This window comes from Colossoma macropomum, unplaced genomic scaffold, assembly GCF_904425465.1.
Source record: "Colossoma macropomum unplaced genomic scaffold, Colossoma_macropomum, whole genome shotgun sequence".
Lineage (NCBI taxonomy): Eukaryota > Metazoa > Chordata > Actinopteri > Characiformes > Serrasalmidae > Colossoma > Colossoma macropomum.
In genome coordinates this window covers 125,517-197,605 of record NW_023495375.1, presented here as the reverse complement: position 1 = coordinate 197,605, position 72,089 = coordinate 125,517, and the positions used below count along the sequence as shown (strand labels likewise).

The 72,089-nt window shown below is 37.9% G+C and overlaps 3 protein-coding genes across 3 annotated transcripts in view; all 3 read left to right on the top strand.

Annotated features, from left to right (window-relative positions):
• Positions 1-3,363, top strand: part of LOC118801915 (SLAM family member 8-like) — an 8,244-nt gene extending 4,881 nt beyond the window's left edge. Inside the window, exons 3-6 of the mRNA XM_036562322.1 lie at positions 1-259; positions 1,417-1,680; positions 2,741-2,827; positions 2,957-3,363. The exon at positions 1-259 is cut by the window's left edge and continues 62 nt beyond it. Of these exons, the coding sequence (XP_036418215.1) occupies positions 1-259; positions 1,417-1,680; positions 2,741-2,827; positions 2,957-3,012 (666 nt within the window). The 3' untranslated portion in view covers positions 3,013-3,363. The remainder of the gene's footprint in view (positions 260-1,416; positions 1,681-2,740; positions 2,828-2,956) is intronic.
• Positions 3,364-21,118: 17,755 nt separating this feature from the next.
• Positions 21,119-30,252, top strand: LOC118801916 (Fc receptor-like protein 3). Its single transcript, XM_036562323.1, has 7 exons — positions 21,119-21,153; positions 24,985-25,020; positions 26,465-26,764; positions 27,076-27,372; positions 29,238-29,501; positions 29,740-29,856; positions 29,942-30,252. Exons 1-7 carry the CDS (start codon positions 21,123-21,125, stop codon positions 29,971-29,973), a joined length of 1,077 nt encoding a protein of 358 aa, XP_036418216.1. The 5' UTR covers positions 21,119-21,122; the 3' UTR covers positions 29,974-30,252.
• An 8,839-nt stretch (positions 30,253-39,091) lies between these two features.
• On the top strand, positions 39,092-62,526 carry LOC118801920 (high affinity immunoglobulin gamma Fc receptor I-like). The gene is made up of 14 exons (XM_036562326.1): positions 39,092-39,170; positions 42,113-42,148; positions 42,378-42,632; positions 45,657-45,929; positions 47,966-48,085; positions 48,139-48,231; positions 50,718-50,987; positions 51,870-52,145; positions 52,583-52,591; positions 55,077-55,175; positions 57,766-57,926; positions 58,636-58,878; positions 61,313-61,449; positions 62,523-62,526. Exons 1-14 carry the CDS (start codon positions 39,140-39,142, stop codon positions 62,524-62,526), a joined length of 2,007 nt encoding a protein of 668 aa, XP_036418219.1. The 5' UTR covers positions 39,092-39,139.
• Positions 62,527-72,089: the final 9,563 nt, after the last annotated feature.

The window sequence follows — 72,089 nt, the reverse complement described above, 5'->3', positions numbered from 1 at the left end:
ATTTTACCACTCGGACATCCAGAAGAATCTGTCTCATTCGCACAGTGGAGATATGAAGGGAAGACATTTGCAGTATATAGAAAAGGACAAGTTCACATAACTGATGAACTGCAGTTCAGTGGAAGGTTAAAGGTGAACAGTGATGATCTTAGTGTAGAAGTCACAGATCTTCAGCTCCAGGATTCTGGAAGTTACTCCATTACTGCACATAAATCTGGAGTGCAGCTACCAACAAAGATAATCAATCTGACAGTCTATGGTGAGTACTTTCATACAGCCTCAGCTTCATTTTCTGTCCTTTTTACATATACTATGTTACTGTATAATTCACTCTTTCGAAAATTATTGGTTTCGTTTTTCACTGTAGATTTTTGCATTTAGATCTCTGTCTTTGAACTGAATTGTTCATTTTGCAGTATATTAACAACAGTTAGACACTGTTGTTGCCTATTGGATTTGAAATGAAATAGTGTTTATGTGATTAAAGTGGAGAATGTCATTATGGATTTGAGAATATTTACTATTACTATTATCTGCATTGCTGTGCTGGCATTTTGAGTAACCAAGGCTGAGTGGAATGAACAAACTCATATCAACCTAATGATTGTCTGAAGTCTTCCCTGGCAGTTTGCTAGTTATTTTCAGTTTCGGTCTACTTCATGCAGTTCTACCTTTTGTAAGTAATCCTTGTAGTCATTAAGCAAACAGCTCAGTGAGGTTTACATTCAATGATTGACTCATCATGCTTTTCAGACTGAAGATGAATATGAAGTTTCAGCTTCTGATGAATCGCTTTTAAACAAACTTTGGGCTGGAGATTTTTTTCTATACCTGGCAACCATCTCACCATAAAATGTTAAAAAATACAGCAAGATCTGTAGAATATCTCATATTTAGAGGACTTTTATGATGTGACAATGTGACTTTTGGAAAAATGAGGTTCATCTTGTTTCTACAAATAAGTATTTAAAATAGAATTTTAACAAGTGCTGGTAAAATCTTATTCAGTTGAATTTTTTTCAGGGAATATGGCAAGATTACATACTTTGTCATGCATAGCTGAAACAATTAGCCTATTTTTAAACATTTTCAAGAGATGAGAAGAAGGGTTACATAAATAACATTTGTAAAATGCAAATGTTACATCTAGAATCATCTACCTTTTGTTATTGTTCCTGGCCATAATCTAGTGATGAGACACAGATGGCCAAGAAATAACCAAAGCGTCGAAGTACTTCCCAAATGAGAGTCCCAAAGGGATGTTATTCATATACAGTAGATATAAATACCATTAAAAAAAGATTACAGTACCAAAACAACAACAAAAATATATTCTCATCAAAATACTTATGGACAACACTGTGCACCATCCTGCATCAACAAAAGATTACACTACATAAACTTCTTCTTTTACAGCCGTGCTTAAGACTGAGATTGAGAGCAGTCAGACCTGGGTGGAGTCTAAAAACAGCTGTGAAGTTCATCTTCTTTGCAAAGTGCGAGAAGCTGAGAAGGTGTCCTACACATGGAGCGGCTATAAGACTGACAGTGGAGCTGGGCTGCACTTCACTCTCTCACCAGCAGAGGGAGATGTTACACTGAGCTGTACTGCAGCCAACAGTTACAGTAACGATACTAAAACAATGAAAGTGACCTGTAATCCAAGCAAGACCCCTACAGGTATTTACAGTACTCATACTGTATTATGCAATTACAATCCTTTACTGTATTTGTACAGTTGTTTCCTGTATTTCTGATCTACTGTGAACAGCTATCTCATTTTTGGCATAGCAATCTATCTAGCAAGCTTCAGGTAGCAAATGATTAAACATTAATGCTCACAGTTAAAATAACGATCATGTTATTTCACAACAACATAGAACTGTACATCAATCACACAATGAACTGAACATCACATTACAGTGACAGTTACTGCACTGATAGCATCATTAAGACTATAAAGACTGTAGCAACCAAATATCTATTGATTTTAAGATTACAGGATAAACTAGTTCCTGAAATACCGTCATGATTAGAATACCAAGTGTAAAATACATTCAAATGAATAATCATGTCAGAAAATGCATATTTTCATGTTGAAACCAAAAGCTCCACCACATCATTACAATATTCACTTTTCCAGCATGCTTTGTAATTAACAGCTAATTACTGTAAAATTCAACCTTTTAACTTCTTTGACAAGAAGCTTAACCTGTATCTCCCAGAATGCATCACTCTTTACAACAATCTGCTTCATTTAAATAGTACAGTAAATCACTGAAGAACTTTCAGAGTAAATTTACTTCAGTTCTTTACAGTGTAATTGGTAGTCAGAGGCCCTTTTTATTTACTAAGCCAGCTTTTGTTATTGTGTAAAAACAGGGATTCTCTGGCTCTGTGAAGGTCTTAAATGTAATTATCACTGGTGATATAGTGGTGGTTCACAGTAATTAGCAGTGGGTAATGTTACAGCCATGTAAACAGGAGATGAAGATTCAAATCTCTCTGCTTTTTTATTTTTGGTTGCACCTCATCTGGAGTTGGTTGAAGATACTTAGTGAGAAAATATAGAAATGTTCAGTTTATAATGTATGTACTGTTTTTAACAACCCTGTCCTATTAGTGAAAAGTTGGTTATGACAGTCTTATTTTAAATGATCAAACATCTAAACTATTACATTACAGTGACTTTATCCTGTGTGTGTTTCAAGTGTGTCTAATTCAGGAGCTTCATTTTCAGTGTTCAGTCTGCTCAGTAGTTTAATGGCAGTGTCTCCGTATCTGCTGGTGTCCATCGTGCTGGGGGTCAAATGCTGCAGAGCTCGAGGTAAGCACACTCAGTCTTCCTGTGGGTCACTTATAACAGACACACTTCACTGAGACAGACATATTTATTAGTCTGAAATAAAATCATAACATTTGATTGATTTAATATTCATCACTGTGTGTTTCACAGCTAAACCTGATGAGGAGAAAAGAGCACATGCAGTGATAGAAGATGGAGCATGTTGACAAGAGCTTTGCCAAGATTTTAAATTCAATTATAATCTTGGGTGCTTTAAAACCCCAGTTGTATGGATTGCTTGCATTACATCAGTGTTTAATAAAGCTATTAAATGAATAACTTCTTGCGCTAAAACTTTAATCAGGTTTGTTTATGCTGTCTGTGCAGGTGTAGTGATGGACAGCTGTGGCGCTCTCAAATCATATCAAAATGATTTCACTAAGCAGTAAACTTTAATGCAGTTTAATGTCTCTTTTTGATAGATTTTAAAAGAGATGTTTTTTTTTTGTTTTTTACATTCCACCCAATGACTGCTGGGATAGGTTCCAGCTCCCCCGTGACCCAGAAGGATAAGTGGCTAAGAAAATGTGTGTGTGTATGTTTACATGAAGCAAACAACAAGCAGTTGTTTTATTTTTCCACTCTTTTTGATATATTTTTTCATATTGTACATTTTATTTACTGTTATTATTTTTGTAGTTTTTTCCATTTATTTAATTGTCAGTAAAATCTTTCATTCAGGATCCTTTAGTTTAATAGTTTAACAACTTAAGTGTGATTCTCTTCTGTCTATTTTGTATTAAAGACAGAAAGACAGAATGATGCATTTTAACAATAAAATAACAACATAATAACAATAACATGACATTGTTCTGTTCATTTGTCTGCTCTGAATGGTTGAGTCCTGAGGGTAAATACCTTTAATGTACTGAATCTTTTATTTACTGCTCAGAACCTGAAGGAGCATTTCAGCACTATATGCTCTCTAACAGGGTTGCCAGTGTGAGCTTTATTAACAAAGTTGCCAGTGTGAACTTTACCACTGCATGATTTATTATCCCCTCTCCATCCCATCCATCAATGAAAAGGGGCCACCATAGGACCACTGCTTTGGGCAAATAACACTGGAGCCATCCTTTCCAAAGCTGGAAAAATACAGGACACTCCACACTACTCTACATACTTCTCTCTTTAACGTTTCACCTCTCTCTCTCTCTCTCTCTGTTCATTATTTCTTTCTATTTCTCTATTTTTCTGTCTCACTGGACTTTTTTCTTTTTTGCTTGTTTCTGTCTTTCTTTCTCTCTATCATGCCACAGTCCCTTTCATTCTTTCTTTCTCTTCCTGTATTGCACTGCTCTTTTTTCTCTCTAACATTAGACGTTTCAGTGCTGATTAACAGTATTAGGTGATTAACATATTTTATGTTTTGTTTTACTTTTCAGTGATATACTATAAGCCCATAGTTTTCATAAGATTAATTATCTGTGCTATTAGTTGAAAGCCTATATGACAACAGCAATAACTCTGCTTTGTCATGTAACAATCTGCTCTCAGTGACTGTCTGAAAAAGGCTCAGGAAACCACAGGCCTTGCTAATGTAGACACAAGCGAAAAGTTGAAGAAATATTTTTTGATGTATGTATTTACCAACACTTTTACCAATACACTTTCATGACTACTCTTTTTTCTAAACAAAAATTGTGGCTGTACTGTAGTTAATATGATAAATACTCTCTCTGCTGCAGGTCTGTGTGTTTGGGCTGATGAGAACACAGTGACAGAGCGCAGAGCTGCTGGGAGTTCCTTCATTTTACCACTCGGACATCCAAAAGAATCTGTCTCATTCGCGCAGTGGAGATATGAACGGAAGACATTTGCAGTTTATAGAAAAGGACAAGTTCACATAACTGATGAACTGCAGTTCAGTGGGAGGTTAAAGGTGAACAGTGATGATCTGAGTGTAGAAGTCACAGATCTTCAGCTCCAGGATTCTGGAAGTTACTCCATTACTGCAGATAAAACTGTAGGGCAGCTACTAACAAAGACAATCAGTCTGACAGTCTACGGTGTGTACTTTTATACAGCTTCATCTTCCTTCTCAGTCTAGTTTTAATGCCAGGTTCAGGAAAGTGTAGAGCCAACCTGTGCTTGTATATCTCAGATTCTAGAGGAAGAATCATGTATGCATGTACAGCTGCTGGGATTTTGTTCTGTATCTATTCAGAATTTATCATTCTTTACATTTTCTTGACTGTTTAAACATATTTTACAGTACAGGGTCTCTGAACTCCAATGTTCACACACTTTCTCAAAACACTACACACATTTAATAAATTTCTCCCATATTGAGAGCAAAATAAACCTCTTCAGAGCCCTGAACATTCTCTTAGAAATGAAATATTCACAAAATACCAAACACATCTATCATATGAATTTCTACAACAGGTCAGGTTCTTCATGCTGTAGAGACAAATTAAGAAAAAAGTTGCCACGGTGAATGTGCTGCTAATAGGACTGAAGGAAATGCAAACATGCAGACTAGAGACATGAGAAAAAACACAAATTGTAAGCAAGAATGGTGTTGCCGGCACCAGACCTAGGGGATATCTGGGCCAGGAGCAAGCGGTACGCAGGCTGGGCAGCACTGCAGACCTGTGGATCAGTGGAGAAACGAGACAAAAATTTGTGTCCAGTTGAAGCCAACGCGAGTTTATTTCTGCATTACTACTTTTCATTTGTCACCTTTAGAATTACTTTTTTCCTTGTTTTACACAAGATTTGTGAGTTGTATAAAAATTCTGTATATAAACAAAATATAAAAAAATAATACAAACATATTTATACATATACATACTTCCATTCCAAATGTACTACGATTAATATAAAGCTTATGAAGAGAATAAAGGCAAATAATTTCACAATCTTTGGCTTTCGATTTAGTTTCTCTGACAATACATATATAGTTATAGTTATCTTTTATAGTATCTACAATAATATAACAACTAAAGAAATTGGCTTTGATGTTGTACTAGTTCATACATTTGCTCAACATTATCTCTACATAATTACTTATCTGCATTCACATAACATTTTCACTACAACAGCATAAAAACACACATACACAATGCAGCCAATTGGAGAAACGAGACAAAAATTTGTGACTAGCTGAAGCCAGCGCGAGTTTATTTCTGAACTGCGCATGCTCAGAGCTTAAAACTAGAGTTTCTCCAGGCAATCCACAGGGGAGTAGAGCGCCATCTATTGGTTAAATGGCAGAACACCATGTAGGACAAAATAGAAACTGCTAGAAAGCTATTAGAGTTGTTCTGATCATCAAAAAATAGGGGGGGTTGTCTTACGTGAACTTTAGATAGAGGCGATTTCTTAACTCTCTACAATGGCAGTTTCTGACTCTGATGTTCCTAAGTGTATCCTCTGTAATGAGAAGCCTGGTGATCTGCTGGTGAGGATTGTGCTTATAGACCTTCCAAAATAAAGATAGAATAGCCTCTTTATTTGGAGTTAGAAATGGTGAATATGGTGGGAGGTGTAGATCAGAGCCTTAGTCGCTCCTTGAACGACTTCATCAGGGTCATTCAGGCCCAACACAGAGCAGAGACTGTTCCTCTATTGTTCCTCTCTTTCTGTGTCTCTACACTTCTCTTCTTCCCTCTCTTCTTCTTTCAGCTTCATCATACACCAGGCAGCAGTGCAGTACCTCTAGATTTTATCAATGTGTCTGTTGCTGTTTTGAAGCTTATTGGCTGAATGCTGGTAGGCCAGTTCATACAAAACACTACTGTGTGGCTTTACTTCATGAAATAAAACATGCCTACAAGCCTAGATCATGAAGTTATCGGCCCCTTGGGCATAAAAGCTTGGTTGGCCTATCCCTGGCTACTTTTTGTGAGTGGTCAGTGATTTTTATTTTTAATGATGTTACAGCAGGTTACATGAGGCCTATACAGCACCATGATGGCGGCATACTAACCACAGTGCTGGTTGTGTCACTGATATAAACATAGATTTTTTTTTTTCCAATCAAGACAAAACAATATCAAGTTTACTCACATATTGATGAGAATGCTGGTTAACACTTTCCTATAAAGGGTGCATCCACTCTAGACGAGCACATCATTTACAACAATGAAGATGACAAATTAAAATCAGACAGCTCAAACGCACTTAAAGACAGAAAAAATCAGCAAACTTAAAAACCCAAACCGTCAAGTATTCCAGCCAAAGTATACTGCCACTGTGGGTGTACTTTTTTTCATTTATATCTCACTTCTGATGACAGTTCACAGATCACTGCTGGCAAGAGCAATGGAACTTTTTTCTATAACTCAGTGACATTTTATACTTGGCTTTGGAAATGGGCATCTTCTAACCTGTCTGAGCGTCATGTCTTGCATTTACAGATCCCCCAGCAACATCTATAGAATATCTGGAGTTTCACATTCAAAATACATTCAAATGAACTCACTGCTAAAACAGGAGGACCACATAGATCACATTTGCAAAATGGCCAGAAATTTGTGGAATGATCCTGATAAGCAGTTCTTTCTTTCTCCAGATATGTGGCAAACATGTGTGTTAAACTGTGAAAGTATTTTGTCTCAGAGCTCCACCACTTTGTGTCATTGTAAGTAAACTGGACTTTCAGTCTTTGAGATATAGCCCACAGTGGTGACCCCTCCAGTATCATACTGATGTATTCTTCTCATTATGGTGATCTCTATCTACATCTTGGGTAGAGTTCATCTCTTCAGCACTTTCAAAGTGTTCTTCACATGGTCACACACTACTGTGGCCTCCTGCTGTGGGCTGTTTATAACTCACATCACCAAAGACTTTACCAACATTGATGTGTTCCTCTTTTTGACACACTTAATGCTCAGTTATGTCTTGGCTGTGAATCTTATATGGTAGAAAAATGAAAAACTAACATTCTACACAAAAGTTTTCTCATCCAAATACTGGACTGTGTGCCTTCCTGCAGCCACAAAGACTTAGACTACATAAACAAATTGTCTTTTACAGTCGTGCTTAATGTTGAGATTGAGAGCAGTCAGACCTAAAAAACAGCTGTGAGGTTCATCTTCTTTGTCGAACACAAAAAGATGAGAAGGTGTCCTACACATGGAGTGGCTATAAGACTGACCGTGGAGCTGAGCTGTCTGACCTGTACTACAGTCAGCATCCTCTCCACTGGGACTAACACAACAACAGTGAACTGTAATCCAAACAAAACCCCAACAGGTACGCAGCTATGAGCTGCAATTATACAGTGATACAACCAAAAACCCTAATAACAATGGTTAGTAATATTATGTATGAACTGTATTTAATATATTTAATGTGTGTTCTGTATTTAACAAATCTGTTTTATCAATGAACAGCTGGTTATAGCAGTCTTATTTTACATGATCAAGAATCCAATTTATTCTGTGTGTACATATATGAGGTGAGAACTCTGTCTTCCTGTGGGTCACTTACAGGAAACACACTCTCAACCTCACCGAGACATTTTTATTAGCCTGAAATTAAATCATAAAATTTTATTAATTTAATGTTCATCGTTGTGTATTTCTCAGCAAAACCTGATGAGGAGAAAAGAGCACAAGCAATGATAGAAGATGGAGCATGTGACGTGAGCTTTGCCAAGATTTTACATTTTAATTATCTACCTGTTTGCTTTAAATCCCCAGTTGTAGGGATTGCTTACATAAAAGTGTCCTGCACTAAAACATCCAGCAGGTTTGGTTATGCTGTTTGTCAGTAAGTGCAGGTCTAGTAATGGACAGCTGTGGTGCTGTTTCAGTTATTCTAGACTATCTAATTGAGTTCTGATTTTGTATGAAATTTTAAAACACATTTCCAGAATGTATTGCATTTCATATTCTTATTTTACTTTTATTGTTTATATAGATTTTTTTAACTTCTTTCATTGCTGGTATAATCCTTAAATCAGGCTCCTTTTGTTCAAAGGCTAAACATAACTGCAATGTGATTCATTTTTGCTACTTTAATGTGGTCAGCAAATCAACAAAATTAAAATTACTAATTTACTAATTTAATAACTGAGATAAAAAGAAGACTTCCTTGTTCTTAGCTTGAAAAGACAAAGAGAAGTTGAGGCAGGAAGTGTTCCAAAACTATTCTAGGATACTTTGTATTTAATTTCAATGTTCAAAATGCAAATGCAAACTATCATTACAATAAATCTCTTAATAAGCTGATCTTCATTGGGTTTGTTTTAATTTTGAGTAATATAATATGAGCTCACAGTACTCAACAGTTTTCATCAGATTAATTATCTGTGCTATTCATTGAAAGCAGGTACATCTATGATAATAATGCTGCTTTGGCGCAAAAGAACTGTTATGTAAAAGTCTGATCTCAATGACTGTCTGAAAAAGGCTCATGAAACCTCAGGCCTTACCTATGGTAGCACAAGATGCTAATAGAGATATGAGAGAAAAGATTAAGAAATAATTCCAACTTTTTGATGTATGTATTTACCAACACTTTTACCAATACGCTTTCATGACTGCTCTTGTTTCTAAACAAAAATTGTGGCTGTTTTGTAGTTAATATGATAAACACACTCTCTGCTGCAGGTCTGTGTGTTTGGGCTGATGAGAACACAGTGACAGAGCGCAGAGCTGCTGGGAGTTCCCTCATTTTACCACTCGGACATCCAGAAGAATCTGTCACATACGCAGAGTGGAGATATGAAGGGAAGACATTTGCAGTATATAGAAAAGGATGAGTTCACATAACTGATGAACTGCAGTTCAGTGGGAGGTTAAAGGTGAACAGTGATGATCTTAGTGTAGAAGTCACAGATCTTCAGCTCCAGGATTCTGGACTTTACTCCATTGTTGCAGATGAAAATGGAGGAATGCTACCAACAAAGATAATCACTCTGACAGTCTATGGTGAGCACTTTCATTCAGCTTCATCTTCCATCTTGGTCTGTTTTTAATGCCAGGTTCAGGAAAAGTGTAGAGCCTGTTTGTGCTTGTATGTCTCAGATTCTAGAGGAAGAATCATGTATGCATGTACAGCTGCTGGGATTTTGTTCTGTATCTGTATTGAACTTTGCATCTTTTACAGTTTTTCTTGATTTCTGATTTCAGGGTCTCTGACCTCCAACATTCGCACACATTGTCAAAACACTACACACATTTAGCAAATTCTCCCATACTGACAGCAAAATAAACCTCTTCAGAACCCTGACCATTCTGTTAGAAATGAAATATTCACAAAATACCAAACACGTCTATCATATGAATTTATACAACTGGTCAGGTTTTTCATGCTGTGGAGATAAATTAAAAACACAGTTGCCACAGTGAATTTGCTGTTGTTAGGACTAAAGGAAATGCAGACATGCAGGCTAGAGACATTTCACATGAGAAAAAACACAAACTGTACACAAACTATATATAAACTGTATACAAAATATGCACTGCACTTACAAGAATGTAAAAAATAAACTCAAACAGGACAACAGACCAAAGAATGTCCATTACAACATTTATAATGTGTTGTTTGTAAACATAAATAAACAAACAAATAAATAAAAGGTAACAATCTCGCTTATCTCTATTTGGTCACAAAAAGTGATCTATATCACATACTGTGTGCTGTCTATCCAGGCCACTTTCTAAAAATCTTCTATAATCTTCTAGAATGTGTTACGCAGTCATGGCCTTTTCTGACTCTGATGTTCCTAAATGCATTCTCTGTATTGAGAAGCATGGTGATCTGCTGGTGAGGATTTTGCTCATAGACCTTCCAAAAATGAAGAAAGAAAAACTTCTATAGTTAGATTTAGAAATGGTAAAGATGGTGGGAGGTGTAAATCAGAGCCTTAGTTGTTCCTTGAACAACTTCAACAGGTTCACACAGGCCCAACACAGAGCAGACTGTTCTTGTACTGTTCCTCTCCTTCTCTGCCTCTACACTCCTCTTCTTCCTCTCTTCACCTATTTCTATATATCATGTGGCTTTACTGCATGAATAGCCCTGCAATAGCCCTGACTCTTCACATTGCCCTCTCCCATCTAGACGAAAAGAACACGTGTGTGAGAATGCTGTTGCTACACATGTACTGTGGAGAGTATTCTAACAGGCTTCATCACCTCCTGGTATGGAAACTGCAATGGCATCGAGCGTAAATCTCTGCAGGCTGTGGTGCGGACAGCCCAGCACATTACTGGGGTCCAGCTCCCAAACCTTCTGAATTTATACACCAGCCACTGCCTGAGGAAGACCAGGAGGATTCTAAAGGACTCCACCCACCCAAGCCACTGTCTGTTCTCACAGCTGCCAAGCAGCGTGAGGTACAGAAGCATAAAGTCCAGAACCAGTCGGTTCTGAGACAGCTTCTTCCCCCCAGGCCATCAGGCTCCTGAACAGTCAGTAGTGCTGGTGTATCAGTCTATAGGCCTGCCATATCTTGCATAGTCTGGAAGATTTCTATTTCAGTATCCTAACCCTATGTACCTGCATCTCATTTATTTATCTACATCAGACTCACTAACTGCACATACGGAAATGTGTACAACAGTACATATCATGGTTTTATCTCATTCAATAGGTTTTATTTCATAACTTATTATTGGAAATGGAAGTGTATATAGTGTCTATGTATATATATCTACAAGGGGGCTATGCACCTATGATTTTCACTCACGTTGCACCTGTGTGAATGTGATGTTACAATAAACATGGTTTGATTTGATTTGATTTTGAAGTAACATATTCATACTGGATTATCAAGTCATCAGCCCCTGGAAACAAATGTTTGGTGGGCCTGTATTTGACTACTTTTTTGGGTGGTCAGTGATTTTTTTAATGATATCACAGCTGGGTGATGCATATGCAGTGCCATGATGGCAGCATACTAACCATAGTGTTGGGCACAGTGTCATTGCTATAAACCAAGTTGATTTACCCCTAATGAGAATGCTGGTTAACATCAACCCAATAAACACCAATGAAGATAACAATAATTGGACAGCTCAAATGTACATAAGGACAAAAAAAAAAGGAGCAAACTTAAAAACCTAAACTGTTGAGCATTCTAGCCAATGTATACTGCTGCAGTGGGTGAGTTTTCTTTTTTGTTTTTCTTTTTTGTCGTGAGTTTCTTTTTGATTTGTATCTTACCTCTGAGGAGAGTTCACCATTCACTGCTGAAAGGAGCAATGGAATTTTTTTCTTTGACTCAGTTGTAACAAAATACTATTTTTATTAAGAAAGAACATGACCTGAGGGGCTCCATAAATATCAGTATTTGTGGTGGTAGACAAGACTGAGTAGCTTTACCAGCTACAGCCAGGGCTTGATTTGAGGGGGATGCCATCCACCCAGTCAAAAAAATGACAAAGAACATTCCCCTTGAAAAGAGGATCTCCCCTTTCCATCCCCTTTGGACTAATGTGATGTGACTTAAGATATCTATTATCGATGTTTTCATTCCATCCATTTGTGAGATTTACACACTACAGGTGTTTACTACACTACCAGGCCAGAGTGCACACACACCTATAAGAGGTGGATATGTGGAACACATTCGTTTATTTTATGTGTATTTGCTGTGAAGTGTTCATAACTGCGTGCACCTGCCGTCAGTGTTTCCAGGTTCATGTTTTTGTGATGAAAGGCTTTTAATCAAACTTTGGACTGGAAGTTTTTGCTGGACATGGCATCCCAAGTCTTCCAAGAGTTTTAGCAGTAAGGCTACATTCTTTGTCATGCAAAGTTGATATAATTTGCCTATTTTAAACATTTTAAAGAGATGTGAAGAAGGGCCACATAGATCGCATTGGCAAAATGGCCAGAAATCTGTGGAATGCTCCTGATGAGTTCTTTCGTTTTCCAGACTTAAACATGCGACAAACGTGTTAAACTGTGAAAGTATTGTGTGTCAGAGCTTCACGAGTTTATGTCACGTTTGCTAAACTAGACTTTTAATCTTTGAGACATATGGTGGTCTTTGACAGATCTATGTCTACATCTTCGATAGAGTTCATCTCTTCAGCACTTTCAAAGTATACTTCACACAGTCACACGCTACTGTGGTCTCCTGCTGTGGGCTGCCAGGTTGTTTATTACTCAAGTAACCAAAGACTTTAGCAATACTGATGTGTTCCTCCTTTTGACGCACTTAATGCTCAGTTATGTCTTTTTATGTACACATGATTCTTCAGCCTCATGATGACCAGCTTTCCTGTCATTGGCACTTCTTCAGTCCTTTATTGCTATTTTCCATCCGAATGCAAATGTTACATCTGGAAAGAAGTGTAGATCTTTTGTTAGCTCTCTTGACCGTAAACTAAATTGCCCAGATACTTTTCAAAGCAGAATATAAAAAGGGTGTAATTCGTATATGTTCTAAAAAAGAAAAACTGACATTTTGCCCATTAAAAAAGTGTTCCCATCCAAATACTTATAGTCTGCTCTGTGTGCCTGTAATGAGAAGAATACATCAGTGCATTAATGGTGTAAGGTAAATGCATATTTTGGAGCACCGTATGCTGCCATCTATACAATGTGTTTTTTTTTTGGGACGCTCCTCCTTATTTCAGCAAGACAATGCCACACTTGTGTTACAGACTTCGTAGTAGAGAAGAGTGCAAAAGTGTAACAGTTTAAGACATTTCTTTGAATCTTATAAAATGTAATGGACCGTAGATCTCGTGAAATCTCTTAATTTTTGGCAATCTTGCATCGAGGAATTCCCTTAAACTGATGATTATTTGCTCATGCAGTTTCTGCAAAAGTGGTGAACCTTCACCTTGCTCATAAAAAGACTGAGCCTTTCATGAGTGCTCCTTTTCTCCAATCATAATGGCATCATCTGTTATGTATTCACCTATTCACTTGTGGAAAGTTCCAAAACACGTGTTTGTGGTCATTCCACAAATGTCCCAGCCATTGCCCCTGTAATAATTTTTTGGAATATGTTTATTTACACGTTGATGAAGCAAAATATTGAATCTCTCTATTTTGTGCAGTTTTCAATTAACATACTCTCCCAACTTTCCCAGTGTTCATACTGCTTCAACTTCCTTCTGTAGGAAGTAGGAAAATACGTAAAGTCATTTTTGTTTGCATGGACAGCCACTTGGAAATGAAAAATGAATTCTGCTATGTAACAATGACATAACCATATTCTTGTAGCCAAAAAATGTATTTGCTTTCATTCTCGTTTAATGACAAAGCAATTATTTATAAACAATGCATATTAAGCCAAATGCCGCAGTCATTTAAAATGTAGTTCAATGTAGTCTGAAATCCAAGAAGTATTGAAAGCATGAGGTCAGAGGCTCCTGTACGGGCTGGACATTCAGCTGATATAAAGATAAAGAAGAGTATCTTTTAGACATCAGCAGAGGAGCCAGAAGAAAGCCTCCCCTGTCAAGGACCAACAAACTCGAGCACCTACAGTTTGCCAAATGTTACTGGACCTCTCGGGTTGACCGTGTCCTGTGGTCAGATGATGCCAAAATAGAGCTTTTTGGCAACAAGAGGTGAGTTTGGTGTGGGCACAAAGACAGCGATGCAGAAAAATACTTCATCCTTACTGTGAAGTATGTTGGTAGAAACTGTGATTCTGTGGGACTGTTTTTCCTCCAAAGGCCCTGGGCAATTTATTCAGATACATCACAGACTCCATCAAGTTCCAGCAGATATTAAATCAATACCTGACTGCCTAAGTCAGGAAGCTTAAACTGGGCCATAGTTTGCATCTTCCAGCAGGACAATGATCCAAACACGCTTCAAAATCAACAGAAATATGGTTCGCTGACAACAGAATCAAGGTTTTGCCATGACCTCCCCCATCCCCAGACCTAAACCCCATAGAATATCTGTAGGATGACCTGAAGAGGAGAGTCCGCAAGGCTCTGGAGAGGTTCTACATTGAAAAATGGTCTCAAATCCTTTGCCATGTGTTCTCCAGTCTTATTAAGCATCATTGGAGAAGACCCAGAGCTGCTATCTTTGTAAAAGGAGGTTATACAAAGTAAATGAAATTGTTGAAATTGTTGCACACACAGATTTGAGAAAAAGTTTTTCCAATCATTGTACTTCGAATAAAGATTAGATTTTTGTTAATATTTTGAATGAACGATGAAGAGATATTTATATATATTGATACAAAGATGTTTACCAGGGGTGCCAATATTTGTGTAGGACACTGTATGTGTGCAGAGCAAAGAGAGCAGAACCACTCTCCAAGGTTTTCAGATGCCCCATTCATGCTTTAGTTCTGGCACCAGTACAGCATGCATGTACAGTAATTGTGTTTTATATGGCCATTGTCCAAGATCTGTTTCAGTGAGGTCTCCGCCTCCTCCCCTACTGACGATACTGACCACCTGTAGAGATTCCGCCTCAGTAACTCCCACCCGTCATGGATGCATTCATCACCACAGCACTGGAAATCCCACTGATAAAGCATTAATCATCTGCAATGTACTTATATGGACAACTAAAAATAATGTTGGTAGTAAGGGACATTAATAAATTGCATCTCACCTAGAGCTGGTTGAAGATACTGGGTGAGAAAATATAGAATTGTTAGTATATAATATTGATATATATGTTAGTATATAATGTGTGTACTGCATTTAATGTATGTAATGATCAAGCATTTAAGTATAATATTACAGTGATTTTATTTGTGTTTATTGTGTATCAGGTGTGTCTAATTCAGGAGCTTCATTCTCAGTGTTCAGTCTGCTCAGTAGTTTAATGGCTGTGTCTTCATTTCTGCTGGTGTCCATCGTTCCAGTGGTCAAATGCTACAAAGCTCGAGGTAACAACTCACAGTCTTCCTGAAGGTCACTCATAACACACTCTTTTCAGCAGCTGAGACGGACATTTTTATTGGCCTGAAATTAAATCATAACATTTAATTAATTTAATGTTCATCGTTGTGTGTTTCACAGCTAAACCGGATGAGGAGAAAAGAGCAGACGCAGTGTTCTGTCACAAACGTTTAACAAACATACTGTCAGCAAAACTATGCAGCAGAATTTGTGCAGTGTAATGTTTCTTTTTAATAGATCCCAACTTGCAATATTTTGTTAAGCAGCAAAAAAAAAAAAAAGTTTCATATACGCTCATTTTGTATCTATCTTTTTTCAAATATATTCTTATTTTATTTTTATTGTTTATGTACAATTTTTCACTTATTTCATTGTCAGTAAAATCCTTAAATCAGGTTCATTTTGTTCAAAGGCTAAACATAACTGAAATATGAACCTAACTAATGTCTGCAGTTTCCCAGCTGTGATTCTTTGAGATTCTTTATTCATACAAACCATCCTCCTCACTGTTAGTGGGTTCAGTATAGATGTATGTCCTCTTCCTAGCAGATTCTTAACATATTCAATTGTTTTAAACTTCTAAATTGTTGCCAAAACAGAGGAAATGGGAATTTTCAACTGTTTTGCTATTTTCTTGTAGCCATTTCCTGATTTGTGCAGCTCAACTACCTTTTATCACACATCATTGCTGTTTTCCCTGGTCTCTCTCATAAAGATAGATGACTAAGGTCAGTTGACCTGTGTTTCATCTCCTATATATTCCCTAGTGAAACAGGAAATTATGACTGACCATTTAAGTGTTTCTGATCACTCACGTAAATGTTAAAACACAAAATATGAATTGGGATATACTTCAGTTAGATTTCACTCATATAAAATGTGGCACACATAGATATGATAAGATGTTATTTTTCTTTCTATCATTGTACTGTAAGGTTAGATTGTTGTTAATATTATGTATGAAAGATCAAAAGGATAAACAATAAGTAATGGTAGTTTTTTTGGAGCCTGTTTTGTTCATGTTCACCAGGGATGCCAATATTTATTGACGGCCATGTAATTCTCTAGGACATTATGTTACAGTTTGTATGTTACATTTTCCTGGTTAATACCTAGAACATTATTACTATTAAGTGTCATGTAGTCATTTAGACTACTAGCAACCATATGGGTAGTGTTTCTCCAACCTAGAACATATATGGTAGCATATCAGTATCAACATTAAAATGAAAATGTACTATGCAAAATGACAATGTATTTGAATGTTTGCATTTATATTTCCCACTCATATATGCAATGTGGAACTCAAAATGAAAATTCATTCACCACTCTGATTTTAATTTGCATTTTGACCTAACAGTATTGACATTTCATTTACACAAAGAACTAGATATTTTATGAGCAGCTTTATTAAAATTGAAATGTATTTCCAGCATTTTCATTTTTCAGACACATACTGCATGTGTATAATTCTCTTATCAGGGTAAAAGAGTTTCTTTTTGTTTGCCTTTTTCTTCTGGTTTTCTTTCGTTTGGACGGTTAGTAGATTTATTTGTTTTTCATTTGTTTGTTTTTCCTAAATCTAAGTTTAGTTTTGTGTTGTTTTATGTTTTCCTGTTTCCTCTTATGTTCAATTGATCCTTCATCCTAACAACCTCCACATGTTTAAGAATATTTAAAAGATGGAAAAAAATAGCCACGTGTGTTAATCTTCAACCTAAGCCAGCTTGTAGCATTATCAATCCAATGTTGATTAAACAGCACTCTTCGATGGTTGAATAGCTGTTGATCTCATGCTAGTATGTTGATTTAATGTTGAAAGCATAGTACATTAATTCTGTACAAAATATGACACATTACATAGATTTTAGGCATTTAGATCTTATGTCTGTTAGCCATGTAAAAGAGATGTAAATACAAACATCATCAAAGATCTACACTGATTCAGTAGTGCTGCTCAACATCAAACCAAGATACTTTCAATCAGAGTCTGCTATTTGGGTCTGGATCTTAAAGAAAAACTACTCCTTGAAAAAAGAACAGTTCCTCTTTTATAGATCTGATCAAGCAATATATTGTATTCATGTGGAAGTTATGTAAACACTTTTTCACTGCAGTATATGAGGAAGTGTTTTCTTTTGTGTTTTGTTTTGTTTCTTTTTCTCTACAATCTGTTACAGACATCATGTTTTATACTCTGGAACAGTGCTGCTTGTTCTCTGTTTTTGTATGTACCTGCATAAATTCTTTACTTTTACAGTTGGATGTTTTAAATAATTGAGATTTGAGAAGTGTTCTTAGCTTGGAAATACAAAGGCAAATAGAGGCAGAACGTGTTTCAAAACTATCCTAGGCTACTTTGTATTTTATTTGAATATTCAAAATGCAGATTTTGATTATATTGGGTATTACAATAAAGTTCTTCTTTACATTGTTAATTCCTCTGTGGTTTGTTTCAGTGATATACTAGGAGCTCACAGGACTTAACAGTTTTCATCACCTCAATTATCTGTGCTATTATTTGAAAGCATGTATGGCTATGGTTATAACACTGCTTTGTTATAACACTGCTTTGGTACAAAAGAACTGTAATGTAACAGTGTGCTCTCAGTGACTGTCTGAAAAGGCTCAGACAACCACAGGCCTTATCTATGGTAGTAAAATATGCTAATATAAAAGTATGAGTAAAGGTGAAGAAATGCGTTGTCAATATTCTTATCAGTGTTGTCTTGCATACTGTTTTATGACCACTCTCTTGCTTCCAAACTGGAATTGTGGCTGTATTGTAGTTAATATGATAAATACACTCTCTGCTGCAGGTTTGTGTGTTTGTGCTGATGAGAACACAGTGACAGAGCACAGAGCTGCTGAGAGTTCCTTCATTTTACAATTTGGGCATATTAAAGTATCAATCACAAGGTGGAAGTATGAAGGAAAGACATTTGCAGAATATAGAGAGGGACAAGTTTGGATAACTGATGAACTGCAGCTCAGTGGAAGGTTAAAGGTGAACAGTAATAATATTACACTGTAAAACATAAATATTGGGTTTACTCATCTGTTGAATTTCCTAATGAAAATCTAGTAACATACTTTTTTTGTAAATCCTTAGTTGCTGAGGTAAATCTAGTTAAGATCAATTCATTTGGATAAGACTGAAGAGTCTTTTGGCTCAAAATCATCCCAGAATTCTTAGCTGTTTTGTTGGTTTTTCATTTATTCTGTTCACATAATGTTATTTTGTATTGCAGCAAAATCATATACTAAACTATGTTTGCATGCATTTTTCATGATTTTGTTATTCTTACCATGATGTTGGTTTGTATTCAGGTTCACCAGTTCAGCCTATAGTCATGAATGCTATCAGTTGGTTAATACCAGCCTCAAGCAGTTACTGAACAGAATGGGAAAGATGTAGTGTTGAGAATTTCAGCTCTTTTAAATGAGCCAGATCAGCAGATTTGGCTCTGCTCAGCAATAAGAGTCGGCTCTTTTTGCTCCCAAAAGGTTCTTCATTTAGTACCACTTCTGATTTTTATAATTCAGACAAATTTAGCAATGTTTTGACCTATGACTGGAATGTGTGCACGTACATCACTTAAATCATTCAATGTAATTATACTAAACCTTATAATTTCCAGAATACCATTATTTCACATTGTGCTTGATATGGAAACATTAATGTAATAAAAATGTCAAACACAAAACAGCAGCATCAAACCATTTTAACAGTGAAGCATTTTAAGGTCGTCTTTAAAGCAGTTTGGCATTAAGAAAGACTAAGTGGCTCAGCTTACAGGGGCTGATCTGGTTTCTTCTCTCTGTTATTATCTGCCGTGTTTTGGAGAAGATTCTGTCTGAAGGGACTGATGTTGCTATGATGCAGTCCTCCTGCCATCACTTTCACAAGTCGTGGGTAAATGGAAGCCTTGGCCTTCCAACAGCTCGGCAGGTCTGTGGATCTTTAGATCTTCTTAACCCCTTAAATTCCCAGGCTTATTACATAATAAGGCTTATTATTCAGTAACCACAGGGACCTCAATACAAACAGGGTGAGCTATTTAAGGGGCGAACTGGAAGAGAGTGTGTTCAGTGTGATTCTCGCTCTACCATTTAAAAATCAATTTCATGCAAAACATTCACTCACTTCATCATCTAAGCCACTTATCCTTCTGGGTTGCAGGTGGTACTGAAGCCTATCTTATTGGGCGAAAGTCCAAGGTGCTTCCTGCCAGGTCACCAGTCCATCACAGGGCAGAAACACAGATATACACATTCACACACAAACCCAAACACACTTACATCTAGCATCAATTTAGCACCCCCAGCTGGACTGACTGCATGACTGTGGACTGTGGGAGGAAACCAAACACCCAGAGGAAACCCACACAGACAAGGGGAGAACATGCAAACTCCACACAGAAAGGACCCTGGTCACCTGGCTGGGGAATCAAACGCAGGCCCTTCTTGTCGTGAGGCGAGAGCGCATTTTGAATTACTTTTGGGATGTAATGAAAACAAACCCATATATACACCTATTCAGCCTCCAGCAGATTAGCCATGCATATTCATGTTCATGTTATAAGGGGTGTTTCAGCTGGGACTGCTTTTCGAATGAGACCCAATACAGTCAGTGCAGAACTCATTTACATATTGTTGCTCTTGGGACAAAACCTTGTATCTCCAAAACAGTAACTTTACAGAAGGAGAAAGGCTTCCTAACTTAAAAATGGAAGTCAGCGTTATAAAGATTTTATTCCAATTAATTTCTGACCATTTCCAGTGGCCCATTCATTTCTGCATAATGTAAAGAGCAGCTAGCATTTTCAAACAATGTTAAAAATTAAAAAAGCACTCTCTCTCTCATGCACGTATATCAGAGGTGTAGACTCGAGTCCTATGATTTGGACTTGAGTCACAAATTTGATGACTTTAGACTCAACTCGAGAAAATCGAGAAAGACTTGCGAAATGACAGCAAAATGATAGTGAATGTACGAAGCTGCTGGCGAAAAACGTCAGCTTCAGCTTCGTACATTCAGCATCATTTTGCTGTCATTTCTGTCAACTTTGTTCAGCTCGGTCATTTTGGTTTCTGCTGTTGTTTAAATTCAGTTGAAACGCTGTTTTTAGTTGGCTGAACTAGTTCTAGGGCTGAGCTAGTTTTTATTTTTAATGTGTCGAAAAATCTTCAGAAATTATCTTCAAATATTTCTTTCATGGTGCAAAGAGTCGACTATCTTGACTTGGGACTTTTGTGTCAAGTCTTGAGACTTACTTGTTACTTGCAACTTAGTGATTTGTTCCCGTCTCTGAGGTATATTTATAGACTGACTGAACAGTTGTCACTTCCTGAGTGACAGCGTGTGCAAATACACACACACACACACACTCTCTCTCAGGAAGTGATGACTGCATATATATATATATATATAAACACACAACACCCAGATATCTCTTTCTCTTAGTCATTACGGGGACAGTATGGAGTTCAGGTCACTCTCTGTAATACTCTGTGAGTAAATGTTCTCTTTATATCATTATATAATGAAACAATGTAAAACAATGGTGATCAAATCTTTGATAACAATACATTTATAATTATTTATTGTTATCAGAGATTTGATCACCATTGTTTTACACTGTTTAATTATTAATTGGCTTAGAATTATATAAGGTTCTGTGTTCAGTGCAGTTTTGAGATGCTTTAAAAACAGCACAACTATTATGTACTACAGTCACCTTTCATATCCTGAAAAAGTCATTGCCTTGAGATACTTTTGACTGCTGAACATTGAAATCCTAGAATAATTAAGAATAGGTTTTTGGTTTTTTGACTGGACCCAACACAGACAGGACCTTTCCATTCTTAAAGCTCTCATTAAGTTTAGAATAATAAGGCTCCGTCTGCGAATAAACCCAAACTAGTATAGAAACATAACCACACTGTTCAAGATTCAGATTCTATTATCATAAATATTAAAATACATTAAATGTAGGCAAATAGCAAGGCAGCTACAATGTAGTATTCTGTTTTACATTGATTATATTTTCACATATTTGCAGGTTTCATGAGGCTTTCCGATATTATGAGCGTATTGATTACAATACAAATCAATAAGAATAAGAACAGGGTCTTATCCGGAAGAGATCTATTGTACAGCATAACTATGAGAATTTGTTACTATGGGGAAACATGTTGTACTGTGTGCTCTGTGTATATGAGAAAAGCAGTATGATGATAGGATGAAAATACTGTGTTGTGTAATTTTATGTGAAAATGCTGTATGGAAACACTCCGACACATTAATTCCTTAATATGTATTTATTATAGTACATAAACTTTAGAAATATTCTAGCTCTTCTGCAGTGTGTGTGTATCTTGCTGTCTCTCTCTGTGCCTTTTCTGCTCCTGTGAATAAAAGATCATATCTTGCAGCAGAAATAATGGCCTCTCCCATTTCTCCTTCTACGCTGACGGCACACGTTTAGAGAAGGAAATACATCCTGTGTGGTAATGGCCCCTTATGTGTCAGTCCAGTTTCTTTTTAAGTTTCATCTCATTGAAAACAGTGTTCCACACTACTTACATAGGTAAAATAACCGAGTTTTAACACACTCTGGATCAGCAATGGTGGTTTAATTGAATGCTTCTGAAGGAGATAACCCTAGCTAGTCAGTCACTGCTGGTCCATGTGTGTTTTAGATCAGTGGGGGCAGGGTCAGCACCCACAGCAATGAGGACATTTGTGTTTCAGAGAGCAAAGAAAAACCTTCACTAAACATAGTAAACACATGATAAACAGATGAGAAAGGAAGGAAAATGAGAAGGTACTTAACAGACTTGGTCAGTAAACTGAACATGACCACTAAACACTAAACTACACATAGCAATGCAATTTATGCTGCAGAATGAATGCTGTTCTGTCTTATAAGCTAAACAGTAAGCAGTGCTAAAAGCAGGCTGTCTTTACCCATTTTTACTGTGTACCTGTTAGCTCTGCCTGTCAACTGCAACCAGGTGAAGAATTTAACAGTGCTACACCCAGTGGCCAGGACTACCAGGTGAATGGGCAAAATAAATATGTGGGTGGGCTGAACTTCGCTCTCGCAGGGAAACTTTCAGCCTCTGCTTCACTCTCGTAAATTGTGCAGTTGCTTGAGGGCTTTCATGTAACATCAAACATTCATTCTCCCTCACATCTTTGCACATCTTTTGTCATAATAGGCATTTCATAGATATAGAATACGTAGATATATTAACTGAGATGTTAAATAAGTGTTGTTGTAACACTGCAGACATAAATAAACTGCAGTAGGAGACATTGGCGCTAGTTGAACAAAGCACAAACAATTTTGAGCTCATAATAAAAAATAAACAAAAAAACATTTTTTTTGCTCTTGCTTTGCACACAGGAGCAATAATGACCCATATAACTTTCATATACTGGTGAATTCTAGCATTTACATATTATAATTGTGTCACTTTGATGAGCATTTGTAGGTATATTTATTTATTGCTACAGGCTATGTTGTGCTTGGCTACTTTTGTATTTAAAACAGGCTTTGTTCATACTCTTCTACTCGTGAAATCCACATAGCGGTCCTCACATTCATCATCAAAATGCTCACAGTATCACTGCTATTGCAGGACTCCTTGAATTCGGGCTGTAGTTTTTATAGTCTCTGATGTTTTATAGTCTCTTGCGTTGGAATCCGTAGTATTTGTATTCTGACTTCTCTCTGCCTAGCCAATTTTCAGTCCAACTTAAGTTTGAATATAAAAATTCTTACTTTTAACTCCATAAAATACATTTACCTATTCAATGCGATGAACCATGGTAAGAAATAACCTCTAAACAGATGGACATTCTCTCCTCCACCTCTCAAATTAGTTTGTTTAAATACAACTGAAGGGTCTTACTCGTATCGCTCTACTGAATTCCATGACCATGTAAGTATGGGCTCGTTCATTCATGTTATGTTGTGATGTTTTAATTAGGTAGATTCATTTTAATTTGTGTTATACCTCAATAAGTAGCCTTGATTACTTGCTGTTATTTAATTTGTTAAATTTATAACATTATGTCAAATTGGTAACTAGCTGAGTTTGTGCAGACAGATATAGTTCTCATGACTGAGGAAGCTAAATCAAACATTTGCTTACGCAGCAGATCTATAAATGGGTTTCACTGAATTTGACAGCGTTGCATGGTGTTTAGTCCAATGTTTTGATAACAGATTATTGCTAAAAGTACTCAAGGGCACACATTTGTGGTTGTATCTTGATGTTGTTTGCTAATCAGAGTTAAATTGGTTAGTGATGTTAGGTACCAAAGCTGAGCTTGTTCGGTAGGAAGGCTGGAGTTTACAGTAGTTTGAGAAATTTTCCAAAGTCTGAATGGATGGCTCTGAATGGATGGTTCTGAATGTATTTTGTAATCAATTTAAAAAAGAGGCATATGATCCAAACAGGTGAAAGGACAGTGAAGTTTATTAACATCAGATGGGTGGCTTTATTGACTTTCGTTTCTGTTAGAAATTATTTTATATTATTTCTTTTGATCCAATTGTGATGGCAAAACTGACAAACAACAATTACTTAAATTACTTATTTTTCCAGTTCTTTGTACTTGAAGATTTGATGTTTTTTGGTTTTGGTCTTGACATGGACTCGGCCCCCTTTAGACAGTTAATCATGATCTTGGGCTTGTCTTGAGGTTAACAATGGTGGTCTTGACTACAGCCCTACCATGAACTCATACTCCTACAAGAGTGATGAGAAGCTCTTAAATTCAGCGCTGAATATGTAGCTGGGGTTTAAGATTGTGTTAGTGGTTTAGGAGGGAGTAATTCTAAGCAAACCCCTCAGAGTTAGAGCTTTTTGTTAATCTGAGATTTTGATTAGTCAGAGTTAAAAATTAGGTTTAATAAGTTGATTTTTTTGCAATTTAAAGTTTAAAATTGATGGTTTTATGTTAAATTGATTTTATTATTCTTAGTAATGTTTGTGGTAGAATTTCAGTGCTCATTCCTGGGCTTTTATTTGGTATCCACATTCATTGGTTATACTAATTGGCTTGAAGCAGATAGAACCTAATTAATGCCAACTTTTTGCTTTTTTTTAAAAAAAAATGTAGACTCTACAATACTTGTTTTTTTTCTAAAATTCATCACAGCAACAATAATCAGCACTGAAAGATAAACTATATGTACATAACTCAGCTTCGACAAGAATGTCAGATAGAACCTTCTCACGTATTAGTGATTCCATATTATTTCAGATTTCAGAAAAACAGCTAATATTTCACATTAATGTGTCACATCCTCTGTTTCCCTGCTTTAGTGCTGACTACCATCATCTGCTGCGGACAAAGTGAAGGTGAATCAATCACATGAAATACACATCAAACCAGTAAAATTGCAAGTAATGGAGCAATGAAAAACCAAATTTACACAAGCCAAGTCTCGACCAGTTAACTATGTTTAGGGTAATCAGAAAGTTGTTTAAAATTATTTTTTGTGCACCATATCTTAAACACATACACTGTGCATACATAGTGTATCAAAATACAGTCTGGACATACAGAAATATTCACTGCAGAGAGAGTAACTCTTAAATGTGAACTAGAGACGGGAAAACAACAGTGAGTGGATTGTTCTAAGAACATAAAAGAAGTTCAGCCCTCTAAAAAGCAAAGTGAATACACGTTTGAGGCAAAAGAAATGGGAAAGGGTGAATTTAGCTGCATGGGAACATGGATCCAAGGCATCCCAAAGAGCACATGAACCAGTGATCCTATTAAACTGTCTGTATCAGGTGATTTTGTTTCTTTGGAGAACATTCTACTTTCCAGCAGCTTTACAGATAAAAAATACTGTAATGTTAGAAGAAAAACAACAATTCATACCCAGTGACTACAGACACTGTCTTAATTTCTCTAAACAGTGTACACACACACACACACACACACACACACACACACACACACACTTTCTAAGCTGCTTATCCTTCTGGGTCGTGGGGGGAGTTGGACCCTATCCCAGTGGTCATAGGGCGGACGTCTAATCAGTATAAAAAGTTAAATATATCAACTTGATCATGAGATACTTATGTCAAAGCACTAATGTAAAGTGTAGCTAAATTAAATCACTAAGAAGTATTACTATGATCCCTAAATATAGCAGAAGAAAGTTAATACCATAATGACTAGAAGACTTCTGGCCAACTACAGTGAGTCATTCTGGTTTGCAGTTACATATTACCACAGTGCACTCTCAATCCAGTAGTTTTGGGAAATGCAAAGCACACTATGAAAAGCAAGGTGAAGGTGACATACAGAGTATGGTAGAAATATTTAAACACAAAGTGTCTAAATGTGAGTGGGAACAAATTGATTATGAAGTTTCTAAACCGATCCAACCAATGTAAAGACATAGCTCAAAGCAAGGTAAAGACTGTCCAAGGACCCTGTCTGATGGACAAAAGCCTGTCAGTAGCCCCTAGCCCTTAGCAGTTACACAGTAAAATGTGACATATTTATACAAGTGCTAAAGCTGAGACAATGCAGGTCTATATGGAACTGTTTACTATGTAGGCCATCATGTTCAGTCCCCAAGTTTGGAGGCAACAATCAAATGCTAACATTTAGATGACTATGGCATGAATTTTCTGACAAGCTAACCTGAAAACGAGGCTAACCGTCTGTTTAATCCAAACCAAAAATGAATCTGAGACCAATGGACTTAAAGAAACACTGTAGAAGTCGATATCATGTGTAATGGAACTGACTTGAACTACTCTGTGTTTTTCCCGTTTTCTTTAGATCTACCCAGAGCTACACTGACTGCAGAACCAGCGAGTGCAGTGTTCTCTGGAGAGTCAGTCACCCTCAAGTGTGAAATAGAACATATCAACATATCATGGACATATCAATGGAATAAGCAGGATAAATGGCATGGATGGACTGCAGTATCTCAGTCTGAGTATTACAGTGAAAACATGAGTGCACTCACTATCACAGAAGATGCTGTGTTGGATGGGGATCAATATCGCTGTAGAGGAGAGCAAAGTGACAGACCAACATCATCACAGTACAGTAACACTGTTTTGCTCACTGTAAAGGGTGAGCACAGTATCATTTCTGTTTTTATGCCTTTTTATATTGCCAACAGCATTTCGATCCACATTTAAATGCTTCGGTCAATATAATGAAGAACTGTAGATCTTTTTTGTAACACATTTAGTGGTGTAGATGAGACTCCATGTGCAGACTAATGCGGATGTGTCATTATTTTAATGGTCAGCTCCATTTTAGTAAAAACAGTTGATGGTAAAGTGTTAAAATATGAATACAAAGCCTTCAGAAGTGTCGTTTAGTCTCTGATTGTAAAATATACTCTGAGTTATTATGTCTCCTCTCCTCTGTTTCTACAGCTTTACCTAGAGCTACACTGACTGTAGAACCAGAGAGACCTTTGTCCACTGGAGAGTCAGTCACTCTGAAGTGTGAGATTAACACTCATGCTGGATGGACATATCAGTGGCATAAACAGAATAAACAGAGTGGATGGACTGCAGTGCCTCAGTCTGCGAATTGCACTGTAAACAGAGACACTCTCACCATCAGAGAAGATGCTGTGATTAATGGAGATCAGTATCAGTGTAGAGGAGAGAGACGATACAGACCAACATCATCACAGTACAGTGAATCTGTTACACTCACTGTAAAGGGTGAGCTTCTGCTAAATTATACTATCTATACCAACATAACCAGCTTTACCCAGAACTAGACTAATGGATCCATTATATCCCTGAACAGCTCACTTGTGCATTATTGGTTATGACATTGTAAATACATCAAATACATACTTTAGCATTCTTAAGCATTATTGCATATGCATTTCTAAGAGTTTCCCTTTCAAATAACAAAGGAGATGATATAATGAATCTTCTACTACAATTTATCAAGGCCAATTGTAAATACTGACTGTGCTCTTTTAAAAGCCTGTCTATTTTTGCACTACTATGGCTGCTTTCTACATAGCACCAAAAAGGAGCTTCTATTGGTACAAGCGTCACATCGTAACAATAGCAGGCCCCTTTTAGGTGCTATATAGATAGAATAACTATATTACACAAAACAACTACATTACACAAAACAAATGCATTAATGCATCATGAGAGGTCTCTGCTAACACACAATATAACGTACATCATGTCTCAAAAAGACCGACATACTCTATGTAATTATGTCCTAATATATTTTAGAGAACTTTTTGACTAAAATCTAAATGTGAATGTCTTATAAAAGTAGTACATTTAACAGGATTTTATGCTGAACCAGTGTATAAACAGCATAATATAACTTGTTGCTTATTAGCTGCGTATTAACTAAAATCGCACAGCTAAGGCCAAGGAGACCCAGAGATGGTGAAAAGGAACTTCACCTTACAAAATAATAAAGTGCAGTATGAATTTTCAAAGTAATGGCACCACCTTTTCCTTGACATTAGAAACATGCAGTTTTTCTCAGCAGCTCAGGTTAACTTGCATTGGCTCCTCCCCTGCTTTTATGCCTCACCAATGCCACACCCTAAACTATCTATTCATGAAGTCAGACACACAAAACCTGCAGCTTAGTGTCGACCTTGAGCATGTGCAATATATGACCAGAAGAGTGCAAGGCAATGCTCTAAGATACGTTTGTACCACAAATTATTTATTTATTTATATATTTAAATATGGAGTAAGGATGTGCATCTCAAAATAAAAGATCAAATTTATTTTGACAGTACACAAATATACCTTTCAAAAGGACAAAATCAGTTATTTAAACCGAAGGACATAAGATATAATGTTTTTCTTCAAGCTTAAAATCCCACAGCACTGTATGTCCTGCTTTAAACATCAACAATGGAAATGTATAACCTTATAAAAAATAAAATCAACTTTATTCCTTTAATAAAAAAGGAAAAAAAAAAAACACTAACCTAAGTTAAGGACAGGGCTCAAGTGTAGGTGACTGCCTGTGGGGGGAGGATTAAAAGCTCTACCATCTCATAAGTTAGGTGTCACGCCAAACGCACACTCCAATCACAGAGTAAAGCAAAGAAAAAAAGGATGACTGGAGACCCTTTATTACAGGGGTATCTTTATTAAGTTATTCAGGAAACAGCACCTCCGAACCCTCAATCAGTGGTATACAGCATAACCATGCGGGCCTTCACCACAAAGTAGCCAACTAATCTAGGGTCAAGTATAGGCCCACCGGAACAAACACCTCCTGTAGGATAAGATTAGGGCCTACTCAATAAAGAGGAAAGGAGTAACACTTTACTACCCAACAACTTAAGCTGTCCACAGCACCAACAAAAATACAGAGAGATTCAACTGCTGTCTTAGCAGGTCACAATAAACAGCACCAAAGGCCAACAAAGAAATGGCATTCAACGAATTAGACACCTGCAACCAATTACTAGGGGGAGAACAATAAAAGCCTCCAAAGGAATATTACACCTATCATAATAAAAGGTTTTCAAATACTTCGCCCTACCACATATATATGGTCCTATGTCTACATTTTCCATCTTTTGCAGTCTTTCTGAGGGTCAGTCCCAGCAGAACTCAACACTTTATTACTGACTCTCTCTCACTGAGCTGTGAGGGACAGAGTGACTCTGCTGGATGGAGAGTGAGACGATACACACACAGTGAGAAGGTGTCAGATTGTTCATCAGGCTGGGGATCAGTTACAGGATCTACATGCAACATCAACTCCCTCAGCACATCCCACACTGGAGTGTACTGGTGTGAGTCTGAATCTGGAGAGAGCAGTAATGCTGTCAACATCACAGTGCACAGTGAGTCTACATGATTCTTAGCACTAATAAGAAACCAGTAATAGTGAAACAAAGACACTCCAGAACACTCTGTATTCATCTCACTATAACACACTATCTGATATCTGTCACTGATAGAGTTCTCTGAGTTCTCATTACTGTACCTGCTCACTTTCTGGTTCAGTGCTATCTAACTATCTCTTTTATTTTTTACTGACATGCTTCCAACAGTTACAGCAATGACTTTATTGTGTATCAGGTGTGTCTAATTCAGGAGCTTCATTCTCAGTGTTCAGTCTGCTCAGTAGTTTAATGGCAGTGTCTCCGTATCTGCTGGTGTCCATCGTGCTGATGGTCAAATGCTACAGAGCTCGAGGTAAGAACACAGTTTTTTATTGGCCTGAAATTAAATAACAACATTTGATTAAGGGCTAAAATGTTTATTTTTGTGTACTTCACAGCTAAATCTGATCAGCTGAACCTGATGAGCTGAACACAGTGTGAGCAGTGATAGAAGCTGGAGCATGTTGATGAGAGTCAGTCAGAGGATTATGATCATGATTATATGATATATGTTGTCCAGTGTTTGTTGCATGATGTTGATCCAGTTATATATAACTACACTTGGCAGGTCAGCATTAGCTGCTCAATAAAACACAGATTCATTTATGCTCTTGGTCAGTAGGTGTCAGTAATGAGATGCCTGTGGTTTACATGTTTTAGTTCCTGACTCAGCCTTAAAGTTCAAATCATTAATTTAAAAGTGACAAAAATGTTGCCTTGCATACACTTCAATTTTATTATTTTGTTTTATTTCATTTTTATAACTTTGTGTATTTTTAGATTTTTGTTTAGTTTTTTAAACTATTTTCTTCTACTTTTTTAAAAAAAAAAAAGTTTTCCTTTTGATTCACTGATTAATATTCTTTCTTCAATCATAGCTCCTTTTGTTCAAAAGCTAAACATAACTGAAGTGTAATTCTGTTCTGTCTACTTCTTGTGTTCAATACATTTTAATGAGAACAATAAACTGCAGTTCCTTCCATGTTCTGTTCATACATCTACTCTGAATGTACACATCATAATTATGAGTGTCCTGATTCTTGTACCAGTGTGGAAGGAAGACAGCTCCTTATGTGAATCATTACCAACCGCTCTAAGCACTTTACGATGACCAGAGTAAGCACTATGGGTCGGTAGTCATTGAGGCAAGACACAAATGATTTCTTTGGCACGGGAATGATGGTAGTCATTTTGAAGCACTCCTGTCTCAGAGGAATGCTGAACATAAAATCATCTGTTTTCTCACCACACAATCACTAATTTATACCCTAGATGTGGTTCATACTCCCAGCAGCTGTGTTAGACCCACTTCTCAAGGCTGAAGCTCTTCTATCAAACTCTACAGGTGGTAGATCTCCAGGAACAGGACTGTAGAGGCACTTCAGTACCATATGTTCTGGGTTGCCAGCTTGAGCTATTTAATGCCTTTTTGTGTTAATATGGAGAAAATTAACTTTGGTTAGTTGCCAGTTTTTAGGGCTGCATTTCTCTTCATGAATAATGTAATCCATACACACAAAACACTCAGACTAACTTACTAATTAGGAAGTCTAAAGAGTGTGTGGAAGAAACTGACCAACTGAACTGACCAGTGGAGTTGGAAACCCTTTGTATAATAGCTTTTGTACTAAATAAGCAGTGTGTGCAATTCCGGAAATGAATGAGAGAGGCTACAATGTCTGTTTGTTTGTATTATTATTATTATTATTATTATATTGCATTGGGCATAGGGGTGAATGTCTCTCACAGAGTCCTCAGCATGATGCTCACTGATCCCCTTTGTTGAAATACGTAGGCGCATGCACCACACGGGACAAACACTAGGTGGCAGTATATACGTAATTATATATGCTTTTTCAAGCATGTTCTTGGGGGACTTTAAGGCTGGGAGGTGAGAGACTTGGCTGTGGAATCCACAGTTTCAGATATGATTTTTAAAGCATGTAGCTGAGAAGAGGGCTGTACCTCTTTTTTCCATAATCCTTAAATCTTATAATAAAGTAAAACAGAAGGTCTGGATAGATAAATATGATGTAGAGTTCTTAGTTAGACCTTACATTAGAACTTCTACTAGAAATGTGTTTACATTGTCTGTCATTGAAATCCATTGTTTGATCTGCATGTTAATGTTATATTAATAATTAATAACAATTTATCATGCATTAATAATTGTAAATGTGGTCATAAATAAAAGGAAAAAAGGCTGTTTCACTACCAGTTTTAGCACGTCTGTGTCCACTTGGCCATATTTATCATACTAGCTCAAATGAAGGGTGTTCAATGTGGCTTCGAAAGGACAGAGTAACACAAGTGTCGACTTCAGCAGCAGAACTTGCCCATAATAAATAAAATACTCTTTATGTTTATATATGACAGCTGATAGAGCTTCATCATTTTACTTAGCCAGCTGGCTAATTCACATGCTAAAGGATACATGACAAGAAAAAAAAGGCACTACACCACATCTCTACACCAAAGTTTATAGACAAGTAAACAAATCTTCACAAATTTTATGTGCATTATGTTCAAACTACTCAAAGATATTTTGCATTGAAAAGTTTGCTAGCCAATTACCTCACGAGGAGATTTCACAGGAGTGTTTTATTTTAATGTTATTCTGTTAATAATAATAATAATAATAATAATAATGTTACATTTATATAGCGCCTTTCACAAACCCAAGGTCGCTTCACATAGCATGGGCAAACAAACAAACCATCCTAAGCATTGAAGGAGGAAGAAAAATGCTGATTAAAGAGAAAAGTCTTTAAGTCAGATTTGAAGGAGGAGAAAGAAGAGCAGTCCCTGAGGGATTGAGGAAGAGAATTCCAGAGTTTGGGGACCATGGCACTGAAGGACCTCCCTCCTAAAGTGGAAAGTCTGGTGCGTGGGACAGCAAGTAGGTTATTACAAGAAGACCTGAGAGAGCGAGAGGGAGTGTAAGAGGTCAGCAGTTCTCTGAGGTAGGGGGGAGCAAGGTTAAGCAGGGCTTTGAGTGGTAGTTAAATTTTAAACTTTATACATGACGGGACCAGTAGCCAGTGTAGCTGAAAGAGAATGGGGGTGATGTGAGCTGAACGCTTAATATGAGTGAGAACTCTAGCTGCAGAGTTCTGAACGTACTGTAGCTTTTGTATAGACTTCACGGGGAGACCAACAAAGAGGGAGTTACAGTAGTCAATACGGGACATAATGAAGGCACAAAGTTTTTGCATCACTATCGGTCAGGAACGGGCGAAGACGAGCAATGTTACGTAAATGAAAGAATGCAGTCTTAGTGAGAAACTTAATATGCAGATCAAATGTAAGTGATGGGTCGAGTAAAACACCAAGATTTCTAACAACGGGTGCAGGCTTAATGAGCAGGCCATCAATACTAACTGAAAAATTGGATGATTTTGATAGTAAAGGTTTAAGGCCAATCAGCGTGAGAAAGTTATTGTGTATCCAGAGCTTTAAATCAGAAATACAATCAATTAGTGTATTGAGAGGGGAATCTGAGGGTGTGTGTGTACTGAGATATAACTGAATATCATCAGCATAACAGTGAAAGTTAAGGCCATGGCTACGAATGATCTGGCCAAGGGATGAGATTAGATTAAGAAAAGTAGGGGTCCAAGAACTGAGCCCTGAGGGACACCATATGTAACAGGAGAGGTGGAGGACTTGTATGGGCCTAGTGTGATAAACTGCTATCTGTCTGTAAGATACGACCTGAACCACTGTAAGGCTGTGTCAGTGATACCAATAGAGAAAAGATGAGAAATGAAAACATCATGATTAACAGTATCGAATGCTGCACTTAAGTCGAGGAGAAGAAGAATACTGAGAGAACCACTATCAGCAGACCAGAGATCATTAACTACTCGCAGAAGAGCTGTTTCAGTGCTGTGGTGAGTACGGAAACCAGATTGAAATGGCTCATAGAGGGCATTATCACTGAGAAATGTCTGGAGTTGGGAAGCAACCACTCTTTCCATTACTTTAGCTAAAAATGGAAGGTGTGAGATGGGTCTGTAATTAGAAAGAGAAGTCGGTTCCAATTCAGGTTTCTTAAGTATAGGATAACTGCAGCAGTTTTAAGGGCAGTAGGAACCAAACCAGAAGAGAGACATCAGTTTATCACTGTAGCAATTGGAGTGTTGATTACAGATGAACAGGCCTTGAGTAGAGGGGTGGGGGCAGGGTCAAGCTGACAGGAGGAAGCATTAGACTTAGTGATGAGTTCAGAGACAGAAAAGGAGTCAACAGGTGAGAAACAAGTTAGCTTCGTGTCCAAAGTGGGAAAATCAGTAAAGGCGAATGACTGAGAAGTAGTAGGAAAGAAACTATAGATCTGATTAATTTTCTTTTCAAAGGAATGTAGAAAAGCCTGACATTGCTCAGCTGAATGGGGGCACGCTGACAGAGGAGGATGGAGGAGTTTGTTAACAGTTTGAAAGAGTGATTTCGGCCTAGACTTAGCATTATTTATGATGGAGGAGTAGTAGTTGGAGCAGGCTGTATTAAGGGCATCCCAATACTTGTGGATGTGTTGACTAAAGTAGAGAGTGGACACTAAGGCCAGTTTTTTTTATAAAGGCGCTCAAGACGTCGCCCAATGGCCTTCAGTACCCTTAGTTCACGGGTGAACCAAGGACACGAGCGGGTGGCAGGGACAAGTCTATTCTTAAAAGGGGCTAAAATCATTAAGCAATCCAGAGACAGTGTCATTATAAAGGGAAACCATACTTTCAGGAGATGATAGGTTATGTAGGTCAGACAGGGCTGAAGACTGAAGAGAAGCAGCAAACAGATTGAGACTGGCAGACCTAATATCACGATGGACAACAGGGATTTTCTCGGGGGGGGGGACTACATTCAATGAGCTTATGGTCAGAGATACCAGAGACTGAACCAGAGACAATGATATCATTCAAACCAGTAGAACAGAGCAGATCAAGAATATGGCCATGAGTGTGAGTTGGAAAATCAACATGCTGCATCAAGTTAAAACACTCTAAAACTGAAATGAACTCAGATGTGAAAGAGCATTCAGTATCAACATGGATATTGAAGTCACCATCACAATTACGGCAGAGCAAAGAGTTGAGATGATTGTGAGGAATTCATTAAGTTCAGACAAGAAGCTTGCAGCAGGTTTGGGAGGGCGATAAACTAACAGCAACAGTAGAGGTGAGGAGGAAACAACCTTCAAAGCAATATATTCAAAGGATGTAGTATTGAATAGTGCAAGTTCTTCGACCGTTAAACCAGAATGATAAACCACAGACAGACCACCTCCTCTCCCTTTCAGTCGGGGTTTTGATAGATAACTGTAGCCTGGGGGTGTCAGCATGTTTAAATGTAAGTAGTCACCAGGTTGTTGCCAAGTTTACGAGAGAAAAACTCGGTGATGAGGTCATTGATTAACGAAGCTTTATTGGTTATGGATCGTGCGTTAAGATGGGAGAGGTTAAAGCAGCAACCGTTGGGAAGGGACGTTTCAACCAGTTTTGAAAGTGGACGAAGATGGCCATGTTTTACTCCACGGTTGGCTTTGGTGTCACGCCGGCGAGCACGATTATATGTCCACATAGTCGGGATCCGCGCATCAGAGCCATCACAGCCATAACTAAACGAGGGTCCTCTTTTTGAACGGTGAATGTACCGTGGACCTCGAGCAATTCCAAGTGTCCGGCAGAGATTATATGACGCAGAATCCAAGCGGGCATGACAGTCGAGGCGTTTAAGTTCAGTCCGTGAGTATTTGCCAGAGCGTAAAAAAACAAAACTGCACAGCACGACTCAAAAACTCTGGACACCGGCCGTGGACATGCCAGGAAATAGTGAAAATGCCAGAGCTCAGACCACGCACGTTAGCCGCCCAAAGCCCACTACACCGCCCAGCTAAGACTGTGAGAAGCACAAGCAGAAATGTTGCGACTTACCACAGAACAAAGACGTTAATCCTACCAGAGAGATAAGTGAAGGCCAAAGTTATGTGGAACCTCTCCTAGTTACTGAGTTCAGGTGTTTGAGCCACACCCTTTGCTAACAGGTGTGTAAATTGCAATGCAATCTCCATAGACAAACACTTGCAGTAGAATGGGTTGTACTGAAGAGCTCAATAACTTTAAATGCAAAAACCGGTAGTGAAACAGCCAGAGGCTCTACTTTACTCTTACTTATCACCACATTTATAGCCAAATTAACAATGGTAACATGCAAATCAGACAGTCACAGGATGCCATGTTTATCACTAATTTGTGAAGTTTCTGCCATAACAGATCTGTCCCAGTCAACTGTAAGTGCTATTATTGTAACATGGAAGCATGTAGGAGCAACAACAGCTCAACCACAATGCACATCACCCACCACTGAGCTCCAACCTGCCTCTGGAAGCAATACAGTTCAAGAACTGTGTGTCAGAAGCTGCGTAAAGTGGGTTTACATTGCCAGCACTGTTGCTAACAGTGGTGCTAATGTGATGGTAACATGTCTGATATCTTACATGTTGTCTTTGGTAATTTGATCATTTTGTTAGGGGAATAAAATGCTGGCTAAACAACTAACATCTCAAGAAGTGTCAATAATCTGTCATTTCCTATAGTGGAAGAGGGCTGTGTTAGGTCACTATGTATTTTACTAGAAACAGAACTAATTATAGAATAAAAAATATATAGAACTGTGTTCTATAAAACAAATAATAAGTTGCACTCTGTTCACAGAATATGTGATACCTAAAAAAGTAAGAAGAACTACTCTTCATAAACATCCCCCACCACAACCACCACCACCACCCTCAACCCAGCATTATCCCCTGAGGTTGACCTATGACAATAACATAATGGTTAACATTATATTTGACATTATTCTGGCGATGTTTAACTTCATATCTTGAACAAACAGTTTTTGCATCTGTCAATTTCTTAGAATGGGTGTTAACATCAGTAACATTGTGGTTTGTCTATTTCCTACTTAGGCTTTCTGAGTGTGACCAGAGGAGGAGGTGCAAAAAAAAGGCCTTGTGTTCTCTCATTTCAGAAACAGTACAGTGCAAGTTTGAACAGTTATGCACATGTTCACATCATTTAAACACTGTGGGATGATGAAGCAATGAAGCAACATCAATAAAGTCAATTCTGCTCCACATATAAAATCATAAACTGTTGTAATCAAAAGCCAGATTTACAATATTCAGCTTTCATCAGTAAAATAATAAATTATCACCTGTCCATGTAATCTGAACATAAGAAAACTAGTGAAAATAATAATAATCACAGCTCACTGTTCAATAATACTGAGCTGTTGTCTGCAGTACATGTCCGGAAACTATTACCACAGAAAAAATGCTGTTTTATTTCTGCCAAACTAGCACAGTAATCATGGAGATTATGGAGGTGGAGGCACAGCACCCTGTGTTTGCAGATGAAGCACAACCACACAGAAAAGACTAGATTTCATCTTACTGGTCACATGGTCCCAGTCTATAAGTAGAATGTCTGAGGTTTTAGAGCAGAGAGGAATTATTTAGGTCGTTGTGGTTTGACTTTTGTTTCTAGTTAAACAGTGGCAATAACATCTTCAGCTAATGAAGAAAAAGATGCACTGCAGGAGGCTCTGTGAGAAAGCAGGCCTCAACTCAGCATTTCATTTATATTACAAATAAATAAATTGGAGCAGAAAAGAAGAAATGGAATGCAAACCTCAAATAACCTCAAAACTCTTCTGAAAGTGAGATGGTGTCCAGCGGAAGCTCACTGTCAACTTACGTGTCACACTTTGCAGTAAATCATGCATATACACTCTCCAGCTTGTAACCAGAGCAAGCACAGAGGGACAGGGTCAGTTATACCTCTCATCAACCCCAGAAGTGAAACCAGCCCCTCCAGGAACAAATTCATGCACATTCAGTCAGCTCTTGCAGTACTTTCAAGAGCTTGCAATTTTGTTCAATCACTGCATTGATTCTGAAAGTTTTAATTGTATCCGTGAATCATAAGTGCGTTCACAGTTATTATGAGCATGCATCTTGTGTGCTTATACAGTGAAACAATGGATAATGCAGAGATAAACACATCTGCCAATGAATATTTCAGCTAAAAGCAAGGCAAACCAATTCCTGTTCAACATACAAGCAAAGTGGGAACCATTTTGTAGGCCATGCAACACTGTTGTTGACCACAAACAAAAGTCAGCAATTCTCACTCCCCCCTAAAGAAACTGTCATTCAATTTTCTATGCACTTGTAATGTGTTTATTGTTGCAAAGAACATTAGATGCTTGGGTCAGATTCTAGTCACACAGTGCTACTGAATATTCTACCAAAATAAGTTTGAGAGCACTTAATTTCACTTAATAAAAATCTTTTCCTCACCTTTCCTGAAAATTTGACTGTAGAAATAACTGCTTATTTTGTGTATAAGTAGGTGCATTACATGATTTCAATGTAAAACATTGAAAACTAACAGGAAATTATTACATTTTTCCAACATAATGGTACTTTTATTTCATCTGTGGTGTCAACATCAGCTAGCCCACTGATTAGCTCCCATAGCCAAAATTCTGTTAACATTAGACTGACTGCTGTCTTCTTTAGCAGTGATGTGGATTGAGAGCGATATTTTCAGGTGAGAAAAGGAGAAGAAAGAGAGATGCATAAACTATGTTTTTTTACTCTTTCAGTTCCGTATTGTTTTAATTGGGGAAAGGGATCATTTGCGCCTCGTGTTTTAAGATGATAAAACCATCAGACTACAGCTTGTCATAGATGGTTTTAAGTAAACTTCATGTAGCACAGCAGATTTGACAGAACACTCAATCTCAGGTTCAGGATAGGTTTTCATATTTTATTCATTATAACTTACTGTGGTTTCAACAGAATACAACTTTTATTATCATTTTAGTGGATTTATCAAGTTTTGTATCTAACTAACTTCACAGATGCATTAGACTAGTGTTTCTGAGTCTTTCTGTGGCCATTTACAGTGTTTTCCCTCGTTTTCCTATGATGTGCAGGTCTGTGATTGGCCACACGGGGGGCACACTAATATATAAGAGGTCACCAAGCCACCATCTTGGAAGATGTTCAGGGCTCTCTTCCCTCTGATGTGACCCGGAAGAACATCTCCAGACCAGCATCAGTCTGTTTTGCTGTGACTGCTTGATTAGACTTTGTGAACATTTAAAAAGTAGGAGATGAGTAGATAACAAAGCATTTTGATATGAAACATATGGGTGCCATGTTATATGCAAATGCATTTAAAGGTGAAAATCTTCACTGCAAACTCTCTAATTGGTGGGTCAAATTTCTTTCATTGGCTGGTTTTCTCTCAGATACTGTAAGAATCCGGAAGGTAATTTGAAGTGAAGAGATTCATCCCTTTGAAAACTGTGTCCACAATCAGTTAAACTGGTAAAATCACTGACGGGGTGTCATTTCTACTGTCCTTAACTTTTAACTTGGAGGGTCAGAGGAATATTTGAAACATGTCTTAAAGTACTTAAATAGTGTTCATTTACATATTTGATATGCAAATTTCTTCTCTCTCTCAGGAAGTGATGAGTGTTGAACACAGAGCATTGTTCAGTCAGTCAGTCATTACGGGGACAGTATGGAGTTCAGGTCACTCTCTGTAATACTCTGTGAGTAAATGTTCTCTTTATGTCTTCATTAGAGTGAGAGCTGCTGTATGAAGTTGTTAATATTCAGTCTGAGGGTTCTGAGTGATCAGCTTCTGTGTGACTAAGTAATTGTATGAAGCCCAGATAGTTCACAAGCTTTTCTTTCATGCTGAAGTCAGAGTGCACAGAGCTTCAGTTTCAGTCCTTTGACATGTTTATTACAGTAAATTATTAGCATAGCATCCAGTCTGCATTGTTATGAGGTATTTTGATGAAAATTCTAAGAATTAACTGCAGAATGAAGGCATCTTTTAGTGAATCCATGTTCCACTTGATTTATGTCTTTGGCTATATTTTCAATACTCTGTCGCTTATGTGTTTTATTATACATTTTAATTCAGATCATATCACAGAGTATATATCAGACTCTAATCATGTATTAGTGTCAGTACTGCAGTACTGCTGTTGTGTTGTAGACACTCTCATATTGATGCAATAAATTTACTTAATTCACTTTATTCAAATGTGTCCAGAAAATGTGTTAAAAAATATATTTTATTAAAACAATTTTGTATTACGGTCGACTTACTTTTACCAATGATTATGTTGATGAAACAATGAAGAATGAAAAGCTTTTGCTCTACATGAGGATAAAAAGACCCCTTGCACTCAAAAAGTGGTCTTGGATGGCTTATTATGGTTATATAAACTGATATTTGTATCAGTTATGTTACTACAGCACAGTGTTCACATGATTTCATTCTTTGTTCTTCTGAAAAAAAAAATTGTGGGGCTCTACACAGCAGCTTAGTTTGTATGGCTGTGCTTAAACAGCCCAATATACCAAATATGGTGAGAAGACATGACAGGCCCTGACAAGAGCTACAAAGTGGTAGCTTTGCTAATAGCTTAGCATGCAGCAGTTTCACCGCAACACATGACAGCTCACTGACACAAGTTTAGAAAATAAAGACTCAAATCTGAGCAAGAAAATATGTGTTTTTGTGTGTGGAGCTGTTAGCTTAAGCTATTTTTTGTTTATATCCTTGTAACACCAGAGGCTCATGTTAAGGCTAAACCACCAGCAATTCCAGCTCACTGAGGCAAATTCAAAGACTCAAAATCTGAGTGAGTGAAATCGAATGATGGGTGCTGGAGTGACCGGAAGACAGAATCTTTGTAATTATGAAAGTTATAGTGGGATATTATTGCTACTGCTCTGCCTTCATTTCAGTTTGTTCATAGACAGGGATAGTATGCGTGCGACTGGTGGGAGGGGCAGGGTTTAGAAACAGGACAGTAAGGGGACTTTAAAATGAGTACATCACAGTAATGAACTCCGCTCGCTCGCTGCACAGCCGGCAGTTCATTCTCAAGCTCCTCCCAGACCAACTGACAGTTTGGGAATTTAGTGTAGTCTCATCTTCAGAGTCTGACCAAATCGGCTGTCGGTCAAATGTGACCTTAAAAGTATCCATTTTGTGTTTGTGCGGAAAGTAATAAGAAAAATGTTCAAATGGCTTGAGCATCTCCTACAGCTGTCAAAGGTGTTGCTTAGCAACGGTGTCTCAGCATACAGTGTTTGTGAAAAACCCTGTGATGTTATGGCGAAATAACAGCACGGTTAGAACGCTTCTCAATCAGCTTGCGTGGGCGGAACTAACTGTTGTATAAATAAATATACACACTTGCCTTTGATGTCATCAAGGCACCAGCGCCATCTTGTGTTTTCAATGTGTGAGACTCCGTATGGATGCAGGCAGTGCGTCGCTGACTGAGTCAGCACGAAATCTTAACAGTATCTAGATAATTAATACCCTCGTTAACATGTGCATGGGCCAAAATAACACTATTTAAAAAAATTAAATAGTATTTAATACTGTTCTACTGATGAAGTCTATTCAGTGTTTCACTGTGGAAGGCTGAATGCAGTGAACCTCACAGGCCAGGCAATTATCGTTAATGCAGACAGAAACATGCCTTCCACCTCACAGGAGCACCCCACAACAACCCCTACGGAAAATCTTCACCCGTTCACTTGAAAGACCTCAAGGCTATGAAGTGGGGTAGGACTAACTAGCGTATATATTACAAACGTAGTTTGATGCTGGGGGCGCCTCCCCCAAAACCGTGGATGGTAGAATAAGCTGAACACAATCTTTTTTAACGGGGTAACGGTCGACAACACCCCCTCCCTTCCACCCAGGACACCATAGCTTGTAAGGGGGATATCCCTTGACCCCACCCCAGAAACTGATCGTTTAAAGGGGAGTCCCAACACCATACCCCATCCCTACAATTGCTCTTCCAACCCAGGAACGTGACATTACAGCATTCTAGGCTACTTGTAGGCTGCTCCTGTGGGGTGGAAGCCATGTTTATTTCTAGTACTATTTTGGCCCATACCTGCCAAGTTTTAGAAATGTTTTCAACATACACCTCAAAGACGTTTTTTAAACAGGAAGTACTTAACTGCATGCATACATGCAGTACACATACTTATAAGCCTCTTAGCACACCCTAGTGATGTTTTTATGATCTGGTCCCTCGCTGTCAAAGCTGGTGTAACATGCTACGTTTTAGACAGTTTTTTTTGTTTTGTTTGTTTTGTTTTTTTAAACAACAGTGGAAAGAAATTATGTGGGAGGGGGAAAAAAATTGGTTTTTAATGGTTGTAGTTGTACAAGTCATGCAGGAAATAGAAATATATATGTTTAGTGTTTTTTGTTATCCAGTTATCCAGGAAGAAAAAATAATACAGATCTTAGGAACACATTTTTTTTCCCATCTTACCCTTCAGGGCTATCTACTGTCTGTAGTATTTAGTTCAGGACTGTGTGTCTAGGACTGACTGAGTTGAACTAAATCTCCAGCTCCAGCTCTGCACGACCCATTCAGACTCATTAATTCTACCTGTTAATATTTCATATTAATGCATCATATCCTCTGTTTCCCTCCTTTAGTGCTGATTGTCCTCATCCACAGTGGACAAACTCAAGGTGAATCACTCACATGTATTCACATACATTTTCAATTTAAATTCATATACATTCAGAATTTAAATCTTTGTTTTAATAGATGGCTGTGAAATTTGGCTCACATGTAAAATTGCATGTTTGAAATCAGTATAATATGTAAATTAAGCTTATCAAAGTTTCTATGATGTTTAGTTGATCAGTGTAGATCTGATGTCTTTCCTTTAAGGATAAATGTTTGTTGTTGTCACAGATAAGCCAGCAGTTATAATTAAAGACCCTCCAGGCCGAAAAGAAATAAATATAGGAGAGACTGTCACTCTAAAATGTGAAATCCCGGGGGGAGAAGGTCGTATGTGGACTTATAGCTGGTATAACAATGGGAACGAAGTTCATCGCTCTGAAGAACGAAGTGAATACACGTTTCAGATGACTGCAGATTACAGCACAGAATTTACCTGCAAGGGAACCACAAGATCCAGCGATCCTGTTAAACTGTCTTTGTCAGGTGAGTTTGTTTATCTTCATCATGTTTATCGTGCATGCATTCATGTACTTTGGGGCATTTCTTTCTAAGCATGCAAAATAAAATATAGTGCAGTGTCAATGCAAACAGATGAATTTAGCACAGTGTAATTTACCAAGACTGCAAATTATTCTGAGGATGGTGACTGCATGTGTAAATTAGCTGCTAATCTTCTGTGCATTATATTTTATATTTATCATTGAAAAATATCATTCATTGTATGAAAAATGTCACACGACAACTACACTTTGCACTATGTGACAGTCATTGCTATGTAGACAGTATAGAAAGGGCCACTAAGAACCCTTTGAAAGCAGAATAACAAAATATTTACATACACTACACAGCATCACACCTATGAGCTTCTTGGACATCCCATTCCAAAACCGTGGGCACTAATATGATTTTGCCCTGCTTTGCGGCTATAACGGCCTCCACTCTTCTGGGAAGCCTTTCCACAAGATTGTGGAGTGTGTCTCAAAAGAGCATTTCTGAGATCAGACTCTGATTATAACTGAGAAAACTTGGCTCACAATCAACGTTCCAATTCAATCCAAAGGTGTTCAGTGGGGTTGAGGTCAGGCCACTGCAGTTCCTCCACTCTAAACTCATCAAGTCATGTCTTTATGGAGTTCACGCTGTTCACAAGTGCAGTCATGCTGGAACAGGAAAGGGTCTTCCCCAAACTGTTCCCACGAAATTGAAAGCATATAATTGTCTAAAATGTCTTTGTACACTGTAGCATTAACATCACCCTTCACTGGTACTATAAGAGGCCCAAACCCTGAAAAACAGCCCCAGACCATTATCCCTCCTCTGCCAAACTTTGCTGTTGGCACTATGCATTCAACAGGTAGTGTTCTCCTGGGACCTGCCAAACCCAGACTCAGTCAGACTTTCAGGTAGTGAAGTGTAATTTATCACTCCAGAGAACTTTATCCACTGCTCCAGAGTCCAGTAGCAGTGTGCTTTACACTACTCCAGCTGACCCCTGGTATTGGGCATTTTACTCTTAGGCTGTTCTGTAGCTGCTTGAAAACTCATTTCATGATGTTTTCGACACACAGTTCTTGTGTTCTTGTGCCTATATAGATTGTATGTGTGCTTGATTTTATACATACTGTTAGCAGTGGCTGAAACACCTTAACTCAATAATTAGGAGGGAATAGTATGAGAACAGTGTTAATCATTCCTTAAAAACGAAATAGTTTTGGTTGCGATGGACTGGCGACCTGTCCAGGGTGTATCCTGCCTTCCGCCCAATGACAGCTGGGATAGGCTCCAGCACCCCACCGCGACCCAGAAGGATAAGCGGTTTAGATGATGTATGTATGTATGTAGTGTATGTAGTTTTTATATCAACACTAAATACTGCTTTGACTGTCATGTATGTAAGAAAGTCCAAATAGATCTGCATGTGATTACAACAGTTTGTGAAAAATGCACAGGAAGCTGTAAATATCCAAATGTCTGTAAACATCCAGCGGGGGGGGCTCTAACTAGTTTTACTCAAGGGATTGGGGATGTCACAATTTCTTTTTAATCCGATACAAAGCGATAACAATACTGATACTTTTACACGAGAGAATACTTTGTTATTTAGGAATGAAAACCAGTAAAAGGGGACATTATAAAGTACATTTGAAAGCCCTTTCATTATTATTAAAAATATATATATATTTAGGTAAATAACTATAGAGCTTTTACTGCATCTCATATGGCTGTCTGTGCCTATGAGTGAGAGAAGCAGAGGGAGAAGGCAGAAGGAAAAGTAGTTCCCATTCTACACATTAAATTGCTATGATTTCTTTCCCCACCATCATTTCAATAATACTGATGTATATTCAGTTTACTGCTTAAAGAAAACACCTAGTATCCATTTTGTCATGTAAGAACAGATTCTCAAAAAGAAACATCAGGATTGGAAGTATCAGTATTTTGGTATTTATAGGTCCCATTCCTATTTTACTGGTTACCTAGTTACACTTCTTTTATTAATGCCTGATTGCCAAACGTGCTTCAATGTCCACAATCCCTTTTGCATTACAGACAGTGCAGTAAACTTGGTTTTATATTGGATGCCTGCTGGATATTCAACATTCTCTCCTTGATTTCTCAAGAAGTGATAGTCAAAATGTGATGAAACCAACCCTTTCTCACCCCTGAAAGACAGAATAAATCACAACCAAGTACATCTAAAAAATGTCAGTCGTTAAACTGATTCGGAAATGCATAATACTGACTTACAGCCACGTTTCATTCAGAAAACTGCTTGAATTCATATAATATGAATGGACGCTGAATAAGTGGATACATGGGAATGTGTTGAAAAAAAATCATAAAAGCAATAACTTCAAAGGCTTCTCCTTTTGCAGCTTAGGTTTTATATATGGACTGAATGGACAGTATAGACTGTATGGTCTTGGGAGTGAATGACGTTTCAAAACTGTACTTATGTTACATTACATACATACATACATGTTATTACATCGATGTCCAATGTTCCTTTAAACATGTGAAAGTTTCAGCATAGTGATATTTGAGTATCTACCCCTACCATATGTGACGTATATCATTGATCAACAATTATCAACAGATTAGGCCAACATAAGCTTGTTTTACACCAGAAACCAGACAGAATGGTGCATTACTGCAATACATTTATACCAGTCACTCACAAGTGAATGAGTGAAAAACTGGGGGACTATTTGTTTCTGTATATATCATGTATATCGTGTATATTATTTAATGTCTTCAATTTGGCTTATTAGTACTGACACATAATAATGTTTTATCACAGTGTATGTTTTTGTGTCCTTAACTCAAAAGGCGCTTTTTAATATTTTATAATCAGTATTCTGCATATAATCTTTAAGTAATCAAAGTGTGGAGGTGTATTCTGTGAGCTACTACTGAAAAATGATCATTCTTTATAGTCTACATAGACGATGTAAACAATTACTGCAGAATTAATGGTTCTGAAAATGTTTTATTTTAATTCCACAGAGAGACCAAAAGCTGTGGCGTCCATACAGCCTGATGAACAGGTGTTTATAGGAGAGACTGTCACTCTCAGATGTGACATACAGGGAGAAGGAGTCTCTAACTGGCAGTACAGCTGGTTTAAAGATGATTCATCCACTCCTGTCAGTTATGAAGAGCAGTACAGAATCAGCTCTGTTACAGAGTCTCACAGAGGAAAATACACCTGTAGAGGAACAGAGAGAGGAACATCACGCTACTCACACACCAGTGATGCTGTTGCACTGACTGTATCAGGTGAGTGTGATCATTAATCTCAGTAAATACTCTGAATATACACGGCTGTGAATGTGTGAATAAAACTGTAGAAGAAAATATGAACAAGTACTGGCCACTTTCCCAGCATCCTTTTCAATTAACAGTCCATTACTGTAAAATTCAACACTTCAACTTCTTTGACAAGAGGATTTTTCTCCCAGAAGTCTGCTGTATGTAAGAGATACATTAGATCACTGCAGTGTTAAGTGTTGCTTACAGTGTGAGCTGTATTTACAACCCCATTTCCAAAGAAGTTGGGATGCTGTGCAAAATCTAAATACAAACTAAATTCAATGATGTGCAAATCATTTAAACCCAATTTGATAAACCCAATTATCAAATGTTGAAACTGAGAAATTATATTAGTTTTTGAAAAATATTTGCCCATTTTGAATTTGATGCCAACGCCACGTTACAAAAAAGTTGGCATGGGACAACAAAAGACTGGTAAAGTTGTGTAGTGCTAAAAAAAAAACACCTGGTGGTTGATTGGCGACAGGTCAGTGACATGATTGGGTATAAAAAAGCATCCCAGAGAGGCTGAGTCTTTCAGAAGTAAAGATGGGGAGGGATTCAGCACTCTGTGAAAAACTGCACAGGCAAATAGTGCAAGAATTCAAGAATAACGTTTCTCAACATAAAATAGCAAAGAACTTGAGAATAACACTAAAAGATTCAGAGAATCCAGAGAAATCTCTGTATGCAAGGGACAAAGCCAAAAACCAGTATTTGCTGGCTGTGATCTTTGGGCCTTTAGGTGGCACTGCATTAAAAACAGATATGATTCTATAGTGGAAATCACTGCATGGGCTAAGAAACACTTCTGAAAACCACTGTCTGTGAAAACAGTTGTGCATCCACAAATGCAAGTTAAAACTCTAAAATGCAAGGAAGAAACCGGGGCCCGAGCTCATTTAAATGGACTGAGGGGAAGTGGAAAAGTGTCCTGTGGTCCGACAAATCAACATTTGAAGTTCTTTTTGGAAATCATGGACACTGTGTCCTCCGGACTAAAGACCACTCAGCTTGTCATCAGTGCACAATTCAAAAGCCAGTATTCCTGATGGTATAGGGGTGCATTAGTGCACATGGCATGGGTGACGTGCACTTCTGTGAAGGCATCATTAATGCTGAATGATATATGCATGTTTTGGCAACACATGCTGCCATACAGACGACGTCTTTTTCAGGGAAGGCCTTGCTTATTTCAGCAAGCCAGTGCCAAACCACATTCTGCATGTATTACAGCAGACTGGCTCTGTAGTAAAAGCATCCAGGTGCTAATCAAGCCTGCCGCATGATGAAATGAAAAATACAACAAAGGAGACTTTATCACTTTCAAAACTACAGCAGTTGGTCTCCTAAAACACTTACAGAGTGCTGTTAAAAAGAAAAGTTGATGAAACACAATGATGAACATGCCCCCGTCCCAACTTTTTTGTTTACATGATAGAACTAATGTTATTAATATTTTTCTCCCTTCTTAGTCTTTATGTTAAACTGTATTACACACATGTTCATTAATTAGATACTGTCAGGACAGCAGTGACCTGTTCCTCCCTGTTACCCAATCTTATTTTAAGGAGTCCATATCCTACATTTTATCCTTCACATATAAAGTTTATGTATGTTTATTTAATAAGACACTGACAGTTTTACATCACTATTTTCCAACTGCTCTCTTTCCCTTAGAATTATGCTGGCTGCTTTTGGTATTGTGTCTGATATATGTAAATGAGCTCTGTACTGATTGGCTGCCCTGCACCGTGGTTCTTTCAGAAAACTATCTGAAGCACTCCTTCTAACATGAATGGGTGGGGCTAAACAGCTTTAGGCTGAATAGGTAGATATATGTGAATATGTTGTTTTTTGTGACATCATAAAAACAATAAATTCAAATACTCCTTTTGTAGCTTAGTTTTCATATATGGACTGTATGGAATCAGGTGAATAATGTGCTTTGAAATAGTAATATTTTTTTACATACTACATCAACATCTCATCTTTTCCCACAGCTTTACCCAGAACTACACTGACTGTAGAACCCACATGGAGTCCTGTGTTCACTGGAGAGTCAGTCACTCTGAAGTGTGAGATAGAGTCTTACAGTGACTGGAGATATCAGTGGTATAAAGGCAGCAATAGCACTGCAGTCTATCTCAGACAAACACCTTCACCATCACATCAGCAGCAGATCAGGATCAATACTGGTGTAGAGGAGAGAGAGGTAACAGACCCTCATCATCACAACGCAGCAATACTGTTACTCTCACAGTGAAAGGTAAGATCACTGCTGTCATACCCCCACTGTATTTTGAGTAACGTGTATCATTTAATGGCTTCAAAAATGATTAATTAGCAGGGATGAGGGAGTAGCTAAGTAGCACACTACTTTTTGTAGTTAACTACTAATTTTTGTAGCTAATAGCTGTAGCCACTACAGTTTTATGAAATGTAGCTGGGCCTACAAACGTTTGTGTAACTATAGCGATAACTTTCGCTACGATTTCGCTACAGGCTTCAGGCAATCGGCGCAAAATTTGAGCCACAGTCGTTAACTGGGCTGGTGGCAACTGTGCAGTCCTGACTAAGCTGCGGACAGTTCAAGCAAACGGTCACGTGCTGGCCCCACGTGCTGATCATCCCTTAGTAGTAGGCTTAGCTCAGGGGTCGCAACCATAATGTTAAGAAGAGCCATTCTGTCCTTTCAACAAAAATAGACCACTTTGAGAGCCACAACATTTTATGTCCGTTTTACCATCTTGGCTGTAAATATGTCTCAGTGTGTGCTTATGTACAGGCTAACAAATATAAACAAAAACGCAGACTTAGGCCCGAAACATACTTTATGCAAGGACGCGAACACAAATGACAGCGCTTGGCCAACACACTGCGAATGCTTCGTCCTTCTGTACAAACTCACCACGCGTTCTTACGTTGCTGTGGAGGTTAAAACACTGTACTAAAGGGGCGATGGAGTACAATCAGAGAGGGATCTACTGTTATTGCAACAGCCTCAACAGCTAAACATGGATAGTAGAGGAGAGTGAGCTGCTTTACCTCTTCTCTTGGACTGGAAATGTGATAATTAAACTCAACTGCTCGTCTGTTACCGCTAGAACAGGCTTGACTGTCGTTATAGCGCCCCTTGCTGTAACGCTCAGAATGCAGCTCGTGCTTGTGTCGTGTAATGAAATGTGCCGTGACACATTTTTGAACACAACTACACGTGAAACCCTGTCTGCGTTTGTATCCTGGCGTGTGTTTCGGGCCTTTGCTCTGCTTTAAGCTTTGGCTCAGCTGTAGCTGCTTTTCTCGCACCTCAGTCAGGAAACCTTTCCACGGGTTTCTTGTAAAATGTCTCTCAACGTTCGACTTTTTACGAGGCTGAAGTCGCTTCTCATTCACGAGCTTCTCGTTTGAATTGTCCAGCAGTACAATCTGGCGCCTCAGGCACCATTTAAGGTGGAACGGGAAAATTTGAACGAGAAGCAGGAGAATGAGAAGCGACATCAGCTCCACGAGTTGTTGTAGATTAAACGTATCAGGAAACCAGCTGAGTGCCTATAAATGCAAATAAGCCCATTCATCTCCAAATTAACGATGTTCGTATTAAATCTTTCTCTTTGCCATTTTGTTATCTGCGCGTCAGTCTTCAGGGTTAAAGGTTGGTGAATTAGCAGTTATGCGTTAACTCCAGTTTAAGACCAATTATTGTGTAAGAACTGTGTGTTATAATGATTTTACAGTAAAGGAGGATCATGTTATTTAACCTAAAAATCTAGTTCTGCTGTGGAGCCTCAGCAGCTCTGCAGCAGAGGAGCGATTATTCAGCCTGATTCTCACCCCAAATAGAGCCAGGGTCACTGATGAGAGTTTTGAGGCTAAAGTGTTGCTGAGGTTTAACAAAGGACTCTGAATGTCTGTCTGTATTTCTTGCTAAAATGTTTAAACTGGAGCAGTTTTATTTCAACAGTTGACAATGCTTTGCACAAAGTTGTTTGTTTTTTATATGGTTATTTTTGTTGATTTTTGTTAGGAAAAGCCTGGACTTTGCCTTTACTTAGTCTAAATTTTTGTTGGATATCACACCTTTGGTTGTGTAAGTTTGATTGTTGGTTATACTTTTTGGTGATATTTTTGTACATTTGCAGCTTTTCAATTGTATGTTTTTTTCTGGCACATGATTAAATGCAGTGTCTTGTTCACACTCTCAGTTGGGCTTGTTTGGTGTTTCAGGTGGAGATTCACAAACATTCTCACAGTCACGCTTTGAAAGTAGCTAAAAATAGTGCACTATTTTTCAAAAAGTAGCTAAAAAGTAGCCACTACTTTTCTGGAAAAGTAGCTATATTGTAGCTAGCTACAAATTTTGGGAAAGTAGCTACAAAGTAGCTAACTACAAAATTTTCAGTAGCTAAACCAACCCTGTTAATTAGTACTAACACATACTAATGTTTTTATTACAGTATATCAATCCCGGTTTGGAATAAGACTGTACTCTTACCTCACAAGATGGTTTAGTGTTTTATAGTTAATATTCAGCATTTGAAATTTCAGTAATAGCAAAATGTACAGAGATGATGAATTTAATGAAATGGTATTTGTTAAATCTGAGTGTATTTTAACTGGAACACCAATGATAAATGATCACATGCAGTACATCTGAAATCAGTGTTCTCAAACAGAAACTAATGTGTGTGTATAGACGTGAAAAAATAAATAAATTAGAAATAATTGTTCTGATTAGTTTTATTGTTTCCACAGAGAGACCAAAAGCTGTGGTGTCCATACAGCCTGATAAACAGGTGTTCCAAGGAGAGACTGTCACTCTCAGATGTGACATACAGGGAGGAGGTGTCTCTAACTGGCAGTACAGCTGGTTTAAAGATGATTCATCCACTCCTGTCAGTGAACAGCAGTACAACATCAGCTCTGTTACAGAGTCTCACAGTGGAAAATACACCTGTAGAGGAACAGAGAGAGGAACATCACGCTACTCACACACCAGTGAAGCTGTTACACTGACTGTATCAGGTGAGTCTTCAGTGTTCATTAATCTCAGTATATACTCCAAATTTGCAAAATGTAAAAGCTAATAAATCTTAAGGAATGCCTGGAGACTCCACCTCCATTACCACAATATTCAGAGACAGGCTTCTCAAGACTGCACAAAGTATGGCCATGTTCCCAACATGATTTGCAAACAACAGCTAATTACTGTAAAATTCAAAATTTTAACTTCTTTGACAAAAAAGCTGGACCTGTTTCTTACAGAATGCACAGTTTTACAGTAATCTGCTGTTTGTAAGGAACACACTTGAGTACTGCGGTGTTATGTGCTACTGACAGTGTCAGCTGTGTTTAACTTATTGTATGTAATTTTGCAGGTTATTCTATTTTTGCAAAAACAGTACTGATTAGAAAATTAGTGCCAACATGTACTAATGTTTTAATACGGTATATCAATCTTGTTTTTGGAATATTTTTTTTTTATTCCTGTTCTTAAAGAATTGCCTATGTAACATTTTTCCTGTTGAGCATGTACTTATGCAGAACATCATACAAAATGCGCACAGATTATGAATTTAATACAAAAGAGTGTTCTTTTTTTCAGGGTAGATAAAATAAACCCTCACATTTATTAATTAGATATTGAATGAGGAGAGCACAGCGGTGACCTGTTCTTCTCTGTTACTCAATACCCAACCTCCCTGTTGTCCACTTTCCTTGTATTTAATGTTTTTCCTCTGAGCTACATAAGTTTATGTATGTTTGTGTAATAAAGACTGACACAGTTAAGTAGTTTTACATTACTGTTTTCCAACTTCTACTATGTATAGTACAGACAATTTTTATTAGATAATTTGAGTTTTTAGTTTGGGTCCTAAAAACTGTGTACTGCATCTCCAACAGCAGAAAAACCTAAACCTGAACTCACATTAAGCCATAAAGGAGCTGCACTGATAGGAAATCCAGTGGTTCTGTACTGTAAGCTGGATCAGTCAGCTGGATGGAAGTTTTACTGGTTCAAACACTCACAGAACCCTGAGAATGAGACCAAGACTGAAACACACTCCTACGCCATCAGCTCAGTCAGTGTCTCTGATGGAGGACAGTACTGGTGCAGAGCTGGGAGAGGAAACCCAGTCTACTACACTCACTACAGTGATGATCTCTGGATAAGTGTTACTGGTGAGTAGAAAACTTTCTGACAGAAGACAGTGTTGAATGTAAAAGCACAGCAGATCTGAAGAGTAACATAAGTTTCAGGTACACTGCTTCATTCAAAATACAACTTAAACCTTTAAAAAATCTGAACAGTCCTTTTAACTAGACTCTTAAAGGCTATAAAATGGGCCTAGAAGTAGAGCTGCAGAAACTAACAGGATCAATCAGCATTAAGGTGATGAAGGACCTTTGTAAGTGTGGAAGAGCTGGGCTTCAGCTTTTTTTTGCGGAAACAGGGACAAGTAAGAAACTGTTTAATTTAAAAAGCTCAGTGAAATTAGAGTGTGTTTATGAAAAGGCAAGGGCAGGTGTGTGTGCAGATCGAGTACGGTATATGCAATAAAAGACATAAAATATTGCCCATCTCTGTCTTGCTTTATTTGGCACATCTCTTGAAACAGCAGGCAGAGGTAGAAGTGTTGTAAGGTTTAAATCTACCATAGGCCAGAAGCAAGAATGGTTTGCTTGCACAAGAATGGTTTGCTTGCATAAAAACATCATCACTGTTAAAAAAATTTCCAAAGTGTCAACTTTACATGAGACGGCAAAAACCTTTACTTTTAATGTAAGTTAAGAAATTTTATTCCAAGCAATTTTAGAGTATTTTTACTGTTCCAGGAATCATGAAATTTTCACAAAATGTAAAGTTAATGTACAAAAAAATCTGAAAAAATGGAGAGATGGTGTATATATATATATATATATATATATATATATATATATATATATATATAACAGTAACAGAAGAATACAAGCTGTGTTTGTACAGAAGGACTGTACGTTGGCCAGCCGTTGTCATTTGCTTTCACGCTTTTCATGTTCTTGTATTGAGTATGTTTCTGCCTTTTATAAATCAGGGAAGGGAGCCTAAATAGGTTTGTCACTAAGAATGCCAGTTGTATAATTGTTAGTAACCATATACGATTGGCTCTGTAATTATTGCCACCTTTGGTATTTCCATTAAGTGTAAAACTATGGTTACTAAGGTAATTTGTCCATGACCAACTAAATTGTTGAACATATTGTTCACACCCAATGCTGCTGGAATCACAGTAGTTGAGCAGTTTATCCTCAAGAAGAGAGAAATTTGTGAGTTTAGTTTTATTCCCTCTCTCATTTTAGCATTATTATGTTTACTGAATGAGAAAATTCCAGGCAGAATAGGCAGAAGTCATTAGAATAACTACAAATAGCTTTTATACTATAAGTGTTGATTTTGCAGACATAGATGTGTTCCTTTAACTCTTCGCAAACCTCAGTGTTTCTTTAGGTTAAATCAAGTGTGCTGGTGATAGAATTACAAATGTATGGGGTGCCTAGAAGCATCCAAGAGAAATCTGGAAACAAACTTTATTCTTTTTGATTGTTTTTCTTTTTTTTAAAAAATAAGAAATATATTTATGTTTACGGTTAAGAATTCATGCATGTATTCAATTTTGCATTCATTTTTTTTATTATTTGTTTATTTTATTTATATAGTGCTTTTTACAACCATCATTGTCACAAAGTAGCTTGCAGAAATATAAGCCCCAAATGAGCAGGCCAAGGTTGACAGAGGCCTGGAACAAATTCCTAAGTGCAAGAGGAAGAAACCTTGAGAGGAACCAAACCTCATTTGATTTATTTGCATTTATTCTTATGAATTGTGGTGCTATGTCCAGGATGTAAAACATTTGCTTAGGTGCAAGACATCTGCAGAGTAAAAATTGCCCCATGGGTGAGAAGATGCGGTTTATCTTATTTGTATGCACCGTAAGTGCCTGTAACTAAATGGACAATTGACTGCTTATTTCTTTATGGATTGTTTTGCATGATTAGTTCATGCACACGAGAGCAAATAACTATCCAGACAACAAACAAAAATAAAAACAATATGTGGCTTCATGAAACTCATTCTATCATGAATAGTTTGTGTATGATTGATTATGGAAGTGTATCAGCATCATTCTGTGTGTCTGCATCTTGCAGGTGTTTCCTGTCCAGTCTCTCTGATGGTCAGTCCCAGCAGAACTCAACACTTTAGTGCTGACTCTCTCTCACTGAGCTGTGAGGGACAGAGTAACTCTACTGGATGGAGAGTGAGACGATACACACACAGTGAGAAGGTGTCAGATTGTTCATCAGGCTGGGGATCAGTTACAGAATCTACATGCAACATCAGCTCCCTCAGCACATCCCACACTGGAGTGTACTGGTGTGAGTCTGAATCTGGAGAGAGCAGCAATCCTGTCAACATCGCAGTGCACAGTGAGTCTATATTATGATTAGCACTACTTGGTGCCCAGTAACTGTGGAAAAAAGATAGAAATACTGAAAACTGAAATGTTTTTTTTAAATACAGATGATACTGCAGTTAGATTAATAAAGGTAGAAAACAATTAAAATTGATAAATACTATTTTGAAGTCAGGGAAGTTACACATGAAAATATTTCAACATCCACACTGTCAGTGACAGAGTTCTCTTAGTTATTATTATTGTTTTCTCCACATGTCTGTTTTCAATATTATATTACTCTTTCCTACAGATGGTGCTGTGATTCTGTACAGTCCTGTTCATCCTGTGACTGAGGGAGATCCTCTGACTCTACGTTGTTTATATCGTTACCCAAAGCCCTCAAACCTCACAGCTGATTTCTATAAAAATGGATCACTCCTCCAGACTCAGACTACAGGAGAGATGACCATCCATACTGTCTCAAAGTCAGATGAAGGTCTCTATTACTGTAAACACCCAGAGAGAGGAGAGTCTCCACAGAGCTGGATCTCAATCAGAGGTTTGCTGATTTCAACAGAAAGTATATAAATAAAATTAAAAACTGTATTTTATTTTATTATTTTATAATATCATGCATCCAACAGTTACAACGCGGCAGTATTTCATTGTGTTTCAGGAGCTTCATTCTCAGTGTTCAGTCTACTCAGTAGTTTAATGGCAGTGTCTCCATATCTGCTGGTGACCATTGTGCTGGCCGTTAAATTTTACAGAGCTCGAGGTGAGAACTCACAGTCTTCCTATGGATCACTTATAACAAATACACTCAGACAGGCATTCCTAAATTAGCCAATATTCTATATTAATATATGAACTTGAACTTTGACTCATTAGAAATGTCCATCACTGTGTATTTCACAGCTAAACCTGATGAGGAGACCAGAAACATATGCAGTAACAGAAGCTGGAGCATGTTGATGAGTGTCAAATGGAACAGTTTTACATTATTACAATGTGTTGTTTAAACCTCTTTCTCTCGTATTTGCAACAAATCAGTTTCATTTATAATGAATATTTTTGTACATACTGCATGTCTACATTTGCTTGTCAATTTTAATATTTTTATTTTTCCATTCTGTCTTTATAAACAGTTGATACGGGCTTTCTTAAATTTAGATTATTTTATTGTTATGCTATAACAAACATTGTACTTTCAACATAATTATGCAAAAGTAGTGTTGATGTAGTGTGATGTATTTCCTTTAAAAGCAATTTGCAATTTCTTATCTGAGCAAAGTGTTTATTCATTATTAAGACATATTCTTCTTTTACTATTGCTGTTCTGGTATTTTATCATCTGTAGTATCTTTCTTCAGTCATATCTCCTTTTGTTTGAAGGCTAAACATAACTGAGGTGTGATTCCGTACTTTGCTTTTGTTTTCAGTAAATTTTACAGCAGAATTTCAATTGTTCTTTCTATTCTATTAATGTGTCTAATCTAAATGTATGAGGCATAATATTAAATATCTTTAGTGTCTTAATTTTGGTACAGGTACCTACCACACCTGTATGGGCTTATTTTTCTTTAATTATATATATATATGTTCATATTATATATTTGGTTTCGAAGAGTTTGTTTGCTTATGATTTTCTACGTGGATATGCTGTAATGTAGAATGTGAATGTACACTCTGAAGACTGGAGATGGAGACTTTTTGAATGTCTGATTGACTTTTTGTGTCTACAAAATACAGAAATGAACAGCAATGCTGAATCATAAATATACTTAATACTGTTTTTTCTTTAAAATAATTTGTTACTGTACTGGTGCTGCTATTTTATTTATTTACTGATGACATCATCAGCTGCTGAAGACACATTCGCATAGCTCACTCGCACTTTTACTTTTAGTACCGAAGCTTTGTTTCCTTGGTCAGTGTTACTGTGAAACGAGGCTGCTGCTGTTTGAATCCCTACTGCTGAGAAAAAAATGTCAGACAAGCTTTGAGACACTTTTCCCACCGTTCAGTTGAAGCGCTATGCAGTTTTTGTGATCTACGCCTGTTGGGGAACTTATTTGTTTTGTTAGATTCTTTGTTTTGTTCTTTGTTAGATTGTGTCAGTGTGGTAGTCACAGAGTCACTGATAACTAATATGGCGTCTGAGACTGAAATGTGTTTTGGGTCGATATCAGACAGTACCAGTACTGTTTTTATTTTACAGTACTGTAAAAAATGTTTAGTGCCACAAGATACTCCTAAAAAACAGGAAAGTTAAAGATGCTATTTTTTGTTGCATTGTTTAACTGGGCTGCTGGCTTGGCTGATGCTCAGAGTGGGGCTGTGTGGTGTCTGTGGGGTTTTGTGTGTGGTGTGGTTATCAGCATTTTCAAAATCCTGTGGTTTAGCCTGTAAAACAGCTGTGTTGCTGTAGGTGTTACGCCCCGCTCGCTCTCTCTCTCTCTCTCTCTCTCTCTCTCTCTCTCTCTCTCTCTCTCTCGCTTATTAGGAACCCGACCCACTCGTGCGTGTGATTGGCTGGAGTCCCGTAATGATGCTTGCATCTGATTGGCTGGCTGCGATTGCATGGGGTATTTCTTCAATGGCTGCGACTGATGTCCTCGAGGCTTTCCTCCATGGCGGCTTGGGGAGGTTGTTTTTAGATCAGAACCGCAGCTCAGCAAGACGTTTGTTTTATGGCTAGTGTGCTGTCTGTCCTCTCAAATGTATTAGCTTAGCTCTACCCCTTGTTCTCTGCCCAGTTACCTGTACTGTTTAGCAGTAAGCTCATGATCTTGTAACTTGAACTTGTGCCGACCAGGGTGTAGGAGTGGGTGCCATTTCTTTTGACTTAGAGATAGAGAGACGGTCCGTGTACCTTCTGTTCATTTGACTTTCATTTTAAAAACCAGTATTGAAAAACGAAAATGGGTCGATTCTCGTTTCTGGTTCTGCTATTATCAGTGGAAAAAAATCAAGAAACTGCTTCGTTTTACAGTTTTACAAACTAATCATAAAATCAAATAACAAACAGCGGTGGAATAAAGGGTCGTTTTCTAATGATCCACATTTAGAATTTCCCATCATCAGCGGAAATAAAGGTGCAGAGCGCAGGTGTGAAGCTCAGAAATCACAGAAATCAGGTCTGTGGTTCTGGTTTATTGATCGGCTATATTACTTTTTGTACAGTCGTTTGTATGTTTGATCTGTACAAACTGTATGAGAAAGAAATGATATGGAGAAGAAACTGAACTCCCACCATTTGACGGGGGCTTCGTGCCCCCCAGAGCAGCTGCTGACGCGCTCAAGTTCAATAAGTTTTCTGTCGGTGTTGTGCTGAACTCCCCTATGCGTGCACGCGCATCACACAGGCATATGGACACTCGATTACATTCTGTCTTTCAGTCATAATGACCAGTACTGCAGCCTCTTGGTGAAGAAGGAGACTCAGGAGAGACTCAGGAGAGACTGTCATCTAATGGAGAAGCGCTCCTTATTGACACCTGCAGAAAAGACTCATACAGGGCAGCCCGTTAGCACTGAGGGCCACCCCGCTCCCTCCGCGCCATCGTAGACAGTTAACTCAACTAAACACACCCAGGCGCGGCACCAAGGCCCTCTGGAAATCGTTCAGCGCTCAGAAAAATGTCGAATTCCCTCAACATCCCTCAACGTCTTTTATTATTTATTTCATTACTTGTAGTTGCTGATATTCATCACAAATAATTTCTACATTTCTGTTGTTACCGAATCTGCAAATACATCAGATTATGAGAATCCGCTTTGTGAGTCAACGGTTGTGTTATAGTTTTGTCTGTTAGTTGTTGGTGTGTAATACTATTTCATATATTTTCTGTAGTAGGTCTGACCCGTTTGGTTGAAACAATGGGTCTCTTAACACGCCGGGATTTGACGCTGTACCCAGTACCTCAACGGCTGAACCTTGTAGCACCGCGGACAACCGCGGGTCCAGATTGCCGACGTTTAGGCCCTGTTTGACAAGCAGTCCTGGGGAACCACCGCAGGGCCCTGCAGACCAAGTGTTGACGATAAGCCTGTTTCACACGGAAAACGTCTGATTAGATGCTCAAGTGCAAATGACAAGGCGATTTCACACGGAAAACGCCTTAGGTTTGATGATAACTACGAATCTGTAGGTAAGAAAAATAAGTGGCTTCTATTCACAATATTGTAATAACATTAGAGGTTGTGTGTAAATGTTTTTCTTAAACTGTTTACAGATTTGTACACCAGTGACCGTCCGGCATATGGTGATGTGGGGGGGATCTGGAGCGGCGCCGGAGGCCGATGATGTTATCTGGACTGAGGAGTTGTTGAACACGTGGAATGAGAACAGCTTTACAGAAAAGGTGGATGAAACAACGGATTCTGGACCAATTAATGCTGGACTAAAAACACTATTGAAAGAACTGAGAGACTTTGATGGGGATGGCTTAAGACCGAATCAGGAGCACAAACATCAGGTAAGCAGCACTTACCATTCTAATGATATTGACGAGCTTAGAACATTGGTGAGGCAACAGTTTTAAGAGATCACTATAATTACCACTGAAGTGTGCAGACAAGCTGCTATTGGGCATAGATGTAATATTGCTATTCAGAAACTAACCACACATAATGAGAAAATAGTACAAGAAAATCGTACACTGTACGACAAATATCAAAGCAGATGATACCTGCTATGCGTGAAGAACGTGATGCATATTTTAAATCTTTAACAGATGCAATGTTTAAACTGAACAGGGTTTTACAGTTAAAACTTTCACCAAATTCGCCAAAGTAGTTGTTTTATGACATTTTGTTATACTTTTGTTTTTACATATTCTTGTTGTTTATATATTAAATGAACCACCTCATCAGTAGTTAAATTCAACTTAAATTACTGTTTTAAAAAATTTAATAGTAAAAACAATTTTTTTTTGTTGTATCTAAAAGGGGGGGGTCTGTTGGGGGTCAGACAACAATCCGTGTGTTAACAACGCAAATGATGCGTGGGGGCATATGTCTGTAAGCGATCGATTACGATGTTTAAATGACGAGTATGATGCGGTTATTAATACCGGAAGTAATAATCTGCAAGACACAGACACTAAACACGACGCAAATGTTAATTGTTATATCGCAACTGGTGGTTTACAAACCACACTGAATAAATGGTTGTCAAATAGAAATGACACAATACAGAAGCCACCAGCAACACATCGTAGATGCGATGATAATTACAGGTGGTCGACAGATTTTATGTGTAATAATACCGTAAGCGATGCTTGGGAGCAGTCATCTATTAGCGAACGACTACGATGCTTAAATGACGTGTATGAATCAGCTCAAACTTTCTTAGAAAACCCAGGACAAAATAACACACAACACAGAAACCCAGAACAGACAGGCGCTGGCGTACAGGCACATAGATTCCCAACACTTGATCCAATAGCTCCTGGCTTTGGTTTATCTGACGGTGACATAGCAGTGTTGATGAGAAACGGCGGTGTTGTAGATGGTTATACTGTGGTGCCGAGAAGTAGGTTTAACAGTGTTATGCTACACAGGACATTGAATTTATGCGATGCCACATCCACAGACATGGCCTCATACACTGTCTATGTACACAATATGCTATCAGACATTGTATCGCTCTCCAGGGTGTTGGCCGGTGATGGTAGTGTTATCGACATTACCCTAAGAGGTGGTAGTTTAACATCAGATGTAAATGCCGTGTTGTCTTTAAGAGATGGTTACAGCGTTGACAGGTTTGCCGACGCTTTCGAAAGGGTTATGCAGAGTAACAAGCACATTAAAATAGACAACAGTTTGGTCCTGACTGTCTCAAAAGCTATGGGTAAAAATGGTGGTGTTTGGCGTAAGGTGCGCGACCTTGCACACAACCAGGTCATCGATAGGAACAGACTGAATCTTTTCTGCCCAACAAACATCTCAAATAACCTGTTTTGCAATCTGCCTTGCTCACTTTCTGAACAGACAAACGCTGGCTACACACGTGATCATAGAGTCGGGTTTAGTGACATTGGTCGTTTTGAATATAAATTTGGTGTTAAAATAATTCTGTTCCACAAGAGCAGTTCGGATGCTTTAGAGAAGTACCAATCGAAAGACAAACCACATGCCAAGACTGTGTTTCTGTATCTCCATGATGGCCATTATTACTTGGTAAAAAATGTGAAAGCATTCATGGGTGTGCCATATTTTTGTGAGTTTTGTTATAAGGGATACACAGGTGCCAGGGATCATAGCTGTAAATACATCCGTGATGTGTGTCAAGATGCGTTGTGTCACAAGAAACCCAGACGTGTCAAATATTGTGATGACTGTTCATGCTACTGCAAGTCTGACTACTGCCCATGCGATCTAACCAAGTATTGTAAAAATGCGGACGTCGTTATCATGTTAGTTTAACAAAACCAAAACCCCACAGGTGTGTGTCGGGACATTGTATTCATTGCGATGAAGAATTAATATCAGATATGATGCATGAATGTTACATACAGCCAATCAAATGAAAAGAAACCAATTTTTGACTTTGAGACTCGATTTGAAAACGGCAAGCACAAAGCTAATTTTGTCTGTGCAATTACGTTTGATGGTAGACTTCACAGCAGAAGGGTCTGACTGTGTAGAACAACTAATTACAACAACAAAAAAGTTAGGCGGCCCAAATATCTGGGTTACACATGGTTAGCACAAAGTGCAGCAGGTTTTGACAATTTCCTACTACTGGAAATCACTATGATGGGGGTGTAGACTGATCTCCATGTATGACGAAACTTACAATGTTATATAGACTCATACTCGTTCATTCCAATGCGTTTGGCTAATACGGCGTCAGCCTTAATCTAACATGCTCAGAGAGGGCATTTCCCGCACAAATTTAATTTGAAGCAAAATGAGAACTATGTGGGTCCATACCCTGACAAGAGTTTTTACGGCTATGACACCATGAATGACAAAGACAGAAAGCAGTTTGACGAGTGGTACGGCACGGTCTATGGTGGTGTGTTTGACTTCAAAAAGGAGTTGTACGTTTATGGCAGGAACGATGTCGTTTTACTACGTGAAGCATGTATTACGTATCGCAACGAGTTCATTCAGTGTACAAAGCTGGACCCGTTTAATTATACAACATTAGCATCATGTTGCATGGCTGTGTACAAGACACATTTTCTACCCAAAGACACACTAGCACTGAAGCACAACAACGCATACATTAACGAACACAAGACGTTCTCTAATGCTTCTATTGAATGGCTTGAGTATGTTAAGTGTACAAGATATGTTGATGTACACCACGCCCTAACTCATGGAGGAATAAAGTTTGGTGTGTATTATGTAGACTTGTATTATGAAAAATTTGGTGTGCGAAAAGCCAAGTCAAGGCAACCATACATCCGTACATGGTGTACACTCCGACACCATGTTTTACCATATCACTGTAATGGCAAGTTGTTCCCACTGTGTCATACTTGTCCAGAGCAGGAAAACCAGTTCCAAACGTGTATGCATAGTGATAGATCCATTACAGGGGGTTGGGTCAGTATTGAACTGATGAAGGCTATTTAGAAAGGGTATGTGGTGGCAAAAATCCACGAGGTTTGGCATTTTCCAGACAGTTCAGAGATGTTATTCTGCAAGTATGTAAAGACCTTTTTACAGTACAAGCAGGAGGCCAGCGGTTATCCAGCACATGCTGTCACAGGGGAAGAGAGGGCCGAGTACATCAGGGATTATTTTGAAAAGGAAAAGATTCAGCTGAATCCTGACAAGATATGTCTTAACCCAGCAAGCAGGTCTATTAACAAATTGTTGGTAAACAGCTTGTGGGGTCGTTTTTCAATGAGGGAAAATTTGCCTGTGTCAGAGCTGTTGACTGACCCTTAACAGTTTTCACAACACATCTTTGGTGATGGATATGATGTTATACACTTTTCATTTGTATCCGATACCACAGGAGACAGTTGCCCAACACGTGACATTAATGTATTTCTTGGTGCTTTTACAACAGTGCACGCCCATTTAGAACTGTACAATCTAATGGATAGATTAGGTGACAGACTGTTGTGCAGTGACAGTGTTATTTTTGTTTCTCGTGAAGGTGATTGGGAACCCCCTCGGGGCCCTACTTAGGTGATTTGACAGACAAGATTGGTGGTGACGATTACATTACAGAGTTCTGCTCAGGACAGCCTAAGACATACTGATTTTTCATCACTTCCTTATGGGTACTAAAGACGTCCATGACATTTCTTGTGTAATAAGTGGACCATCAAATTTTGGAAAAACATTTTTTTGTAAAACAGTTGCTTGAACGTGTTGAGTTGGTTTCAAAGGAAATAGAAAACATAGTATACATTTATGATTGTTGGCAGCCCCTTTATGATGAAATGTTAAAAATAAGAAATATTAATTTTGTTCAAGGGATACCAACATCACGAAATGATGACACACTTCTACCACTTAACAGAAATAATTTGCTAATTATTGATTATTATGAAAGATGCTAGCAATAACACTGAGGTAGAAAAGGTACTTACTCCGTATGTACACCATTGAAATTTAAGCGCCATTTACCTAATACAAAATTCGTTTTGCAAGGAAAGTCTAGTAGGACAATTTGTTTGAACACAAACTCTCTTATTATTTAAAAATCCTAGAGACAGCAATCAGGTCGGTGTATTAGGTAGACAGATGTACTCTGGTAATACAAAGTTTTTCATGGAGTGTTTTCAAAATGCTGCAAGTAAACCATTCGGTCACCTCATGATTGATTATAAAGCAAAGACTCCTTAAGACTTTCGTCTAAGAACAGATCTGCTTTCAAACAGTCCTGTGTTTACATTCATAGAAAACGCTGATAGATCAGTATGTCTGACAGGCTGTATAGAGACCTACCACTTAAACTTATATTTAAAGCTAAACCAGCGCAGAGACTTGTTATTTTACAAACGGCGTCTAATGAACTTATTAGTGTGTAAGCTTCATTAGACTTGTGTAGGTTGGGAAGACACGTGCATTAAACTTCTTTTCCTCAAGTCTCCACTCCTGTTTGCTCCAAAAAACCAACACTTGCCAGCTGAAGTCAGAACTGTAAATACATTATTTTCAGAACATATAGTATTCATTTGATGTACTGAATACAGATGTTAAATGCCATTGTATTACATACTGTAAATAAATGACTCAAAGTTGAAATTTTGTTTTGCCTGTTTTTATTTTATCAATAGCTACATTACACAGAGGAGGCACAAATTACACAGTAAACATCCATCCTGTTTGAACATGGTGGACACATTTAAAAAAATTTGGTCTGACAAATACACAGATACAAATTTTTCACAAATGTTGAAACCATATTGTCATTTTTTATTAAATCGAAACTATATTTAGACATTACATCTTCCTAACTCAACCCTTTAGACATGTGGTGTAGAAAAAACACAACGTTGACCACAAGTGGTTGGTGTAAAATCTTGTATTTGCCTGGTTGAGTACCGCTGTGCTATGCATGATGTTTTAAGAAAGTCGCTAATCATTTTTGGAAACATGTCATAGTCTGGACCGTTTCCAAAACTGTCAAAAAAAACTTCCAACATGATCTTCACTTATGAAGACTGCTAGCCAGTGTTCACCGGATAGATCAGATGCGTGTGTATTAATAATCACCATTGTTGGTAATTTCCTTATGAACTTCGTTGGTAATTGGTCTCATGCTAACACAAAGAAAATGTGTGTTGACAGCCACTTTATCCATGACAGTGGTCAGTTCTAAGGTATTCATTAGTAAAAATCCACTAAAATACTGTCGAAAACAACATACACAATCAAATTTATGGTGTGTGGAAGTTGAAATGAGCCTCCAGTCTTTTATTACCCGATTTGACCAAAGACACGTTATCCGCCTTCTTCACCAGGTGTAAGATTAAAAGCATACAGTGTAGCCCTGTAGGAAATCAGTCCTATCAATAGGCAATGTCTGGTTTTTCAGATGCAAGAGCTAACTGATAAAATTCACGTACAGCAGAGCCAGAATGAAATTCAGGTTGATGTAGTTTAGCTGGATATTGCTGTCCATCTACATAGACAGCAAGAAACTCAATCATAATGTTTGAATGCAAAAGGATTTTTATTGTATGCATCTGTGAAAGCATCGTTGTCAACCATCGCTATTATCTTGGACTTTGGTAGAGTCCCCAACAACAAATTGTCTTGGTTAGAAACACACAATCAATCTCTATCAATCGGGTATTTAGCCATTGTTGACAGCAGTGCCTGAGCATGACCCAGCCTTACAGCTGGTGATACCGACGCTCTTCTGACAAATAAAGATGCTGAGAGAATGTTTACTTTGTAAGCATCATTTTGCATTAGACAGAATTCGTCTTTACTACATGTCATGCAAATTTTTATATCAACGCCATTAAGCATCATTAAGCATTTCTCCTGAAAAAATATGTCACTATGAATTGGGGTCAGCAGTTCTACCACATTACTAGCATTTGTAAATGTAGCCCTTTTCGCCAAGCCGCTGTTGTTCCTAGCGGGGTTTGTTTTATCCATATGCCCTGCAGTGTCCACATAAAGAGTCCCACAGAGAAAACAGTTTCCAGGGTATCCTGGCCATAGTTGGCTAGACATTCTATGATACATTCTATAATACATTCTTCATATCGGTAGGTACTTGAACTCTGTGATATCAATCTGTCACCTAGGGATACATCGACCTGTGAAAATATTGTCGCTCCAGGGTAGTTTATCAATCCCACAGCAGCGCCGTCATCAGGTTTCATGATATTAAGACGAAGGTACAAGAATGTGTTATTCAGATCTGTATAATCTTCACCATGTCCGGCTATGAAAAACTCCAAAGGAGTTGTGTCGGATATCCCTGAAAGCGGTGGAATTTCCACATAAGTGTTTTTCTCGATAGCTGTTTGAGTTAAAGGTACTGTAAACAAGTCCAATTCTGATTTAATACGTGCTTCAGACATGCGGTGAAGCAGAGCCATGATCAGAAAATAGTATTTACAGTCTTCCTACAAGTTGGTTGTGTGGTCTGTTTCCCCTTTCTCTTCCTTTTTGAAACTGTGTTTTTTCGGCTCACACTTGGTTTTCTTAGCAGGTCGACCACGCCTCTTACCAGGGGGGTCGTTTCACAGATTTTCGAGCCATCACCAACATACCTGACCCATCCTGATTGTTTCGCATTGCTTGTGTCAGACCATTGCTGACTATATCACTTACAATGTTTTTAGCAGCTGTTTTTTAGATGTGGTTTGGCTATACTAAACCCCCTCTTGAACAATGGTATCGCCATTCTGAATAAATTTCTAAAAATCCCACCAAATCCAGCTCCATACATTGCAGGGCTGCCTGCATAGCCAGGCATGATACCACCTGCTTGATTTTTTGAGTAAGAGACATAGTGTTCTGGGTCCATGGTATGCATGTTAAAAGATTCCATTTAAAACCTGATTGGATGTTTTACAGGCCTAATAATGGCTAGTTTTCCATCAAATATTAATCCTATACCAGGTCTCGTCTTAATATAAACCTTGTGTCTTATTTGGTCATAACCAAGAAGTACTGAATGCGGCACTAGATGAAAATTTCTCATCAATCAACATGGGTATGTTATAATATCTGGTAGGTAGTGTTATTTGCATTGTTTTTTCTAATTTTTTATCAATTGCTGTAAATGTAGCATCAGCCTAATCAAACATTTTCCATGTTCGCGGGTACTGAAACTCCAATCCCACTTCCCAGTCACCTTTCAAATCGATCGGTTTTGCCAGTTTTGATCTATAATTAGAAATTTGATTATCAGGGTATACGGACATAGATGAATTGCATAGCAATTTAATACAAAAGCCGTTGTCACCCATGGTTGTCGTTTGTGGTAATTAGCACATTCAGAACGATGCGGTGTGATATGGTGAAAAATTCATGTGTATAGTTCTCCTCATAACCCTTTGTAAATGGTCCTCTGACTTTAGAAATTCGCACAACATCGCCAATCTTAAAATTAAATATAGTTTCCTTGTCTAGTTTGTTTTTCACACCATACGTTTTAAACACAATAGATTCATTTTCTTTGGTCACATCAACAGGCTTCATTTTTATACTCCTATGATAACAGCTGTTGTACCCACACATTATGTCTTGTAAAACATCAATGTACCTTTTGGAATTTATAGCTGTTAGATATCGCCACATATGACTTTGTCTGGCTCACACTGTAATTCACAGACAACGGTTTCAGCACATCCTTGATTTTTAGAAGAGGCAGATGTATTCCAAAACACAGAAACCCCACTATGGCATATTTTAACTTGGGTGTGAACAATGTCTGTGTTATATCCTTATAGTATTTTTCAAAAAAGATGTCTGGCTCAAACAGGCATGAATGTCGAAGTCGACTGGGGTGTTTCACTTCACAACCGAGACATGTTTCCTTCTGTTTGTTGTTTATGATGTGTTGTAGGATTACAACGTCATCGGCTGGATCAGATATAGTTTTGGGGTTCCCTTTTAACAAACGTTAAGGTTTGACCCTCTCCACACACGTCATAAGCCAGAGAAACTAATAGGTTAATCTTAACACCCTTGGAGTGCTCGCGAGGCCTGCAACCAAATGCATTGCCATATCGTTTCTTCCTTGGCGCAAAAACCAAATTGGTTTCACTACCGCTAGAACTAACAGTTGGTGTAACTGTAGACTCAAAACTGGCCTGTCAATCACAGGGGGTCATAAATCATGCGTCATAAATCACTCGGCGGGGGGATGGTCATAAATCACTCGTTTGACAATGTGTATGATACATACTACTCTTTAATTACTTATTTTTCCAGTTCTTTGTACCTGATGGAGATCTTGAAGATTTGATGTTTTTTGGTTTTGGTTTTGACTGGGACTCGGCCCCCTTTAGACAATTAATCATGATCTTAGGCTTGTCTTGAAGTTGACAGTGGTGGTCTTGACTACAGCCCTACCATGAACTCATACTCCTACAAGAGTGATGAGAAGCTCTTAGATTCAGCACTGAGTATGTAGCTGGGGGTCTAAGACTGTGTTAGTGGTTTAGGAGGGAGTAATTCTAAGCAAAACCTCAGAGTTAGAGCTGTTTGTTAATCTGAGATTTTGATTAATCAGTGTTAAAAATTAGGTTTAAATAGGTCGATGTTGTTGTTTTTTTTTGCAATTTAAAGTTTAAAATTGATGGTTTTATGTTAAATTGATTTTATTATTCTTAGTAATGTTTGAGGTAGAATTTCAGTGCTCATTCCTGGGCTTTCATTTGGTATCCACATTCATTGGTTATACTAATTTGCTTGAAGCAGATAGAACCTAATAATGCCAACTTGGTATGCTCTTTGCTTTTTAAAAAAAATGTAGACTCTACAATGCTTGTTTTTTTCTAAAATTCATCACAGCAACACTCAGCACTGAAAGATAAACTGTGTACATAACTCAGCTTCGACAAGAATGTCAGATAGAACCTTCTCATGTATTAGTGATTCCAGTTTTGTAATGATAGTGTAATTGTATGTACATATTAATAATTATATATCTGTCATTATCTATATACACATTTTTGTCACTTAAAGTAACTTCACCACTTTTCCAATATGAGGCATTGTGGAAGCTACTTCTTTTTCTAACTTCATTCTCGATGATATATAGTTTTCTCAGTCATGTAGACTCATGATAATCTATAGCTCTGCTCATTAGACTAAACACGTCTCTTATGTTTCCTTCACTATTTATAGCAGTTCTTGTCCTTTTATTTCTTGAAAGCTATAAAATTGCACAGGACTCACATATTAGAACTGTTTTATACCTTTACCTGAAACCAAATTGCCTTTTATGTGGCTGACAATATTCCAAACCTTCAAACAGTGGTGTAACTGTATGGTGCTCAGGACTGTGTGTAGGCCAGATTCTAACAGACTTGAACTGATTCTCCATCTGTGCACATCCCAGAGTCATTAATTCTAGCTAATATTTCAGATTTCAGATAAAGAGCTAATATTTCACATTAATGTGTCACATCCTCTGTTTCCCTGCTTTAGTGCTGACTATCATCATCTGCTGCAGACAAAGGTGAATCAATCATATGAAAGACACATCAAACCAGTAAAATCGCAAGTAATGGAGCAATGAAAAACCAAATTTACATAAGCCAAGTCTCGACCAGTTAACTATGTTTAGGGTAATCAGAAATTATTTTTTGTTACTTTTTGTGCACCATATCTTAAACACAGTGTATGTGTATTTGAGATCAATGGATATATTGATAAATGTTTGTTATTGGCTCTTACAAAAAAGCCATATGTTACAATTAAAATACAGTCTGGACATACAGAAATATTCACTGAGAGAGTAACTCTTAAATGTGAACTAGAGAGGGACATTCTACTTTCCAGCAGCTTTACAGATAAAAAATACGGTAATGTTGGAAGAAAAACAACAATTCATACCCAGTGACTACAGACACTGTCTTAATTTCTCTAAACAGTACACACACATTTTCTAAGCTGCTTATCCTTCTGGGTCGTGGGGGGAGCTGGAGCCTATCCCAGCAGTCATTGGGCAGAGGTCCATCGCAGGGCAGTCTAAACAGTACAAAAAGTTAAATATATCAACTTGATCATGAGATACTAATGTCAAAGCACCAATGTAAAGTGTAGCTAAATTAAATCACTAAGAAGTATTACTATGATCCCTAAATATAGCAGAAGAAAGTTAATACCATAATGACTAGAAGACTTCTGGCCAAATACAGTGAGTCATTCTGGTTTGCAGTTACATATTTACCACAGTGCACTCTCAATCCAGTAGTTTTGGGAAATGCAAAGCACACTATGAAAAGCAAGGTGAAGGTGACATACAGAGTATGGTAGAAATATTTAAACACAAAGTGTCTAAATATGAGTGGGAACAAATTGATTATGAAGTTTCTAAACCAATCCAACCAATGTAAAGACATAGCTCAAAGCAAGGTAAAGACTGTCTGATGGACAAAAGCCTGTCAGTAGCCCCTAGCCCTTAGCAGTTAGCTGGTAAAATGTGATGTATTTATACAAGTGCTAAAGCTGAGACGATGCAGGTCTATATGGAACTGTTTACTATGTAGGCCATCATGTTCAGTCCCCAAGTATGGAGAAAACAATCAAATGCTAACATTTAGATGACTATGGCATGAATTTTCTGACAAGCTAACCTGAAAACGATGCAAACCCTCTGTTAATCCAAACCAAAAATGAATCTGAAACCAATGGACTTAAAGAAACACTGTAGAAGTCGATATCATGTGTAATGGAACTGACTTGAACTACTCTGTGTTTTTCCCGTTTTCTTTAGATCTACCCAGAGCTACACTGACTGCAGAACCAGCGAGTGCAGTGTTCTCTGGAGAGTCAGTCACCCTCAAGTGTGGAATAGAACATACCAACATATCATGGACATATCAATGGAATAAGAGGGATAAATGGCATGGATGGACTGCAGTGTCTCGGTCTGTGTATTACACTGTAAACAGAGACACTCTCACCATCAGAGGAGATGCTGTGATTAATGGAGATCAGTATCAGTGTAGAGGAGAGAGACGATACAGACCAACATCACAGAACAGTGACTCTGTTACACTCACTGTAAAGGGTGAGCTTCTGCTAAATTATACTATCTATATCAACATAACCAGCTTTACCCAGAACTAGACTAATCGATCCATTATATTCCTGAACAGCTCACTTGTGCATTATTGGTTATGACATTGTAAATACATCAAATACATACTTTAGCATTCTTAAGCATTATTGCATATGCATTTCTAAGAGTTTCCCTTTCAAATAACAAAGGAGATGATATAATGAATCTTCTATTACAATTTATCAAGGCCAATTGTAAATACTGACTGTGCTCTTTTAAAAGCCTGTCTATTTTTGCACTACTATGGCTGGTTTCTATATAGCACCAAAAAGGAGCTTCTATTGGTACAAGCGTGACATCGTAACAATAGCAGGCCCCTTTTTGGTGCTATATAAATAGAACCCCTTCATGATGCGAAGAACTTTTTAATCATGCAAAGGGTTCTTTGGGTGTTTATGGTTCTATATAGAACGATATTCTTTACTAAAGAACCTTTAAAGAACCATCATGTTTGAGGGTGTACTTCAGCAGTTCAGTCACACCCAGACCTTTCCATTTCTATTACGGCATGTTCTATTACATGTTTCGACAGGAACTGTGTGCCTGGTATAGACTGTCAATGCCAATTACTTCACCAAAGCTGTTACCTCAGCTAGTTCAGAGTCACATTTACTTCCAAATTCTTGTTTAGCTCTGCAAACAAGAGCACCTGCACTTGACTACTTGGTCTTTTTGATCAAGTTTAGAGCAGGAATTTTGAATGTCCTTGCAAGATGCCATGTCAAAAGTATAACCCAAATGTTGAGCTCAGGTAGCTCGGGTTAACCTGAGTAGTCTCCTCCCCTGCTTTCGTGCCTCACCAATGCCACACCCTAAACTATATATTCAAGTCAGATGCACAAAACCTTCAGCTTAGTGTCGACCTTGAGCATGTGCAATATATGACCAAAAGAGTGCAAGGCAATGCTCTAATATACGTTTGTACCACAGATTCTTTATTTATATATTTAAATATGGAGCAAGGATGTGCATCTCAAAAAAGATCAAATTTATTTTGAGAGTATGCAAATGTATATTTGACCTTACAATAAACCTTAAAATATAAAAATATATAACCTTATAAAAAATAGAATCAACTTTATTCCTTTAATAAAGAAGGAAAAAAAAAACCCACACTAACCAACATAAGTTGAGGACAGGGCTCAAGTGTAGATGGCTGCCTGAGGGGGACGATTTAAAAGCTCTACCACCTCATAAGTTAGGTGTCACTCCAAACACACACTCAAATCACACAGAGTAAAGCAAAGAAAAAAAGGAAAAAAAAATCACAATTACACAACTCAACAAAACAGTGGAATAATGAGCCATCTAAGCTACAGCCACCTGCTGCAAGCCACTGACCATCTGGCCTAGCCCAATCTGGAAGAAAAGAAGAGAGAAGAAATTAAATAAATTATAAAAAAAACAAAATCAACAAAATAAAGTTATATGGTTCATATAGAACCTCAAGATGAAACAACACTTAGGACCTTAAAACTTGTCTTGAACAAAAAGTTCACTAAACAAGAGGAAAGGGGGGAAAAAGAAAAAAAAATCAGACAAAACAGCAGGATGACTGGAGACCCCTTATTACAGGGGTATCTTTATTAAGTTATTCAGGAAACAGCACCTCCGAACCCTCAATCAGTGGTATACAGCATAACCATGCAGGCCTTCACCACAAAGTAGCCAACTAATCTAGGGTCAAGTATAGGCTCACTGGAACAAACACCTCCTGTAGGATAAGATTAGGGCCTACTCAATAAAGAGGAAAGGAGTAACACTTTACTACCCAACAACTTAAGCTGTCCACAGCACCAACAAAAATACAGAGAGATTCAACTGCTGTCTTAGCAGGTCACAATAAACAGCACCAAAGGCCAACAAAGAAATGCCATTCAAGGAATTAGACACCTGCAGCCAATTACTAGGGGGAGAATTATGGAGAATAGGAAGACTACCACAATAAAAGCC

What these genes read in the sequence shown, in the direction of transcription:
- LOC118801920 (XM_036562326.1), top strand. Translation starts at nt 39,140, where the DNA reads ATGGAGTTCAGGTCACTCTCTGTAATACTCT. An exon ending in CCACAGTGGACAAACTCAAG is followed by an intron (nt 42,149 to 42,377) that starts GTGAATCACTCA and finishes TTGTTGTCACAG; the next exon opens with ATAAGCCAGCAGTTATAATT. An exon ending in AGACTCATACAGGGCAGCCC is followed by an intron (nt 57,927 to 58,635) that starts GTTAGCACTGAG and finishes AACTGTTTACAG; the next exon opens with ATTTGTACACCAGTGACCGT.
- LOC118801916 (XM_036562323.1), top strand. Translation starts at nt 21,123, where the DNA reads ATGGAGTTCAGGTCACTCTCTGTAATACTCT. An exon ending in CTGCTGCGGACAAAGTGAAG is followed by an intron (nt 25,021 to 26,464) that starts GTGAATCAATCA and finishes CGTTTTCTTTAG; the next exon opens with ATCTACCCAGAGCTACACTG. An exon ending in TGTTACACTCACTGTAAAGG is followed by an intron (nt 27,373 to 29,237) that starts GTGAGCTTCTGC and finishes CATCTTTTGCAG; the next exon opens with TCTTTCTGAGGGTCAGTCCC.